General features: G+C 39.7%; 5 protein-coding genes and 1 pseudogene across 21 annotated transcripts in view; 5 read left to right on the top strand and 1 right to left on the bottom strand.

The window, feature by feature from the left end:
• LOC307044545 (solute carrier family 28 member 3-like) overlaps positions 1–547 on the top strand; it is a 4106-nt pseudogene extending 3559 nt beyond the window's left edge. The window contains exon 7 of the transcript in view: positions 518–547. The product of the transcript in view is annotated as a solute carrier family 28 member 3-like (transcript). The remainder of the gene's footprint in view (positions 1–517) is intronic.
• Positions 548–17084: 16537 nt separating this feature from the next.
• rmi1 (RMI1, RecQ mediated genome instability 1, homolog) lies at positions 17085–27607 on the bottom strand. 3 transcript variants are annotated; one of them, XM_079686416.1, is made up of 9 exons: positions 27135–27607; positions 25676–26049; positions 24919–25029; positions 23743–23892; positions 22617–22687; positions 22217–22340; positions 21702–21768; positions 19648–19837; positions 17085–19076 (listed from the first exon to the last, which is right to left on the bottom strand). In XM_079686416.1, the coding sequence occupies exons 2-9, from the start codon at positions 25835–25837 to the stop codon at positions 17900–17902; spliced, it is 2052 nt and encodes a 683-aa protein (XP_079542542.1). In that variant the 5' UTR covers positions 25838–26049; positions 27135–27607; the 3' UTR covers positions 17085–17899. The 3 variants fall into 3 exon arrangements, with proteins under 3 accessions (XP_079542542.1, XP_079542543.1, XP_079542541.1); XM_079686417.1 differs by having other exon boundaries at positions 27578–27597; XM_079686415.1 differs by lacking the exon at positions 27135–27607 and adding an exon at positions 26391–26522.
• hnrnpk (heterogeneous nuclear ribonucleoprotein K) lies at positions 26490–39467 on the top strand. Of its 6 annotated transcripts, none has more exons than XM_079686418.1 (17): positions 26559–26623; positions 27614–27690; positions 27826–27986; positions 28567–28664; positions 28893–28949; positions 29889–29932; positions 31346–31418; positions 31969–32082; positions 32365–32493; positions 32813–33147; positions 33688–33735; positions 35358–35397; positions 36173–36188; positions 36656–36688; positions 36843–36910; positions 37220–37389; positions 38618–39467. In XM_079686418.1, exons 3-17 carry the CDS (start codon positions 27929–27931, stop codon positions 38646–38648), a joined length of 1314 nt encoding a protein of 437 aa, XP_079542544.1. In that variant the 5' UTR covers positions 26559–26623; positions 27614–27690; positions 27826–27928; the 3' UTR covers positions 38649–39467. The 6 variants fall into 6 exon arrangements, with proteins under 6 accessions (XP_079542545.1, XP_079542544.1, XP_079542547.1 ...); XM_079686421.1 differs by having other exon boundaries at positions 31975–32082; XM_079686422.1 differs by lacking the exon at positions 38618–39467 and adding an exon at positions 38347–38602.
• A 131-nt stretch (positions 39468–39598) lies between these two features.
• On the top strand, positions 39599–51353 carry qng1 (Q-nucleotide N-glycosylase 1). 4 transcript variants are annotated; one of them, XM_079686426.1, is made up of 7 exons: positions 39599–39947; positions 45178–45379; positions 45960–46110; positions 47353–47465; positions 48960–49103; positions 50450–50645; positions 50752–51353. In XM_079686426.1, the coding sequence occupies exons 2-7, from the start codon at positions 45194–45196 to the stop codon at positions 50979–50981; spliced, it is 1020 nt and encodes a 339-aa protein (XP_079542552.1). In that variant the 5' UTR covers positions 39599–39947; positions 45178–45193; the 3' UTR covers positions 50982–51353. The 4 variants fall into 4 exon arrangements, with proteins under 4 accessions (XP_079542552.1, XP_079542550.1, XP_079542551.1 ...); XM_079686424.1 differs by lacking the exon at positions 39599–39947 and adding an exon at positions 43857–43992; XM_079686425.1 differs by lacking the exon at positions 39599–39947 and adding an exon at positions 43876–43992 and having other exon boundaries at positions 45181–45379.
• Positions 51354–52347: 994 nt separating this feature from the next.
• Positions 52348–63771, top strand: LOC307042728 (kinesin-like protein KIF27). 3 transcript variants are annotated; one of them, XR_013809223.1, is made up of 15 exons: positions 52348–52869; positions 53331–53531; positions 53769–54730; positions 55485–55628; positions 55728–55904; positions 56335–56534; positions 57332–57453; positions 57615–57752; positions 58553–58761; positions 59338–59388; positions 59597–59767; positions 59912–60103; positions 60521–60748; positions 61033–61163; positions 61332–61452. XR_013809223.1 is itself a non-coding variant. In XM_079686785.1 (15 exons), the coding sequence occupies exons 1-15, from the start codon at positions 52572–52574 to the stop codon at positions 62278–62280; spliced, it is 3900 nt and encodes a 1299-aa protein (XP_079542911.1). In that variant the 5' UTR covers positions 52351–52571; the 3' UTR covers positions 62281–63771. The 3 variants fall into 3 exon arrangements, 2 of the variants coding, with proteins under 2 accessions (XP_079542912.1, XP_079542911.1); XM_079686785.1 differs by lacking the exon at positions 61033–61163 and adding an exon at positions 61673–63771 and having other exon boundaries at positions 52351–52869; positions 61332–61530; XM_079686786.1 differs by having other exon boundaries at positions 61033–61410.
• Positions 63772–63930: 159 nt separating this feature from the next.
• The window catches only part of gkap1 (G kinase anchoring protein 1), a 6519-nt gene continuing 1014 nt past the window's right edge, over positions 63931–69435 (top strand). For 2 of the 4 annotated variants that reach the window (XM_079686790.1, XM_079686788.1), the window contains exons 1-11: positions 63931–64083; positions 64441–64691; positions 65276–65434; positions 66535–66612; positions 67681–67819; positions 67919–67947; positions 68152–68310; positions 68767–68853; positions 69018–69081; positions 69185–69255; positions 69335–69412. In XM_079686790.1, coding sequence (XP_079542916.1) covers positions 64455–64691; positions 65276–65434; positions 66535–66612; positions 67681–67819; positions 67919–67947; positions 68152–68310; positions 68767–68853; positions 69018–69081; positions 69185–69255; positions 69335–69412 — 1101 coding nt within the window. In that variant the 5' untranslated portion in view covers positions 63931–64083; positions 64441–64454. The remainder of the gene's footprint in view (positions 64084–64440; positions 64692–65275; positions 65435–66534; positions 66613–67680; positions 67820–67918; positions 67948–68151; positions 68311–68766; positions 68854–69017; positions 69082–69184; positions 69256–69334; positions 69413–69435) is intronic. The other 2 variants (XM_079686789.1, XM_079686791.1) reach the window with 2 other exon arrangements.

Below are 69435 nucleotides of genomic sequence, written 5' to 3' on the forward strand. Positions count from 1 at the left end.
TAGTTGGGCCTTGGGGTAGAAAAAACTGTATGGAACGGATAACTTTAATTATGGCCCTTCATACCCTTTCCCTCAAATTGACGATTGAGGAGGCATTTGATTATTATTGAAGATGTTAATTATAATTGATGAAACTCAGCATATTATTAAGGAGACATGTTTTCATTGTGATGGCACTCTTGAGATCTACTTCTCAAAGAAAATATATAAGTTTTTATGTGGTTGGTTTTCTGTCTTTTTCCATTAACTATAATATTTATATGAGGAATCAGTACTTGCAGTATAGCACTTTTTAGCTTCTCTAGATATATTTAATGTCTTAGTTGCTGACACTTGAGAAATTCATATAAATACTACAAATATCATTAAAACAAATGTATAACAGTTATTACAGACTAAGATACCATTTCATTGATACTACAGTGATACTGTAATATTAAGGCAACAAGTAAAAGCAGTGTAATGCTCAGCCACTGGATGTCACTGGTGTCTTCTTTTTCTGTTCATTGCATGTCAGATTCAACAGGCCGATTCCAAAGACCAGTGAGTCAGACTGGTTGGACGGGCAGATGCAGAGAAACTGGCTCATTATACTGAAATAATCTGTCCGGACCAGGAGGAGGGTATCCTGTGTGCACGAGCACGCTGTCTGCAAATGACAGTCTCTTCATTAATTCTAACAAAGGCTTAAGGTCAGATGGTTATCCTCTCTCTGGGCAGGAGGTGTGTTCCCATGTGCGAATTTCACACACCCACAGAGAGGGAAGATTAGCCATCAGAAGCTGACACACAGGACATTTTTAGGTTCTGTGTTACCATGTGTCACACATTGGAGAAAAAAAAATCATAGTGAGCTCCTTTTCATATTTATCAGCACAGTCAAGAAAAAATGTTGCCTTTAACCAGGAGCTGTTAGAGCAGGAAGAAAAAACAAACATCATGTTGTTGCTAAGGACTTAGTGTGTTTTTCTGTGTGGTAAAGCACTCAAATGTTTCTGGAAGATACAACTAATTACAGGACATTAAATGAAGGTTGCATCTTTTTATCACATATTTAGCCCATTCTTTATTCTTAATGAGCTTATTTTGCTGTTGGGACCTTATGAATTCTATATTTCTATCTTGCTTATCTATCTGGAACAAACTCCCAGAAACCTGCAGGTCCGCTGCAACTCTGATTACTTTTAAATCCAGACTAAAGACTTTTCTTATTGCCGCTGCTTTTAATTGAACTATTCACATCTTAAACTGCACTGTAACTTTTATCCATGTATTTTTTCTTTTAATGTTTCTTTTATTACCTTATCTTTTTAATGACTGATTTTAAATGCCATTTTCTTAATGCCTTTCATTTTTTTGCAAAGCACTTTGAATTGCCTTGTGTTGAAAGGTGCTATATAAATAAACTTGCCTTGCCTTGCCTTGCCTCATGAAGCTGGACTGTGTTGACTGTGAGTTAGAAATGTCATGATAAATTGAATAGCACTTTAGTTGTAATAAATGCAATGTGTTCCTGCAGATCTTAATTCTAAATCTATATAATGCTTCATTAATCCTTAATGAAACTTTTAACACAAATAGCCATGGAAATCCTGAAAAAGTATATACTGTATATCCCCCCAAAAATCCAAATTTAAGGCATGGAATGAGAAAGTTAAAAATATATATATATATATTAGCTGTATGAAAGAAAGAAAACGTAATCTTTAAATGATTTTGCTAAGCATTATATTAATTGATAGGGAACCTGCCCTTCTGTTCAAAATGTTGGAATTTCACCAGAATCAGCAATTATATTCTAATGGAAAATATACGGTATATTCTGACAAACATGTTTAAACACACAAAAGAAAATACAAATAAAATTCAAACTTATATTTAATTTTAGACAAATGTTGATTATTCTTAGGTCAATATATGGTTCAAGAGCTGTCATTCATAATGCCAGAAATCTAGGAATATTAATCTAAAAGTGTAAAACATAAAAAAGAGACTGGTGGAATTTCGGTTGATGTGCTGTGTAAAAATAACCATTTGTACACAACATTATTCGAATTCTTCGGTTTTATTGTTTGTCTTTTGCGTATTTTCTGTGACACTGGGATTTTGCAAATCTAATTAAAAAGAGTTATGTATTTTAAGATATGAAAGATGTGCCTTCAAGCATTGATAGTGTGCACACTAAATGTGAAATCAAACTTCCAAGTTTCTATTATATTTTTATGTTTTCTTTTATATGAGCCATGCACACAGAGGAGATTATGAAAGGAAAGAGCAAGATGGATAGATGGAGGGAGAGTAAGAAACAGCGAGATGCACTAAAAACTAGAAGAAAAAGGACTATTAGGAGACTGAGACTGCGGATATTGGATTGTCATGTAGCACCACTCCAACAGAAGGAGAGGGGGATGAAGAGGAGGAGAGAGGAACTGATGGAGATGAAGTTGTCATCCAGCAGCACTCCAAAGAGCACACAAAGGGAGAGAGGGGCAGGGGGGGGGACGCTGTGATGGAGGAAGCATATGGATGTGGAACGAGGAATGGTAGAAAAAAGGTTTATGAAGGATGAATAGACAGAGACGGTAAGAGCAAAAAAAACGAGAAAGAAGGAAACAGATATGAAGATACACCGACAGATAAATGGATAGATAATCAGTTTATTGACAATCTCATTAGATACACTAACATGTATGTGACTGTTGGACCTAATCAATGTTCTCCATGATATGATCTCTGCCTAACAAACTTTAATTGATGCTTTAATTGCTCGTTGACACATAATTACATGGACGTGTCTCTGTGCAGAGAGAGAAATTAAAGAGGAGAATCCCTGCAAATGTGTGCAGACGGATGGATGCTCCACTACATTAATTATGGTGAACAGTGGAAAGGCATGTTTCTCATCAGAACAATTCCCCACAAAATAAGTGATCATGTCAGTTGTATTTACATAATTTATACAGAAACATACACAGAGTTCACCTTCTTGCGTTTAAAATCAACAGAGAACATTAAAACCTTGTGTGTTCTTTTTTTTGTTTTATATTTTTATTTGGCTATAAATATGCATTTTAACTTTATATGGAAACTTTCCAACAACTACAAATGAAAATCATCAGTGTGGGGAAAACTCAGAAAGTGACCTTTTTTTTTCAAATGTCAGTGTCTTATACAGTATATGTGTTAAATTAACCGATAAAGAAAAAGTGTAAAATAAAACCACTAATCTGCCATGGAAATATGAAAAGACATACATATTTATTTGTGTTTTAAATGAGTAAACTGTCCTATGTTTTATCATACACTCTTTATGTACGGTTTACATACATACTGTACAAATACTCTATCAGTTTTTGATAGGCTGGATAAATTATTTTAACAACTATCACAATTAATATCCAGTGAAAAAATAAAGTACCACGTTAATGTTGAACCTTTAATTTGTGGGTTATAGGCAAGGTAGACAAATGAATTGAAATGATTATAATACACAGAAAAAACTGAAACGTTAACTGTAATTAAATGTATGAAGTCAACAAATATAACATAACTGTATTAGGTTAGTTGAAAGCAATAATATTAGGTTTAAATGTTAGGTTCAACATAATATTATTGCCTTCAAATAACCTAATAGATGAGAGTAACACATGCGTCACTTTCGGGCTAAAAGTACGGCTCTGCCCACTTTTGGGGGAAAACAAAGCTCTCATTTAAATGGCGGTCAATACAAATTCTGAAGTTTTTGCCAATCCGATCAAAAATGTAAGAAAACCGTGGATTTTTGGATCTTCAAAAAGCCTGATTACAATGGCCAGACAGGCAAGCAATTACATAAAATCATTGGAAATCGACGATCGGCCTCGATATATGGTTAAATATAGATGTAGGCGATCAATGTCCATAGATGAGAATAACATCTACGTCACTTTACGGCCTCGCCCACTTTTGGGGGAAACCAACGCTGTAATTTGAATGGCGATCAAGCCTGAAGCCACAGAGCTCTTCTTTTACTGTCCTTTTTTCTTAGAAGAAGTACAGAAACCCTGAACTCTGGATTTGTTTTAATGTTTGAGATGCAATAAACGACACAGCAGCTTTTTGGCACGATACAAATATTATTTTCCGCCTTGCTAATGAGAGTAACAGCCGGTAACAGCCGGCGAAAATTACAGCCTTGCCTACTGATTTTAATTTAACTATATATCGAGCCCGATTGTCGATTTAAAATAATTTCATGTAATTGTTTGCCTGACTGGCCATCGGAATCGGGCTCTTCGAAGATCCAAAAATCCACGGTTTTCAAAAATTTCTGATCGGATTGGCAAAAGATTCTGAATTTGTTGTCGTTTTCCCCCAAAAGTGAGCGGGGCCGTACTTTTCGCCCGGAAGTGACGTAGGAGTTACTCATTATAGAGTGGCGAAGTCACGCCCATCTACTTTCGGTCCATGGGACCTTATTTCGGAAAGATTATGTATTGAAGTCAATGGAGAGAGAAAACGTATCTGTCGATCCCGTTTGAATTGTGCCACGAATTACACATATGATGTTTGTCAATCTTAAAAAATAATTTCCATGTAAAAAAAGTCACAGTTTTTCGTAAAACAGTTGAAATATAAGACTATGAAATATAAGACTATGAAAAATACGCAACTAGAAAGACTACAAATCCCGGAGTCGCGTAAGTCATGTCATAACTGATGTCACAATTGTTTTCCTCCACCAAATAAGAGATAGCTAAGATAAGATAACTTTAACAAGATGCCTGTGTGCTTAGTACCAGGTTGTTATCATACCAGCAATGGATCTTGCTCGTTCTTTCGCTTCCCGTCTGATGAAAGGACCAGGAGTGGCTGGCTGGATCAAGTTAGCTACCTAGCTAGTAGCAAGCACGTTAGTTAGCATTACAGCCTTAGCCTTGTCATTTTTATTAGCCTTAACATGAAGTGACATTAAGTAACCCAAAATGTTAAACAGTAAGAGTAGTAGTCATATTTCGTGAACCCTTTGAAGAGTACTGTCACACTGACACCGGTGTGATCCTTCTATAATACACCATTTAAGCCCGGGGGAGAAATGCTAACGCTAACGTTACATTAGCATCGGCGATTTTTTGTACTTCATGCTATCTGCACAAATGGTTGACATTAAACATTAAAAATATCAGGCAGTTCAGAGAGAATCAAAGGAAGGCAGGCAGGCAGGCAGGCAGGCAGCTTTGCATGACATTGTTCTGGACGTGTTTCATTGTGGTGATAGTGAGGGTAGTCAATCCATTGTTTAGCAAGACAGTAGTGACGGCCATCTTGGTGACGTCTGTGTTGTTGTGCGAGAGCAGAGATGTAGTTCATTGAGCGTTTCACACCAAAAAATGTGTTAAATCACAGTTTTAAGACACTTTTTTTTTTTTTTAATGGCAAAACTATCTTTTAAATTGACAAACATCATATGTGTAATTCGTGGGACAATTCGAACGGGATCGAAAGATAATCTTTCTCTCTCCATTGACTTCAATACATATTTTTTCCGAAATCAGGTCCCATGGAGGACCACCGGAAGGGGAGGGACTTCGCCACTCTATACACTCAATTAAAGTCAACATTTCAGCTTTTCAGTGTAATTACTTGTTAAATCAGCAAATCCTTTGAGAGAAACCTTGAAATATCAAGGTTTTTTGTGTGAAACATTTATTAACTGTCTGTCAATCAACAAATGGATAAACTGTCTCTTTTGAGACATACAATACAATGTATCAAAGCATAATTTTTTTAAATATTGTTTAGTTAAAGTCTTACTTTGTTATGTAACAGTATTCAAAGCTGTTGCACAAATGTACTAAAGTCAAAAGTGTTATATTTCCCTCTAAATTCTGAAGAAGCTTGATAGGAATAAAGGGGTTATGGGCTGTAAGTAAAAGGAATGAAGGTAGTATGGGGATCAAAAATTCCATATCTCAAGTGGAGTGCTGAGCTGGACTATTTCCTTTCCACGACCATATACGTATGTATCCCCCCTACCATCACAACACTGATCTCATGTTTTGTGCAATCATTATTCATCTTTCTGCTGAATGCCTAGAAAGTGAATTAGACGTTAGTGTTCTGTGACCATTTCAAACAGATTGAGATATTGTGATAAAAAGCAGATAACCCAACATTATGTGGCCCCTTTAAACATCTGATGCTACATATTGTGTTTTGTTGGACAGCTCTTCTCGGAAACGTCTGCCAGGACTCTTGGACATCTTGTCGAGGCCGGGCATACGTGAAAATTGTGCCTCTTTAACCGTATGCATCAAGTTGCCTTCAGGAGTGTGGGACATTCAGTCAACAGTGAATTTTTTTCTGATAAATAATGCTACAACAACAACCATTTGTGGCAGGTTCTGAGAAAAGCTTCTGCCGAGCGAATGTTTTATGACGAAATGTGTGTTTAGCCACATGTGCCGTTCATCCCATGTGCTTTCCCCCCTGCTGGGACAGCTCAAACACACACATGCACACACAAGCTGCGCACAAAAACACGCTGAAGTGCATACGCTTGCTGACCAATGCACGCTTTTCCTCTGACAGACACACGCATACACACACACAGATAAATTCCCTTTTGGAGGCGAGGCGGGGGGTCTGGCTGGGACAGAGATGGACCCATGCTGTGATCAGAGCAGCAATGTGCGATTCACATTTCTCCTCCTCTCTCTCTTTCAATCTCTCGCTTCCTTTTCTCTCTTCTCATTGACCCCCAACTCCCTCTCCCTGCCCTGTTTACCCCCCAGTGCCTTTCAAAACCTGAGTGTTTCAAATGTATTCTGCACACAAACTCATCAGACTGTTCATGAACCTTAGAAATGAGTGATTGAGATCTGGTAATTTTAGCTATCTCTCCCTCTGGTTTAGAGGTGTTCCCTGTCTTTATCCACTCCCCTCCTTCCTTCTGTCGTTATTTCATGTACAGTAGCTAGCTGGTTACCAAACTCCTCATTACTCTAATTTAGAGAGCATGCCGCTCCCCTAATGGCCTTGGGGCACGAAGAATATCAAGTGCTGTTTAATTTTTAGATTCTATTCAGGCTTTACATTCGTGCCATCGCTCCACCGGCTCTTCTTTCCATCGTTCCATCCATTTGGATCCCATTTAGTGTCCCTCCACAAACAACTTCTAAAATATGGCTCCAGTCCAACCCTTTCTTTTTTTGAGTGGAGGAGGGGAAGGATGTGGTTTCTAAAAGCATATCAAAGCATCACATCTTATCCCCTATATTTCTGTTCCACGTATCCAACAAGTGTTTACATGTTTTACTGTTCATGCTCTCCTCAATGCGTTTTTATGTAACCATATCGTTTGCTGAATTAGACAAATCTCCATGGTTACCGGGGCAGTTGAGAGCAGGTGGAGAGCCCTTGAGGATGCATTAGGACCTTCTTGCGAAGAGGGGAAGCATCTTAGCTGTAAGCTAAACTGTGCATCAGGGCGGCCTCAAGGGCCAACGCAGGGTTCATTGTCTCCATCTGGAATCACTGTGCATCTTAATATGAGCTGCAATCAGGGCCATCTGAATGACCAGATAATGAATATGCATATAGAAATGTAAGTACTCGAAAAATACGGTTCAGCGAAATAGAAAATTAGTCCAATTTCTTGTTTTTTTTCTTGTTAAAAATAATACATGGATTAAAAGAAATGTATGAATAACTCCAAATGAACTATTGTATAAGTTATGAAAAAGTCACCAATAATTTACAGCTGAAAGATTAACAAATAAAAAAAGCACAATAATGATGGCCAAGAGTTCCTCCTGAACAAAAGGGGGAAAGTGTTGTTTCTCTATAGCAGTAAATGCTGTGTTAGAATAGTTTCTGTATTCCCTGCAGACGGTGGTCTCAACATGAAAATAGATGTTGGCTTGGTAATGTGCCTTTGTAAGAAATATGATTGATATCAAATAATAAGCCTTTTTTATTTAACAGAGAGGCTGTATGGCAACATACATTAAATGATAAATGTTAATGGGAAAAAAAAGAAATGTCCTTGATGTTGATGGTAACGCAAATTACAGTACGATGAGTGGGAGGTTGTGTGCAAAGAAAGTGAATACACATCATGTGTGTGTCTCCTCATGATGGGTGGTTTTACAACAATGTTGTGTAAATGAGAAGGAAATTATATTTTAGAGACTAAAATATATAATAATATAGGCCATATATAAGAAATATACATTAGTGAGGAAATTGACAATCCTTTTCATTTGTCTGAGGAAACTACACTGCACCTCACTGACGAGTTAGCAGCAGTGCTGGGACCTGCCGCAGTCTTAGTTATACAGGTCGGCACTGCTTTGGGATTTAAGGCTAATTGATATTTATTTGTTTTACTAATCGGTCACATTTTTTAACTAGCAGCTTTGTGCAACAGATACATTCAGACGTGCATCTGTAGTATTTTAGTCAAAGTCTATCTTTCTAACCACCCCTGTTATCGAATGATAGTTCATTTAAATACATCGAATGTCATTTCTTCCGTATATTAATTCTAATCCTGCTTCGGATTTTGCATCTTTAACCTCTGCCAAGCAACCATTTAATAATGAATCCATGAGGCCATCACTTGTATGCAGCAGCTCAAGTTGTGCAAGGACATAAATAAGAGAAAAGGGGGATGATGAGTATATTCGTGGTACAATTAATACCACTCCTCTATCTTTTTCCTCGCAACCCCCCACCTTCCACCTCTCTACCTCAGCCTCCTCTCAGCTTTGTCTGCACCCTCTCCCACCCTCTTTCCATGCTAGTTATTTAGCTTATAATTTCCTCCCTCCTGTTCCTCATTCTCCTCTTCACTCCTTTCCCCTCATCCACTGTGGTATTAAGACTCATTACATTGGACTTCAGAGTGAGAGGCTTCTCAGTTTTCTTCAGTAACGGATGATTGAATTGAGTATAAAGCAGAAGGTTTCAACACGAAGATGGGGAGGGTTAATTTTAAGAGGGCTGCAAGAAGATAAAGGGGGATGCAAATTAATATACAGTAAAGAGACCGCAAAGTAACATTTGTTTAAATGAGATGATCATATGATTGTAAACATAAGAGCCATCATCTACAGTTATGATGCATTACATTTCATATTTTGTCCAGGTTTGTTTAAACCTTGACAATCCTTTAAAAAATCTTAAGGATAAAATGAACTTGCATTCTCCTTGTTAGATGCTGATTTAAAAGAAATGAGAGCAGAATAATTATTATTACCAAACCACTCTTCCTAATGTTAAAATTGAATAATTCAGCCACTAGATACAATATTTAAATGTTCTAACCTTATGGGAAGCTCAATAAAAACACAATTAGGCAGCATTTGCGTCAATAGAAAACAAACATGGTTACAGGGGAAGACATTTGCAAGAGTGTGATAATGCATTCTAATGGGCGAGCAACAGCTGGACCATTTCTGATCGGGTCCAATAATAAGACTTGATCATGTCTCCGTAGAAACCCAAGACTAGTTTCTCATGTGTGTGAGTTTGAATAAATGAATTAGTCATTTTAAATGTTTGTATAATTTGTAAATCATTTTTCCTCCACGGCAAACATAACCCTGCTCTCAAGTGCTACATCTGATTTAGCTGCTTTTTGTGTGTGTGTGTGTGTGTGTGTGTGTGTGTGTGTGTGTGTGTGTGTGTGTGTGTGTGTGTGTGTGTGTGTGTGTGTGTGTGTGTGTGTGTGTGTGTGTGTGTGTGTGTGTGCAGTGCACGCAAGAGAGAGAGAGCGCATAACTACTTGCTGTAAATACACCTATGATCGACCTGTACCTCTTTTTTTAAGTTCTTTACCTGACAAGATAGCAGAAAAACAATCCTAACAGAAGTATAATTAGCACCCTACTTTTGAGCTGACGATATAAGATAGAGCTGGAGAGACCAAGCGGAAAATCACAAAGTATATTGTATTGCCACAGCAATAAGGCCCCTTTAACAACAAAGCCATGCACTAAGAGGAACTTTATTTTGTGAGTCATATTAAGAAGGACAATGTTGTAACTACAACATTTGAAGATAATATATTTTTTAGTATAGGTTCTGTACAATAAAACTATAGTTATTCCTTCTGTCAGCTTCAAGCAATCAAAGGCAAACATTCAAAATATGACAATTGCAAATTACATCCAATACTTTGCTTTTAATAAGAATTTGTCTCAGATGTTTCAGATTTTCTCTTGAAAAGACATCTCCTTGGACATTTCTGCTTATATTGGATAGTTACAGTGAAGAGCCATAGAGGAAACGAGGGGCAATACATGCAACAAAGGATGTCAAATAGAATCAAGCAGTTGTTATCCATAAAAACGTTGTGCTTTCAGCAGATGAATGTTAAAGCAGTGTTGTATTCTGCATAAAGATCATGCTGCACAGTGAATGTCAAAATAATAATACATGGAATATTTCTTATAGAACAGACAGAATTTTCTATTTATTTTATATCTGAGCCTAGCCTTATCAAATAATGTACCTTTCCACCATCTAAAGGAAATAAAAGTGCAACATGTGGTTGGTAACATGATAAGGAATTACCATGGATGTGTATATATATATATATATATATATATATATATATATATATATATATTTATTAGATTGTTTGATCCTAGCGTAACATAGTGCATATGAACCGTTTATACCCTATCAAGAGATACAAATCTGGTGACGTGAAGCAAGCATTTTTAAAACCAACAAAAAATACAGTTATACATAAAAGATCATGTATTAGTATCACAAAGAATATAATAATTGCTACAAAAATGTTTTATTGTCTGATGATTTTATTTCCAAAGTTTAATGTGGATGAAAAACAAAATACACACTATTATTATTCTTTCTGCCTCGGTTGTTGTAGAAAATGTACAGGACATTAGTTTTGTAGGGGGGGGGGGGGGGGGGGGGAGAAACCAGAATAGAGGGCTATTAAAGAAGAAGGGCAAGTGAGAGAAAGAGACACTGGAGGGTGAAGGAGAGAACAACAATAGCATAACATAGAGCAGAGAGGCATGGTGGGTTGAGTTTGCCTACAGCCTTCAGCAGCAAATCCTCCCTCTCAAGGCAACCTGAGGCTTTTTAATGCAAAAACACATTAACATTTGTTTTGTATGTGTGTGTGTCCATGCATAAAATGCAGTAAAACGCCCTCCAACACATGAACTAAAACATGACATTTGTTGTAGTTGTATGTCAGTTTAGAAGCTCTCCATTGATAGAAGTATTCTCTCTTTAACCTACGCCTACACGTAATCTCTTCTGCTGGATCTCATTTCCTCTCCGTTCCCTCTTGTCCCGATGGTTTCCCGATGGTGACCTTTTTTCTTATATCCTGCCTCATGAATTAGAGGCAATAGCTCACACATACATACAGGTGCGCATACTACATAAATCTAAATGTAAACTATATAAACGATGAACAAAAGATCAACTACAGTAGTCTCCTTTATGAACCAAACATTAAAAAGAGTTGATGACAGTGTTGACAGAGGCTGAACCGCTGACTGACACTTCTGAGTTCAAAGAGCAACGCTGACCTGAACAGTGCGTTTGATAGACCGGCTGTCATATGTTTGTATGTAGTTTTTTCCAGGCTGCGTATTCTTTTAATATTAACTAAGAGGACAGAACAAGGCTTCATGATGTTCAAGAGGTGTAAGGGCGCAGTGAAAGCACTCTACACAGCTTGTCAAATTACCTTCCTAATGGCCAGCTTGTCAGGCAGCCTCGTCTCTGTGGAGAAAGAAAGGACAAGTGGGGGGGGGCGCTCCATTATTTTCCTTGTCACAAAAACATTTCCCATTCTTCTCTTTATGTGGTTCCTTTGCTTTCTTTTCTTCTAAGTCCTGCTGCTCAAGTACATCCTGCACATATTCAAATGGTACTAATGCCTCGGAATATGAGAATAGGATGTGGAGGCCAGCTGTATTGTGGGCCTGTCAATCGTTTGTCTGCAATCTTTCAGAGTCGCCTCACCGGGCTGTGTATTTAATAGGCTTTAATTAAATCTAGTCAACCATAATTTACCTGAGTCATCGCAGTAGGTCAAAGACCTGATTAATTGTTTCGAAATCATTCAAGTCTTTTCATATTTTACCTTTTATACATTTTGTCAATCTGCTTTATTTCTTCTTCAAATGAAAGGATTATGCGTTCAACATTAGTTTGACTGTTAACAGAATGTATTGCCTTTGTGGTTTTTTTGTATGTTTTTGTAGAGTGATTGGAAACTGACCCATTGCATAGGCCCCGTGGACTTTCTCACCCATCAATTACATGAAAGTACATTAGGGAATGGTTCTGTTAAGGCAATACACTTCAGGCAAAAATAAATAGTTTGTCATGCCTTGGTCAATTTTAAGATTTTTTACAGTTCTTTTAGACTTGTGAAAAGAAAACTTTCAAATTGTAAGTTTTTATTTTGCTATGTCTATTTGTATCTGTAGAAAATGTCTAATACAAAATAATTGTCTGGTTTCCTTAAACATCCTAAACATATTTAGCCTATTCTCCTAAAGTGTGTAAACAATGTATGAATTGTACAATACATATCTTCAAAGGCCTTTTTTTCGCATACTCTCTCACGTGAAATCTTCAGGTCTAACACACACCAGGCTTTCCAGTTTCATCGCTTTCTAAATTTTCAAAGATTTTTTAAAGGAAGCTTTGTTCTCTTAACCCTCGACAATACCAAACACTATTGTCTCAAAGTAAGTAATCAACTTGAAAAGTTTCATGGTTATTGCTATTATCGTAAACCATTTACTCTCTCTACAGTGTAAACAATAGGAATGATTACATCAATCAAATCATTTAGGCACCTGATGATTGTTTAAGCCTGTGAGCAATTACCGACCTCCCCTTTAAATCTAAAGAGGCGATCCAGGAAAGCCATGTTTTGTTGTTTTTTAGCTGGAGGATTTTGGTACAGAGGTTCTTGAAACCCTTTCACATGTTAATGGAAAAGTTATTGATCCTACCCTTTGATGGCCATATTCAGGGAGAATTCAAAGATCAGAGATTACCGAGCTGGAATTGTGACCTCTACCTTGGCCGGAGAAGGTAATGGCACAACTATGCAAGTGTTAAAAAAAATACTTGACTTACACACAAAACAACTAGATATGTTGTTGTGTTGTGTATTAACATCATCAAAAATGCTTCCAACTATTTTAAAAACCAGAGAAATACATAATCGGTAATGGTGTGTTTCACTAGTTCTCCTGTAAAGCCCCGGACACACCAAGCCGATTTTGGCCGTCGATGGATGTCAGGCCGACGATGAGCGTCCTGTCGCCCTACTCAGATTGGTGTGTCCCGCACCGTTGTGTCTTTTCGGCCGTGCCGACGGCTGTCGGTCAAATAAATCACTCTGATTGGCTGTTCAGCGAGCGAATCAGTGCATGAGAAGCGAAACGGAAGTGAGGGATCCAAACAAACTATTAAGAAGGCAAATCTGAGATTTCATTTAACTCCAGCTCAACACAGGTTCGGGAAAGCCCCATGAGCTTCTCGCTGCAGAGTGAAAATGGAACGCACACACTTTTTGTTGTTTGTTTATATCACGCAGTCTATTCTTCTTCTCTCGGTTATCACTCAGTCTGTCTTCCGGTTGTTGCCTCTTTTGAATGACGAATACACACTACCGCCGCCTGCTGGTAAGGAGAGTTATTGCCACTCACGCATGCGCAGTTCGTACATGCAACTTGGCCGTCGGCTGAAGTCTTTGCGGTGTGTTCCAGTGCGAAACATGGCCAAGACGCAGGAGACGTGAGGCGACGTTCCGTCGGGACCATAGACTGTATGGTCGGGACGGGTTCTTTGGTGTTCTTTGGTGTCAGTTTGGTGTGTAAGGACCTTAAAGGCCATTTGGCATTTGTCATCTTCAGACTTCATTAAAGACCCGTAGGCCTACAGAGAGTTAAATGAGCTCCACCATTATCACCTCACCTGCAAAGTTAAAATGTTGCACATACACATTCATTCATAAATAATTTATAAATAATCATTTGTATATTATTCAGAAATGGGCTATTCTAGGCTTACTCTTGGTACTTTGATTTTAGGACATTTTAACACTCATGTACTCGTTTGGAAGAATCTCAAATGATTATTAAGTGATGGCTGAAGTTATTAGATTATATTAATAATAATGAATATATGTTGTCTTATTAGTAAATCTATAAGTAGAGATATTAAAGTTTTATTTTGGCTTTATTATAGAAAATGCATGACTGCAAAAACTTTTCTCAAATAAGATAAGAAGCCCCTGAAAACTAAATTAGCAGAAATGGGTCCTTTCTTCATTTATTTTCAAACCATCCCCTCCATCCGTCCAGATGAGCCAGAACGAAGTAGGAAGGTAGTGTTTCCCAAGTCCGAATTACTTATCATTTTATTTTCCTTTAATGATTCACATCCTCACACACACACACACACACACACACACACACACACACACACACACACACACACACACACACACACACACACACACACACACACACACACACACACACACACACACACACACACACACACACACACACACACACACACACACACACACACACACACACACACACACACACACACTTAAAGAGGTATGTTTTTGCCATGAAGAGAAACCATTTGCTCATTTTGATGGAGGCCTAAAAGAGAGGTTGAGTTGTCCAAGTGGATTTTTCATTACTAAATGTAATAGGGCAAAGAAAATGACATCTGCTGCATCAGGAGGGGTATTAGGATTGCTCATATACTTTTTTTCATTGATATTTGTAATGAACAAATAGGGACAGTGCAGCTGTATATGAGCATTATAGAAATTAGCACAGTGCTCTGTCTCCCGTGAGTCCCTCCTGACTCAGCCTCCTCCACTCGACTGTTATTACAATTTGGAAAGGTACTTCCAAACTCACAGGGAAAAAATAACATATTTTTTTCTCCTTGCTACCACTCCGGACTGAGACACAACAGAGAGGAAATAAAATCGCAAATGGAAAGCTATTAGTGTGGTCAAGCACTTTCTCATGCTGCTTCGGAAATATGTCATTTGTCATGTGCCGCTGCATTACCATCTTTTAAAAATTCAACCTTCAGTGCACATGTAATACATTTGGGAGGAAATGATGAAGGTCATAAGCTTCGTAAAATATCTCTGAGAAAATAATAGTTTGGACCGTGTCCTCGGTACTGTATTTGTTCCTTGCCCTCTTCCGTCTTGGTAATTTACTGGAAGTCCTGAAAGTCTTTATTCTCAATATATATGCAGTGGTGGAGGTACTTAGATCCTTCCATTCAGTAAATACAAAATGTTGTACTTTAAGAAAATCAACCTCCTGTAAAGCTATTTTTAAAAATCCTGACCACGTTGTATATTGTTAGACATGTTATTTGTATGGATAATTATCATAGATATAACCTTTAGAAGGTAAGCATTTTATTGGTAATAATGTTCAAGGTAGTGTTAATGCTAAATACGTTTTAACAAATATTTTAATAGCTTATATGGTTTAATGTAAAATCTGAATATGCAACTTAACAGTGCTCTCAGAGTTAAAATACTGTATATGTATAATTTTTTTTACGTTAGAGTAAAAAGAAGCAGTAACTGGAAATATTACGAAACTACTTGGACAGATGCAAATTATATCATCATGTTATATATAATCTTATCTGATACTCAATTGTTTATTAGTCCTATGAAATGATACAGCTGTTAAACTTTGACAAATCTCACCTGGGTGTTCTTGAGATGTTGAGTATTACATAATTTTTTTTTTTATGTGATGTCAATCTAATTTATATTCTTCATAAGCAAACTAAAAACAATATACTTTTTTTAAATCTACATTTAAATGTTTATGCTTTATTCAATTTACTTTTTATTTTTTATTCAAACCTTATTTTAGCTTTCTCTTGGCCAATAATAGATCAATAAACCATCATACTTAAAAGAGCTGTTTCTGACTTTAACAATAGCGATACTTTCGTATTATATTATTACTTTTATATGTCCAGCATGACTTCTATCATTCCCTGCGTAGTATTTTTGATTCTTCTCTCATTTCTTCTCTGGCTTACATTTTAACCAGACTACACATACATTGAACACGTTAAAAAGGGAACGCATAATTAGGAAATGTATTTTAGTCAAAGGTGTACACAGTTATGTATATATATTTACTAGTTGAAAGCATACAGTGAAATACTGAGGTTTGATCACTGAGACAACAACCCCCCTTCTTTCATTTAATCTACCACCCAATATTTATTCCTCGTGTAACCCTATGGGTTGCTTCTCCCCCTCCTTCATCATCACCCCCAGCCTCATTAGCACATAACAGGTTATCGACATGCATAGCAGGGTCTTCATTTAGACGCTCAGCCTGATTAGCCTTAATGAAGCTAGACCAGCTACCTGAATGGAAGTGCACACAGTGCCTTGAGACAATAACAAACACATATGAGCCCTCCTGCGCGCACGCACGCACGCACGCACGCACGCACACACACACACACACACACACACACACACACACACACACACACACACACACACACACACACACACACACACACACACACACACACACACACACACACACACACACACACACACACACACACACACACACACACACACACACACACACACACACACACACACACACACACACACACACACACACACACTCTCTGTGGTACCTTTATTAGCCTGTGTTTTCCTCATTTTCACACTGAGGAAATTAATGTGTGAGAGACACCTAATTATATTGTATGATGGCAGACAAGACACAAATGAATGAGGAGTACAAATTGTTGAGATGTTTCATCTTAAAGAGACATGTCTGACACCTCTAAAGAGCTGCAAGACCAGATAATACTGCTTTTAATTATGTATATGTGTGCTTAAATGTTGCACATCCCAATGGTACACTTAAGACTATTATAAATCAAATGAAACACTGCTACTCACCCAGTGATTAATTTTTCACGTTTTTCATCTTGAATATAATGCTCATTTGACAAGGAGAAATGAAAATATCAAATTACCAACAAGCTTTTCTTTCAAGCATGTTTTATTAGTCAGTGTAAAATAAAATTATAAAACCTTCAGAACAATTTATATCAATATACAGTTAAAACAGGCAGGATATCACATTTGTGCGATATATATACATAATGCTCTACAATAAACACATCATTGAAGCTCATGGTCTCTCCTTATTATCTCCCTTTCCTCTCTTTCTCCTCCGGTGGGCTTTATTGAAGACCCGTGCTGCCCTTGGATATTCAATCATTTTTCAGTCAGAAGTAATGAATGTACTGAATGGATGCAAAGGCTAGAAATTCATTACAGCAATCAGAACATGACTTATTTTCTCCCCCCGCTCCCTTCTCTCATCTCACTTGCTCCGCTCTCCTCCTCACATAGTTATAGTTTAAATACAATTAGGGAGTTTCAACTAATATGTTTACAACCGATCATTAACATTTAGTGTAGATATTATGTATCGGTTATCTTTGGGAGTGATGCCGTGCCAGATCTTTAAATAGATAAATGAAACCATCTACTGACAAATGACAGGATGTTACATTTACATATAGCAGATGGATGCATTGCAACACGATGGATGCATTGCAACACGCTGCTTGCTGATCGTCAGACATCCAGTTCACACATCCTGCTCTCCAAATCCGCAGCAGAAGGGCAGGTTGAATACCAATCCTAAAAAAAAACCCACCTTAGCTTCCTTACCTGAGGGAGAATTTTCAAGGCGATGCATATATTTGCAATTTTTCATCTTTGCTTAAGGGCAATAAACTTCTCCCCTGCCTGTAATTTTTTCATTATCGCCCCCACTTCCCCTCATGTCTATTTCCTCCCGTCCCTCACCCTCTGCTCCAGCTGATGGACCACCTTCTCGTTGACGGGGTCGGCCCTGGTCACGACAGCTTTTCCTCCGTCTGGCCCGAGCACGATGGTCATAACACTGCACATGTCCACCAGCTCCTCCTGACACCTCCTCATTCCGTGGTCCAGCTCCCCTCTCCGGGCTGGGTCACGCTTCAGAGCCCCCTTCTCCGCCACCGAGAAGCCCAGCAGGCCCGTCAAAACCTCGTTGGACAGCTCCACGTCCATGTACCCTGTTCCGTCGGATATTGTGGCACAGACGCGCCAAAAAGCGTTGGTGCTGCTCAGTTTTCCCAAGAGAGTCACAATGAAAGCCTTGACTCGGATCTCTGTGGGGGCATGTTGTGGTTTGGACATCATCTCTTCAAGAAGAGACAAATATGTAAAAGGTGGAGAGGTCAGCAAGAGAGCAGGAGCTGAGGAATTACTCTGAGGTTCTGTTCGAGCAGATAGTCTATCAATTACTGCAGTGGTTGAGCTGTTATTTTGCACTTGAGGTGTGTTATGTGAGCTCTCAAATGCAGACTCTTTTACACTTCTTGATGAAGCGCTGGTAATCCTACAGCTGGAGCCTGCAGTTTCTGTTTTGTTGGTAGAGCTCTCTTTTTGTTTGCTAGGTCCTTGATGGACAGGTAGCTGATTTAACCTCCCAGTATCTAACTCTGCAAGAAAGCAATCCATTTCTTCATCCATGAAATCACTTTCATTGTCAGCAACACAATCTGATTCGAAAGCTGCTGCTCTTTTAGCAAAGCCTTGATAGTCTTTTTTCTGTGTGTTGGACCTGGAGTTGTTTGATCCAATTTGTGAATCAGAGTCATTCAAAGTGTGCTGATCGTACGGAGCAGTTTGGGCGTTTGTTGCTCTGTTAGGATTTCCTGTTTGTATGTTGTTGTTGTTCTGTGGCGTGCTCCTGTGACTGATGGCAGACTGCGCAGTAATGTTTGTACTCTCTTGAAAAATCATATCGTCCAACTCATCCAGAGGAAGATCGTCAAAGTCTTCGTCGGGAAAGTCTTCATCTGGCATGTTGTGAGCTGGGATCTCTGGTTGATTTGAAAGGTCAAAGTCCTCGTGTTCGTTACCCTGGCGACGACCTTGGACTGAACCACCTCTGTTGCTCTGGTTCAAACCACTTCTGTAAAAGACCAGCCAAAAAATGTCAGACTGAGTTTGTGAAGCATTCCAAGGGTTTTTCACAATGTTGATGGGCCATTGAGGCAGAGGTCATAATAAATGATCATATACATAAAAACAAATATGGTCAGACTATTTTAAGAGGTAGGAGTCTTTTGGGAACAAATGGAATACTCTCATGCTCTAAAACAAGGGTACCAAGATCCTAGATCAGAAATCACTCTTAACTGTTGTGTTTTAGCTTTGATTACAGCTACTAAACTACAATAATTGGACAGCTCGTTTTTCATATTATTTTATAATTGTGGTGGAAATGACTGTCTTTCACTCAAATCAAAAGGATGACATTATATTTAAATGTATTGTAAATTATTTCTGTCTATGCAGAATGGATCGTCAAAGAAGGCTGAATCAACGTGTGAAATGCTTCCCAAAGTAGCTGTAGGATAAATGCAGATCTTCTTTTTTTTTAAGACAAACATTATGCTTAAATTCTAAATGTCAAAGTATATGAAAAACACAGAGGAGTTTCAGGCATAGAATGTCAAGATATTATATTGTTAACCTCCCACCTGGACGAGGCTGTCGAGGCGTGGCTCCTGACTGAGGAGCTCCTGGAGGACTGAGTGTAGGTCTCACTGAGCGTCCCGTAGCCACTGTCTCCAACAGGACCGCCCTGAGCCCTCCCCCCCTCCTCCTGGGCCTCCAGAGTGGCCAACAACTCTGCGTCATCGAAGTCCAGGTCCTCCACTTCCTGGTTACCTAAAGAGGAAACAAAAAGAGACAAAACATCATGATTAGGTTAAAGGTCCCATGTCATGGCCATTTCTACTGATCATAATTCCATTGTTGAGGTCTACTAGAATAGATTTATATTGTGCAATTTTCCAAACTCACATTGGTTTCTCATACAGCATCTCTGTATAATATGTGTATTCACTCTCTGTCCTAAACGGCTTGTCGGAACTCCTGCCCCCCCCCCTCCGTGTGAACCCAGTGGCCGTCTGCGAGACAGCGAGACACAGCCCGAACACACACACACCCGCAGCCTGGCTGGGAGTTTGTGTGTGTGTGCACTGCTCACACACCGACTCACAGCCTCGCCGCGTCCCACCTTCTCAGGGAGGAGAAATCGGCGGAGATGCAGCTGAGAAAAGATTGAGTGTATGTGTGAGGAATAGGGATGTCCCGATCACCTTTTTTTGCTCCCGATCCGATTCTGATCATTTGTTTTTGACAATCTGCCGATACCGATTTTTCCCGATCCGATCTTTATGCAATGCATTAAGAGAACAAAAAGGTAACAGATAACGGCTGGTCATCCAACGAGATGAATTCAGCTATCTTGGCTGTTATTTTTTGGGCCTTTTCACTGTTCTGGGGCAGTTTCTCTTTCCTTTTAAAAGTCTCTGAAAGTTTCGGTTGTTTCAGTGCCGTTACCTGAGTGGCTGCTGTGTACTCGTCGTGTTGTTGTTGGTGTTTGTTGCAGGTGGCGTATTAGATTGGTCGTGTTGAACGTAGCTCTGTTCTTTCCACCACGCGGAACCTCCGCCTTGCAAACATTGCATCTGGTTGTTACACTGCCTTCGCTTTCAATTTCATAATACTTCCAAACTCCTTACATTTTCTCTGTCCCGACTCTCGAGTCACCAGCTGAACGTAGCCTCTCGTTAGCTTACTGCTACCATTAGACACTCTGTTGCCAGATTCGAGAGAAATAAGCAACCAGGTCTATGAAAACAAGCCCAAAAGAAGCAACACATACATGATGTTGTGTAATTTTAAAACAAAACTAAGGCCTCTGGATGACTTTAAGACGTGAACATGGTCATTTTTGTTTTGTAACATTAAATAAAACAATACAAATATTTTATAAAACAATATATATATTCCCGATCCCCGATTTCTTTCTCCCGATTCTGATCTTTTGAAAATCATGTGATCGGCTCCGATCCCCGATCACGTGATCGGATTATCTCTAGTGAGGAACCAATGGGTCCATTTGGGTATGGGCACGTCACTGTACCCAGGAAGAAAACAATGGAAAAAGAGAAATCTCCAACGAGGCGTTCTGGGGCAGCATAGACAGGTATTTTCTGTGTTAGAGTTGTACTCGCTACAGGGTGTACTTTGAGGGTTTTGACTCTGCAGACCGTTTACATGCATAAAAACCTTCATAACACACAAGGGGACGGGTAATAACCGGAAAAGCATGACATGGGACCTTTAAAATACAGAATGGATATTTTGATGTGATAGCTTGCAGTGTTTGAAGCGGGTGGTCTTAACACAGTTATTGTATTGACAAGCGTGGATATTGGTCAGCACTTTAGGTATATCCAAACTAACCAAAAATCACAAAAAGAAATACAAACTCACCAATCTAGGCAGCAACTCGTATGTACTATGAGGTCAGAATGACTGTTTTTATCAATGGGGTCCAGTGGCTTTAAAGAGACCATAGCTAATCTACTTTAGGTAATGCACTGACTATAGAAAATTATCTTATACAACCTAACTTAAACAATCTAAATTATCCTAGGCTGAGAAACCAGACATCCATTACCATTCTTAAAAAAGTATTATATTATATACAATCTGAATTGTTCAAGTTAATTGAATATACCTTGTTGTGGTGCTGGCTCCTGCTGCTGCTCCTCAGGAACTCCCAGCGTCCGACACAGCACCTTGCCCTGTCGATAACAAAATATATATTATTAAATAATATACACTGCTGTACAAGAATTTCTGGGAATTTGACTTTAACTCTGCTTCAGTAGCTGTACAAAACAGGAACTTTGGACATAATCACTAAACAGGCGGTTAGGTCCAAATAGTCTCAAAGTAAGTAAAACAAATTAAGACGTGAACATTACATTAGATTAGATTACATTACATGTCACTTGTTAGACGCCTTTATCCAAAGCGACTTACATACATTCAGTACTGTGGACAATCCCCACAGGAGCAATTTGGGGTGAAGTGTCTTGCCCAGGGACACAACGAAATGCTGACTGCAGTGGGACTCGAACTTGCTATCATCTGATTCGAGGATCAGAGCACTAACCCACTGAGCCACACCCTCCCTGAAGCCATGAACTGGCTTATATCTGCTTTGACAGACTGACAGCAACAGTTTACCTGTGTATTCCTCTCCACCAGGTCCTCTACTTCCCCACCCAGGACCTTTATGTTGGACGGCCCCAACAGAAGCATCCCAAGTCTGCAAACCATCTTCCCCTGCAGCTGCAGCTTCACACCAGGTCTGAGGGTCAGAAGAAAAAGCAATCCGATATAAACTATTTTTTTTAAATATGTTACAAAAAGGTTTTAATAAACTAATTGTGTTTTCTTTTTTCCTTGAGAAACTGGCAGTGACGTAGCAGTGATTTTCGATTTCAGGAAATGAACATTTCAAATAACAACTAAATATGTAACAAAGGTTGTTCCGTTTCCTTTAGCTTCCATAGGTTTGAATACATTTATTGTTTTAAAAGAAGGACACCAGAATGCAGGTAAATTAGCTCGGATTGATTCTTACCTGAGAGCTGTGCTGAGTGCAGGGATGGACTGATACTCCATTGCCTCCAAGCTCTGCACTCCATCAGTCACCTGTACAATAGAGAAAGAGAATTTGAGCAGGAGCAACCGTACAGGGAAAGTATGACAGATTTACTCAAGAACTCAAGACATACTCAAGAACATATGACAAAAAGCATTTTACATGTGAAGGCAGTTACTGTAATACTGTACATGTAAATCACAATTACAGTAGGGTGTTTAGCTGCTAAACCGTCCAAAACTTTACTGCTGGTTCGAACCTAGACTGAGGGAATTTCTAAATAGAGGTTTTCCTTTATATTATAAATGCTGGTTGGCCTGAGCTTTCCAAAATTCAAAGCTGGTCAAAGCTTATCTGGACACATCTGCTTCATTACGCTTGCTTTTGACAGTGATTCTAGTGCATTTAAAATGCTATGGGTCTTTGCCCCCATGAGTCCTAGAATTGAGAGACTTTGGATATCGGAGAAAGAAAAAAGAAAAGAAGAAAGGCATTGCAACGTTTCTTAGCAACGCGAAGACTATTCTTGAGAAACCAAAGAGCAGTGACAAGTGTATTACTTAAGGTGAAAATTACAGTCCTTATATTCCAGCAATTTACTCTTTCATATTCTACCACTGATTGGACCTGTCCACTCTGATTCAGTTAGGAAGAGAAGCAGAAGTCCACATTATTCTGCCCGAACTAGCACTTAAAAGAAAAATCCTGGCTATAGAATATGGTTGGACAGTTGATTGAGCATAATTGCACACACTGGTAAATAGTGTTACTTTGTATTTGTTATACTTTAGTCCCAACCAGCTTAAGCACAATGGTAAAAAAAAAGGGCTGTACAATAGTTTTGCTTTCAGACTACAACATCTTCATCTTGAGATGCTAAAAAAAACATTGTTCAGCCCATTTTGCTTAAAAAATAAATACATGATCAAAATACTTGGCCATATATTCCCTGACCGACTAATCTGTGGAGCATCTCAATATCACATATTCTATTTATGACAGGTAATCCAACTGTTTGGGGGCATTCACTTACAAAGAAATACATTTCCAATTCAAAGGGAAAAATTTTTTTTAATAACTTCTTTATTTCAGACATGCCTCTGACCTGCAACAGTAGCATGCGTGTTGGCCTGGCTTCCCAGGGCCTCTGGGTGGCCTGTGTGACAGCAGACACGTCGTCGTTGGCAACATCTGAGCCCTTCCACTTCTGCAGCTGACCGTACGCAGGCTGACCGATGTCCAGTAATGAGTCAACCTAACACAGAGTGGTACCAATGGTAACATTAACCTTTCGCTGCATATACATTTCTTAAAAATATACTGAACTGCTTGACACATTCCCATAACAGTATAAATCATATACAGTACTGTTCTGGAGATTTTTTAATTGCTATTCTTCTTTGTGAGTGCTACATGTATCCTGTGGCTCCTCTAATTTTGTCTTGGGAACCAACTTACATGTAATTACTCAGACTCAGGGTTTCCACTTTTAATTTTCTATAGAAAGGAAAAGTGGAATCCTGTAGTGCTTTCTTATAATATCGACTGTACTCCAATCTTTTTTCCCCCTATAATTGCACAATAGCATTTTTCTTGCTGTGTGCTTTTGTCTTTTTGTTACTCAGTTCTATTGGATTTCGGGCAATATTAAATAATCACTTCATGATTATTTTGGCCAGAAGAATTCATCTTTACAATATGTTTGCTATATCAACAAAAAAATTGAAAAAGAAAATAGTAAAATAATTATTTCATTCAGTTAATATTTAATTTGGTTGATTGTGAGATTTGTCTATTATTTCGCAAAAGACTAACACTGAAAACAGGAGTGTAGAGAGAGTCTGTAACCACCACGACTGTACAAAAGATTACAAACAGAACATATTTCAAAAAGGACACTGGATATATATATATATACACTATATTATCATTTATGTGATTATTATGATATCAATATTACATTATTTTAAATATCACAGTTATTGTCAATACAAATAAATCTCAACAGCTATTGGCTTATAATCTAGATCACGATAAAGCAAAAGGGAAATATTAAGACTTATTTTATCATAAAGCAACACATTGCTTCAACCACCTTTTTTAAGATAAAAAGCAAAACCAACAGCAAACAAACTAAATAAGTGAATCATAACGTTTTGGCTCCATGAAACAAGTAGATGGAAACATTTCGGTAATTTTCTTTTCTCAGTGTGGACTTATATTTGTGCTGTGGCATGATATGAAATACGGAAAATTAAATATATGATCAACAAGTCCGTACCTGGACACAGAAGGTGCCGCTGAGTTCGGTCTTCTGGGCCTGGGAGAGACTCTCCGGGAGGACCGGGTGGCCCAGGTCCCTCAGGTCTGTCAGCAGCCACTGGTCCAGCGCCTAAGATTTCATATCATGTAGTGAGGAACGGGAGGGTTTAAATTGTGAGCAAATCTGTCATTCACAGCAAGTACATGTTCTACTCTTAAGACCTATTTTATAACAGTCTATATTATTTTTATTGTTTTGTATTACTTTTTAAAGCTTAGAGCATGATCTTCTTGCACTTTCGACCATCTGCTCTAAGGTTAAATCAGTATTTTTTGCCATTTCTGCAGGAAAAATTACTGAAACGATAAATAAAAAAATCTATAATAGTTGCAGACGTTTTTACTTCTGTCAAATAATTGCTAAATCTCCTGAAAACACTGACTGAATACAGCAGAAATATCAGCTGCCATTAGACACTACACCAAAACAAGTTACGTTGACTGGGAAGGGGTTATAGCTTATCAACCAGGAGTCAGTGCATGAGAAAGACCAGGAGGAGATTCATCATGACCAAATGCCAGAGACCATATCCCACCCCACTTCATTTACAAGCACCTGTTATTATGTGATCCTGTCAAGTCCCATACTTGAATGGCGTCTTCAGAACTGTAATGTGATGTAATGTAACTGAACTATCTCAATATCAACAGAGCAGACTGTGGACTCATTATTTTGCATTCAGCTGCACATTAACACATCGAGACATCCTGCATACCTGCTGATTGATTTGCTGCTGTGACAGACGACCTGCTCCTCCAGCCTCCTCCTGCAGCCACTCCACGCAGGCCTCCAGCCAGGCAAAGGGCACCTGAACGTGCCAGGAGGAGCGCAGCCAGGCTTGGGTAGAATGTACCACTGCCTGGACCTCAGGGGCCATCTTCTTTACTTTTGTGTGTATATGACAAGACCAATTTGAGATAATTTCCTCTCTGTTGCTTCTAATTATATAAAGACAGTTACGTTATTTCTATTCAATTGCATTTATCAGTAATGATTCTCCCACAGAGCACACGTTATCAATAACCCATGTTTCAATAAGCAAGTAATGGTTCAAATATCATATATTGTAATTAATGTCACGTCCAGGTACTGTGAAGGGGGAGAACAAAATATAGAGTGAGAATTAGGGATAGCATGCAACAGAATAATAAGAAATACAACAACATAATACCAAATAAGATAATGTTAAAGTAATAGTTGTAGACGTTGCATGAGACATGGATGTAGCATCTTCCACGAAGTGTTGTGGAAAGCTGCCAAGGCGCCAAAGTTGACTATTTATTTACTAGTGTTTGCGCACATTAGCTTTGTGCCCATACAACATGACCATAGAAGCTCAGATATTAAACAGTAGTTGATTACAAATAACATGTGTTCCTCTAAAATTACTTAGACATAACCTAAAAGTATCATTGTTGATCAGATCATACCTTATAAATAGGAGTTACTTGAGCAACCAGACTGAAATTCACGGATGTAACAGCACACGGAAATACGGCTTGGAAACGCCTCTTATCTTTTGACCGACGTTTATTCTAGCCAATTGTGACTCTCGGCTGCTTGAGTGGCGTTTTTCTCCGCCAATCGGCACATTTTACCAAAAAACCTGTAGATCCAGGTTCGGTAGAGAAGGAAAGGGGACGACTGAGGTGTTGCTCTGCAGGTTTGTGTTTTGACGATGTTTTCATTTGTCTGAGCCCAATGTTGTTGAAGTGCACAGGAACTATATAAAGAAACACACATTTAGTGGTGTCTTTGGTCCTTGTTTTGTGTCTGATGCAACGCTGCCTACTTAGCTGGCCCGGCTAATGTTAGCTCCCGTTGTGCACAACCGAAATGATGGCAACATGGCGAAATGAGCTAGCAGCTAGCTTGAGTGGGCACGGGCTGGTCTTTGTATTAATCAAGTTCTCATTTTTTAGTGACTAAACCTCGATAGATAAGAGATATAAACGACACTATGCAATTTAAGTATATAGTTACGAGTCTTGAATAAGTGAACGTTTGACATTTAGGGGAATTGCTCGATGAAATCAACACGACGAAGCGCGTAGCTAAAATAGCTAGCAACGACAGGATTTAGCCAACGGTCGAAAGGTTAGCTTCAGATGAGCTAAGGTAACGTTAGCTCACTTTCAGTTTTTTAAATCATCAAAAGTAGTACAGTTATTTACCTAAGGTCCGGTCCCAGTTTCTAACTGTCACGTTGCATTGATGGCTACTGATGATTCGCCCACCATGTTATTTCCCGATACAAATGCAGTTATATACATAGTGAGGTTATTTGGATATCTAAGATTTGTACTATTCTCTCATCACTGGCTGATCAACTCGTCTCTTGACTGTAGCACGCGTAGCAGACACCATTAACTCGAAAACAATGCGCAATATTAGTTTCTCTGCACCCAAATACTATGAATATCACGACGCGATACTGTTATAATAATAATAATAATAATAATAATAAGTGTGTCACTTCAATTAATAATAGTCCTACACGATTGCTTTGTTAGTCAAACATCAATCCAAGTGATTCAAACATAGGGAAGATTTAATGCATATATGATTATAATTGTTCCGTTGCAGACATTACTTTCAATAAGCCTTTTCATATTACATGTAGTATTTCAACTAGCCTCTCCCTCTCCGACAGGTCGCAGCAGCTGTTTGGTCCTTGCTTATTTAGTTCCGCCTTTCAACACGCCCGCCTTGTCCCTGTAATAAATATCGGTGAGTTGCGAGTTTTATGCCAGTTTTTCTCCCTCGTTTTCCTCGCTAACTTATCTCGAGTTCTCGAATAACCGGATCTCCTGCACATAGCCAGAATTGTCTTAATTATGTTCTTCCCTTTCACAATGCTTACAGACTACCACAGCCTACTGGGGCCAGTTTTCTGCTTCTCTCTCCCTGCTGCTGCCTGTTCTCCGGACAGAGGTGCCCACGCCATCTCCTTTGCTGTCAGAAGACCATGGAGACAGAAATTGAACAGCAAGAGGATTCTTCATTCGGCAACACTGAGACCAACGGTATAACACTTTACATATTTACTCTGTTACTAATGTTTTTTGAGAGGTTTTACAAATGTATCTACTTCTGAAATGTCAGTTAACCATGTAATGAAATTATATGAATGACAGTGTCCTAGCAGCTGATTACTTACAACTCAGTTTTAATATTGCAAGTTATGTATGATTTTAAATGTTTCACTCTAGGCTTATATTTAATTATCTGTGTGAAAACAACTTCATGTGTTTTCTTTTTTTTTTTTAAACGTTGTCTTTCGATTTTCCAGACCAAGTCTTAAGATTTTGTGGCCTTTTTGATTATTTGTGTGTGTGTGTGTGTGTGTGTGTGTGTGTGTGTGTGTGTGTGTGTGTGTGTGTGTGTGTGTGTGTGTGTGTGTGTGTGTGTGTGTGTGTGTGTGTGTGTGTGTGTGTGTGTGTGTGTGTGTGTGTGTGTGTGTGTGTGTGTGTGTGTGTGTGTGTGTGTGTGTGTGTGTGTGTGTGTGTGTGTGTGTGTGTGTGTGTGTGTGTGTGTGTGTGTGTGTGTGTGTGTGTGTGTGTGTGTGTGTGTGTCTCTCTCTATCTCCCCATCTCCCTATGCCAGGTAAGCGCCCTGCTGAGGATGCAGAGGATCAGAAATCATTCAAGCGCTCCAGGAACTCTGACGAGATGGTAGAGCTTCGCATCCTCCTGCAGAGCAAAGTAAATTAACTCTCCTTTGATTTAACATGTTTGAGGTCCCTTTCTATGTTGCGCCAATCTAAAAAGACTGCCGATTTCTTATACTCCATTTTGTATTATTTTCTTTTTGTTTCCCGGTACACATCTTTGCCCTTTTGAATAATTTATTTCAACTGGCTTTACTATAGTTTATATTGTTTTCTTTCATATTATGTCTCCAGTTTTTGTAAGTATTCTTTGTGATTTCAGAATGCAGGAGCTGTAATTGGGAAGGGTGGCAAAAACATCAAAGCCCTTCGTACAGACGTGAGTATATTTTATGCATTTCATACACCTTGAACATTATTTAGAATATTCATTTTCTTTGCTTTTTTTTTCTCTTCAATGTTGTTCAGCCTTCTAAAACATTGTTTTAATTCAAACCACTTACCCTTGATAGCTGTTTACAATCTAGTTTTGTTTTTTGCAATATTTTATTCTGTGTTAACAAAGGGTGTGGTTGGCTGGTGCCTCTGTTAAGATTAGTCCTCAGCTCATGAAGAATTCTGACAACCTTTTGGGGTTGTTTTTATCTTTTTATTCCCATATGATCCTCGTGATTACCTCAGCTAAACTGGCCCTTGGCACCAAAGTCATGTCCGTTTGTTTCTCCATATGATCATTAATTCTAACAATGCTGTTGTAGCAACAATGATGCTCTTGTTAATTTAAATGTATTAGCACAGTGCGGTGTTCATGATGTCACCAACAGCTCCAGCTAATACCTTTTTAAGAAGTGTTAAGGCAAACTGATCAATTCTTAATTCATTGAAATGTCATTGCCTCTTTTTCTAGCCCTCCACAATTTGTTCTACCCCTCTCTCTCACTATCTCTGGTCTATTCCCCAACATTGAACTTATCATGTTCTTAATATGCCATTACCCATTTTCCAATGTCACCTTTTCTCCTTTTCTCTCTTTGACAAACCAATCTCTGAGAGAATCAAATAAAAGTCACATTTGAACAGTGTAGAGCCTGTATATTAAAAATGTATTCCTCTTCCCTCTTCCCTCTCCCTTGTTTATTATGTTGACTTTTGCCCACTTCCTCCTCTGTTGCCCATGTTCTGGATGGCCCCTCCTGCGCCCGCCCACCTGACACCCTGGTTGGCCCTGTCCATAATCGTGCCCTGTCCCTAAATGGGCGCCTTACTTGATTGACATCTGTGCTCGAATGGCCCTGGCCCCTGCCCATTCCACGCCCAGTACAATGCCAGTGTGTCAGTCCCAGACAGCAGTGGGCCTGAGCGGTATGTCCCTAAGCTCCTCCCTCTCACTGCCTGACTACAGGTCAAACAAACAACAAGAGATGAATTATAAATAGTCATCCTGCCTCTGTCAAATCACTGTATTTTAATCTACCTGTTCTTTTAAGTATTTTAGCCTAAGTCAAAATGCCTTAATGCGTTCATGTCCAAATCTGCCTGTAAAAGCCATGTCAACATCCTTTTTGAATGTCATTTTTAAAATCACGTCTCAACATTGAAACTTAGGCTGGTGTTGTCGGGGTTTTTCCACAATCTGCCACTGTCTTTTTAAATCTTTGCCTTAATCTGTGCAATATGTCTGTTTTGTTTTTTTCTGTTTAAATTTTCATTGATGATTATCTATCCTACCTTTCGCGTTTTCACCTCCTTCCCCCCTCAGAATGGATATACTGGTGTTCTTGTTTTTTAGTTGTTAGTTTTACCTGCTTCTCGCACCATCCCATTCTTTCCTTGAGATGCCCTCATACTGATAGACTCACGTTGTCCATCCATTCTAAAACGCATCAAACAAGCTAGGATTCATGTTGTGTGTGTCTTTCCTTTCTTCTGCTTCATCTGAACGTTGTTATTGACTGCTGGAGCTATTGAACATCAGATAATCCCCCCGTCCCACTCATCCCTGCATTCTTGGTGTTATGTTTATCGCTTCTCCCATCCCCATAAAAAAAAAAAAAACCTCAGTGGTGGCAGACTTCATTTTCCATGGTATAATCTGCTGTGTTACTCTCACTAAGCTGTCTAGCATTCTACTTCCATGTGCAAACTGCACTTAAGTTCTCCTTGATTAGTAAATTCATTGTTTATTTTATTATGTCACTAGGTGGGTGCAGACAACACAATTCTAATTAATATTTGCTGGCCAAATGTAAGAGTCCACCTTGATAAAAGTGATAGACAGGGTTCTTTTGGTCCCTGTCGTCACAATCTCTCCAAGTTGTGTTTGGCACCTTATTGTAGGTTTTTCTAGTCAAACTATTTGTGGTGTGCATCCACCAAACTGTGCTTTAGGACTTTAGAGTTCTTTCTAGCACCTTTGGTGCTTTTTCCTGCCAGATCCCCCTCAGACTTCCCCCTCCCACGTCTTGGTCACCAAATGCAGTCACTTTTCTTTGGGTCCCTTTTTATTTAGCCTTTTTTCTTCCTTTCTCTGGACAAACATTATTTTGGATACAAGCTTTAATTCAGCTACAGTGACCTTGAAAAGTTTAGAATACACTGGATCTCAACAGTTCATTTAGCGGTGTTAGTCTCAGTAATGAGTTGGTTAAATGGGGTGTCATTAATTATTATTGCAAAAAAGGGTTGACACGAATTCTCTAATCTGAAATGTTGTTCCCTCCCCCCCGGGATGTCTTGCTGGCACCCCCAATCCCGTCCTTTCTGTGAATTCTGAAGCATCCTGAGCATCAGTGCCGACATCGATACAGTTGGAGAAATCCTGCTTAAGATTATCCCTACGCTGGAAGAGGTGAGGACTGGTTGAACTTGTTTTCTCTCTGCTCGTGTCCTATTCAACCTAATAAAACTTTTTATTTGGAAGTGAAAACAAATTTGGATATTTACAATGATCAGAAAGGTATGCCTTTTAAATGTGCTTTGTGTTACAGAGATGCTTTTCTAGTTCAAAAGTAATAGTTTTTTTACATTTGACTGTAGCAGTTTTGTCATTTGGACATTTTTAACCTCTATTTTCACGTGCAGATAAGTGGTTTAGTTGGGATGGACTGCGCTAATTTAAATGCTGGCAATAACACTGTTGCCATGTGCTGTATATGCAATTATTGTTGGAGAGAAGAAAAAATACATGAAGGCTTAAAATGAATCTTTTTTTTTTTAAACAATTCCAAGATTTTCTTTCACCAGGGTTTTTTCTCACATTATATAAAGAATGGTAATACCTTCTTATTTTAATCTTCTATAAATTACCTTGCCATTATATGCCTCCTTTTTATAACTAAGGAACTTTGAGTATGTGATTAATTGTACCCAACAATTAACATGCTAAACGTTCTGCTCAGTACCAGCAGTACAATGGGATGGATTTCGACTGCGAGCTACGCCTGTTGATCCACCAGAGCCTGGCTGGCTCCATCATCGGAGTGAAGGGAGCCAAGATCAAGGAGCTCAGAGAGGTATGTTGATAAAAAGGAGCAATGTTTCACAAATAAATAAATTGCAAAGCCCATTACAGGCTAAAATGTGTGGGTTATGTACAGCATTATTGATGCCAGTTTTTCAATTGTATCAAGAAAATAATGAATAGATTTTTATAGAATGGATTTTTTCTTCTCTTAATCGTTTATTACTTTACATATTTGAATGATGTTAAAATAACCATAAAATAAAGCCGTATAGTGTTGAGGCTTTCTCTTTTTCTGTGACCCCAATGTGTGGCTGTATCTGTGCCTCTGCAGAACACAAAGACCAGCATCAAGCTGTTTCAGGAGTGTTGTCCTCAGTCGACAGACCGGGTGGTGCTGGTCGGCGGTAAAACAGAGAGAGTGGTGGAGTGTATCAAGACCATGCTGGAGCTCATTGCTGAGGTATGTATCTTTTAACGTGGCAGAGACCTTTTTGTGATTTGTATGCATTGAAGAATTGCGACATATTGAATCATTCTTTGTGGTTGGATAAGTAAAATGTAGCCTAGTGTTGGACCCTTGAATTTATAAGCAAACCGTTAATCAACATGTCATGCTCGACTGATACATTTGTAATTAATATTTTAGTTGCAGAGGCAACAGAACATTCAATTTAATTGTAGTTTCTGGTTAGGAATAATAGTATAGGCGTTAAGAGATGCTTCTCATCACACCGTTATTATTGTAAATTCCAACTAGTGGATCTCCCTTTGTCCTTTAGGCTCCCATAAAGGGCCGTGCACAGCCCTACGACCCCAACTTCTACGACGAAACATATGAATATGGCGGTTTCACCGTGGTGTTTGAAGAGAGGGGCGGCGGTCGTAGGCTCATGGGGGGGTTCCCCATGCGGGGGGGCAGATCCAGCGGTGGAGACCGTGGATTTGACCGAATGCCCTCTAGCAGAGGTGGACGTGGACCCATGCCTCCCGCCCGCCGAGAATACGAGGAGATGAGCCCTCGCCGAGGACCACCACCACCCCCCCACCCCAGTAGGGTTGGCAGGGGAAGTGGCCGTGGACGCAACATGCCCATGGGACACCCACACAGAGGAGGGTAAGACATCAGAAGTCTTTTGCTGCTCTCTGTTGTTTTCCTACTTCGCTTTGTCTTTGATCTATGCACCAACAGTCCGCCCAAAGCGATTCCACTTAATCAAATGAGTTTGTCAAACTTAAAGATAAATCTCTCATTACACATGGTCATATTTTATGTCAGATAATAATAGATATACAATCTTGTACAACCGGTTTTTTTTACTAAACACTTAAGTTCCAAGTAACTGCATGATCCCCTCATCAGTTTAAAGTTGATAGTCCTTTGATGTTTAAAATAATCCGTTCTTCTTATAGAGAGCTTGGTGCCTCCTGCATCTGAATATAAAAGCTAAATCCTTCTTCAGGTTCTTATTTTTCATTCAGGGGCACTGTCCACAGCTTCTAATTCAGAGGATAAACTGATTCCAGTATTCTGCATGTTATCAAGAGTCAAACTACCCCTCTAGAAACATTTGTATCATGGTTATCATTCCATTAATTGTATGTGCTCATCACTGTGTGTCTGGGTGTGTTTTTCCCATCTCCATCTTGTCCACAGAGAAGAACGTTACTATGACTCGTACCGTGGCTCTGATGAAAGGTCAAAGTAAGTCTCTGTCCACAAACCTTCGCTTCAACCTCCTTATTTATCTGAAAAGGGATACTTTGACATTTCGATAATCTGTCATTTGTTTGTTGCAAAATAGCGGTAGGTCCTCTGTAATGGTCATTTACTGAAGCAAATATTTCTCATAAATTGCTGTTGCTTCCTATAGAGTAGTATTTCATCCTTTTGTCTTGTGAGCAAAGAGTAATTTACTAACGCTAACATGGGTACAGCATTTTTCCATTCACAAATACCTTACAATAATGATTACAATTCAAGTTGTAAGTGTTGAGGTATTCCTACATGACCCATATGTTTTCTTCCTTTTTACTTTATTGTTGCATTTTGTTGAATATGCCTGGTTATCCCCTTCCTATCATAGCTCATGAGGAAATAACACTCTGTTTAATCCTGCCTGTCATCACTTACTCTCGGTACTAATTATGGCCCTACAAACATCTATGGTTCTCCTGTCTGTTTGCCTGTAGTGTTTTAGCCTGCATCAGACCCATACCCTGATCCCCATCCACCTGTTCACTCCACCTTTTTCAGAGTGCTTTGCAGGCAACTGCAGTGATGTTATATGACCTCCTCTTTTCTGTGTTAATAACTCATCCACTCGGCTATCCCTTCCCAGTTTTTCCCAGGTTGAGAAAAAGTACTTGTGGTGGTGTGTGAAGGTCATATGCTAATGTGAAGCTGACATATAGATGTGAAGCAAGAGTCCCCTGCAAAAAGGCATGCTTTCACAATGAAACTTAATTATAGAGAAGTCATTTTCTACATGTACAATGGGAAGCTCTCAAATCCCCGAAACAAGAATAATACCATCCTTACCTGACCTTGGTTTAATGTCTACTATCCACATTGAGAGGAATAGGATAACATTGATATAAAACAAAAAAAGACTGTTCATGCTTGTAAGACACTAGATTATAATGGGTTTATTTCCGTCATGTATTTTGAGTCATCATAGCTAAGTACACCAATGTGTAATAAAAAAATTGGTTGGGCTGAAACCAAATCAGCAGAAAACACTATTCCTCCTATTTTATTTTAACATTTACCAAGCGACGTTATGTTTCACATAGTAGTGACTCATTTATCTGACACTCGGCAACGCCTAATTCGGTGCGAACGCAGCCAAATACTGTTAAGAAAAAGCATCACGCAACATGAAGTTATGTTGAGCCCATAGTTAGACATGAAAGTAACATCCACGCATGTACCTTCTTAGCTACAGCAAGACTACAAAATAAATCCGAACACATTTCCTCAGCTAATTCCCTAATTTGAGCTCCGCAATAGTGGGGAAAAAGCAGCAGTCCTTGGCTGTCATCATCATCACCACCACCACCTGTCACTTCTCTCACCATAACACTGTCAGAGCTGTTCCTGTTACTGTGTGGGAAGATTGCTGAGAGGAAATGTGTTTACACTGTAATCTTGCTCAGCGTGTGTGTGCAGTTTGACCTAGACCAGACATTTCCTTTGGAAGGTTGTCAAGCTTTTTTTATAATCATTTTTCTGTTTCTTTCCAACCAACCCCCCCCCATCTCTCTCTGTCTTTCTCTGTCTCTCTACCCCCACTCCCTCTCTATATGACACTCTTTCATCAACAGTGACAGAAGAGGCAGACCGGATCGCTACAGTGATAACATGGTTAGTGACCCTTTGCTAAATGCATGCAGCTCTGGTTCTAGCATCTCATTTAGGCGCCAGCGTCCTCAAGCTTGGACACTGGTTGTTCCTACAACCAGACAATATGCTGTGATTGTCCTTTGTGTTGTAATCATAATAGTGGTTTATTGACAATACACCCATAGCTATTCCCTATATGCAAGAGCACACACTCAATCTGACCCCGGCCATTTATGCAAGCTAGTTTTTGCAGTTGGTGTTCAACATCCCACCAAATGACCATAATCACTACAGCCGGAGACACCCTGTAAAAAATCAGCCATAATTGCCCTCTTACTGTGTACTTTTCACGGCCAGCCTGTTTTTCCTGCAAAGAGAGGGAGGATGTTGGGGGTGGGGGTGGCCATGGTTGGTTGCTAGGCAATAATAACGCTTTGTTGACAGACTGGAAGGTCTCTCTCCCGCTCTCTCTCTTTCTGCCTCTGAGAGCTGGCAGGATACTGCCTGCCGTTGCTCGGCAACAGCTTTTTGAATTGCCTGTTGCCTTGGTGACAGCAGCAGCTGAATAGCAGGTGAAACTGGGGGCTGATGGAGAGACTGGGAGGGAGGGAAGGAGGAGGAGGAGGAGTTATGGATAAAAACTGGGTGGCTTTTAGTTGAGTCTACTCCATGGACGAGGATGCTGCATCATCCACATTTGTGCTTACAATCCTCCATTCATCTGGGATCTGTAAAAAGGTGAAAGAGTTGACTATACCGAATGTAACATGTTCGTGTTTGCTTTTGTTTTTCACAGAGTGGAGGAGGATATGGTGAGTACTAAGCCTCGTGTTTATTCTGTCGTTATATCAATGTGGGTTCAAGGTTTTTAATGCATCTTAGTATGCTGCAAATTATTTTATTTTCAATTTGTATTTTAGTGTCTATTTTGTCTGAATGTTGTTTTCATAGAGAAAATAACAAAAGCCTTACAGTGACCACATAGCTAGAAGGACATTGCAGCTCACACTAGGTCATCATGGCTATCGGACTGTAAAAATATTGGTATTTTCATTTTAACTTCAGTTAAATGACATTTGACCTAAAGTATTGCTGTTTACATTGCATGCCAGAGCTAATTATTTACCAGTTTTCTTGAAAGATCTTTGAAAATGTATTGTGAGCAACATCTTACTATTGAAATGGGTTATTTGTTTGCACATTTCCCAGAAAGAAGAAAAACGTAATGTCTTAATGTTTATACTGAGTTAATGTTCTTAATGCTTTATCTTCTGCTCAGACAACAGTTCATCATGGGATAGCTACCAGTCAGGTGAGTCTTTCCTATCAATCGCTGAGCCATGTGTGATAATGCTGGCAGCCGAGCATTGATTTTTAGTGCACTTTTTACTTTCCCTCTGTTTCTACACCCCTCTTTTTCCTGTGTGTGTGCTTTGGTCCTCACCCCTCCTCCCTCTTGCCATCAGGTGGACGTGGCTCCTATAATGAAATGGGTGGCCCCGTCATTACCACACAAGTGACGATCCCAAAAGATGTGAGTAAATAAACGCATCAAATTGGCACACTGAGTAAAAACCCTACACTGTCACATGTGATCATGTTATGTGTGTTCTCTCATTATCCTCATATCATTTACGTGTAGTCATTTATTTCATAGCCAATTATTTGTGCATCACATGGCCCCATTAGTCCTGTTATCTGCCTCATATTTACTAATCCTTCAGTGTAATTAACAAAAATAATTTGAGATGTTTTATTATTCATTGTTTCACATTTACACGGTAGAACCACATATGATTTCCCAGTGCCTCACACACTCTTTTCTCCCCCCCCGCCCCAACAGCTGGCTGGCTCTATCATTGGTAAGGGAGGCCAGCGGATCAAACAGATCCGCCATGAGTCAGGAGCCTCCATCAAGATCGATGAGCCTCTGGAAGGCTCTGAGGACAGAATAATCACCATTACTGGCACCCAGGATCAGATCCAGAACGCTCAGTACCTTCTTCAGAACAGGCAAGTTCTGACACAGTCGTATGGATTACATTGACATCCGTCTTATTAGAGGTAGAAATTCCTGATTAGCACCCCAGTCTTAGTTCAACAAGTGCAATCCTTTCAAAACCTCTAACATTGTCCTGTGGGGTCTAAATCAGTCCTGAGCTCACATCTGTTGGGTTGCATCCTAAGAAGTTCGGGGATACAACCCATCTTAGGAGGTGCAGCCTTCCTCTTTCTGCTGAAATTAATTATTGATATGTTAAGGATGATTTCTCTCTTTACCCTCTCAACTTCTTTAAAAATAACAATCTATAAAAAATATATTTGTGATTAATATTGAGAATGCATAAATGTTTTTTTTCAAAAATTGCATTGCAATACTAGTTAACTCACATTTCGTTGGGTTATGCATTTATGTTGCCTGCTGTCTCTTCTCCACTAACCCCCTTCCTTTCTTTCCCATGCAACCTGCAACTAGTTCAAACCTGCCTCTTGCATGAAATGGCTGTGAATGAGTTGGCAAACTCAATTGTACATATTTCATTTATTTTTTAAAAAGGGTAAATGTGATGGACATGTTTCTGTTGCATTTGTCCATTTGAATTGAATGGATACGATAAAAAATAAACAACAGTATGTTTGTTTGCCATCAAAGCCGTTTCAATGTGAAGCAGGGAGTGGATTGATTCTTCCCCTGGCTGCTGCTGTGTGGAAGACTAGTGATTTTGTTGTTTTTAGTTAGATCAACCAACAACAAATCACAGTCTGCCAAATAGCACGGGCTCCTCCTCTTCTGTCTCCCTTGGCAACCAGTAGGCACGTATAATACACACCACTTCCTTGTTGATGCTATCCAAGCTTAGCCCGAATGCTAATACAGCTGTAGACCTGCCGCCGCTTTCTCATGAGTAGTGTAGTGTTGCCATGGTAACTAACCCTGCCTCCCTCTTCCTTCCTCCCCTCCCTCTTCAGTGTGCTGCTTGGACACAAGGACTAACCACACCCCTCTTTTTCCTCCTCCTCTTTCTCGCTCACCGTCAGCCACGTATTTCACATCTCCCCGCCCGTCTTCCTCCCTGCCTGTCTTTCTCACCTGCAGTCTGTCTCCCCCCTGCTCCGCCTCCCCATCCGTTTCCTCCCGAGACTTCATCCTATATAGCTATATATTTACACTGTCATCAACCTGTGAATTGCAATTTACTTCTTGTGTATTTTATTTATTTTTCCACTCTTTTTATTTCAGTGTGAAGCAGTACTCTGGTCATTTGCTGTAGACCCAGGAGACTCAGATTGAAGCAGACTCAGATTGCCCCCTCCCCCCCCCCCTCAACCTTTCTGCCCCTGTCCAACCCCTTCAGACTATTATTCTGGATTGTGGGTGTCTTTTTTGAATTTTATTTTTATATTTTTTAATGAAATAAATGTCCAACATTCCTGTGCATAAAAGAAAATGTAGATGTTCTGCATTTTAATAGTATAGTCCATTAGTTTAACAGATACAGTTTGATTTTTTTTTCTAACACACATCTATCAAAAATATTCTTCAGTCTCCTGACAGACAAAAAATGAACATAACTTTTTATTTGTGGATGTTTTTGATCTCTCTGACATGTATATGTATGTTTGTGTCTCTGGTATAAATCTGTTCTGTGTGTGTGCACGCATGCTTGCGTGTGTGGATTGGGTGTGCTTTCTCCTGTCTATATCAGTCCCTTCACACACAGTTGTATCACATTACTACTCTGTGAAACCTGCAGAATGTAAGATCCTGTTTTTTCCCAAACTGAACCATTTGTTCTGTTTTTTAGAGATGTGACTCTTGTCACAAGACACAGGACAGTCTTGACTAATTTGTAAGAAAATAAATGGTAGTTGTGTGATGAAACAAATCGGAATAATTGGACTAGCTCCTCAAAAAGGAAACTTGTAGCTAGAATTTGTTTTGCATTTTATTAAAGAATTGACAAATGATATAGAACGTATCTATTTTGTCCCTGCATTTTCCTGTGCTCTACGCTTGTTTGCTGTCCATGCTCTAGACTTCACATTGTTCAATTGTAAAATGAATAAAGAAGGTGCCACTTTTTACTCAATCAATTTGCATTTTTAATGAGCTTTCTTATTAATCTTGTTTGTGCAAAATCATTCCAGCTGTATCCGTTTTCTGTGCACATATGGCTTAAAGCTAAAAACGTACGTGGTTGTTGTTATAGGCGAGAGTCCATCTGCCGTTGCATTTGTTTTTTTACTTAAAACTACGACTATCAATAATTTTTATTATCTGTTTATCTCTATAAAAATGTTTTGGACAAAGTGATTTACAAAAAACATGTCTGCAAAAAGGTCAAGGTGCCTTCTGTAAAATGCTTTGTCCAAAACTAACATAGGCCTACTGTATAAGAAAAACCAGCGGCAACACTTAACATTACATTAGCTGGAATCTGCAAATGTTTGACAAATCTACATACACATGTATTTCATTTATTCTATAATCCGTTATAAAAAAATGGTCACCGATCTTTTTCTCAGTCGACCAATCCAGTGCAACATCTTGAAAACCTGACAACCACGTGGTAGGTGGCATCAAACAATGTTAAATTGGTTGTTACTCGATTGATAGCATCGCCAAAAGTTTACCATTCGCGGCGTTAACCGACCTAGAACATTTATAATATCGTATTTGTACTGGTTCCGCCCCATTGGACCTTATTTCTTCGGAAAAATTATGTAATGAAGTCAATGGGGAGAGAGATTATTTTTCGATCTCGTTGCCACGAATTACACAGGCTATGATGTTTGTCAATCAAAAAAGTCACAGTTTGTCGTAAAACTGTTGAAATATAAGACTATGAAAAATACGCAACGAGAAAGACTACAAATCCCAGTCGCGTAAGTGATGTCATTGTTTTCCTCCACTAAATATAAGAGATTGATAAAATAACTTTAACAAGATGCCTGTTTGCTTTGTGCCAGGTTGTAATCATACCAGCAATGGATCTTGCTCGTTCTTTCGCTTCCTGTCTGATGAAAGGTCCAGGAGTGAAAGGGTCAAGTTAGCTACCTAGCTAGTAGCAAGCACGTTAGTTAGCATTACAGGCTTAGCCTTGTAATTTATATTAGCCTTAACATGAAGTAACATTAAGTAAGCCAAAATGTTAAACCGTAAGAGTAGTAGTCCTATTTCGTGAACCCTTTGAAGAGTAGGCCTACTGTCACACCGTTGTGATCATTCTATAATACACCGTTTAAGCCCGAATGCCCCCTGTGGAGAAATGCTAATGCTACATTAGCATCGGCGATCTTTTCTACCTGATGTGCTATCTGCACAAATAGTTAACATTGAACAGGGCCGGCCCTAGACTTTTGGGGGCCCTAAGAGAGCTTTGGCTTGGGGCCCCCCTCGCTCTAGCGCGTTCTCACTACACACAACACGGAATCAACTTTTGTCTTATGATGTTAGTATAAGCACACATATTGTATAAATAAGCATGTAGACGCCGTGGTCCTAACCTCCTCTAGGGGGGTCCGGGGGCATGCTCCCCCGGGAAGATTTTTTTTTAAATATTGAAGTTAAAAGCATCAATCTGGTGCACTTTGAGAGCAAAATTAAGAGATCTATAAATACATCTCTCAACCCCCATATGAAACAGAACTGCAAACAGATTTTTCTTTATGGATATTTTACAAATCACTCTCCTTTTAAACTGTATTCTTGTTTTGTCATATAGTATTTCATAACTGATTTTCATTTATTCTCTCTGGATGTCCATCTCATAATGTTCACATAGAAACTAGCTGTCAATAGGAATATCCTTCAGAAGAATTATAATTTCATGCAAAAATCTGTCACAAAAAGAGGTTGCACATTTAAATTCAGTTGTTATGGCAACGTCAGTGGCCAAACAGCCACATTTACTGCTACAAATACGTTCAAACATGCTGTCGACACGTAAAGCAGTTGCACTTTCAGCTGACTTTTCTCAGAAATACTGTCACATAACATCCACATATTTCAGTGCTAGGTTGATGCTTAGCTAAGCTAACTATGAAACACTTTAACTGACAGGACTCAGGATCAACTGTGTACTGTAAGTTAGCTTCTAGCTTCATGTCGACCAGTAAGTCAACATTTTTCTTTGAAATCACCAGGTTACGCTAAAAAACATAACATTTAGATTGTATGACAAAGTGTTTATTTAATATATCTGGCTAGCTATAGCTACTTGCTAACAGTTTAGCTTACCCCCGTGATTCAAAGTAACGTCAACGTAGCTGTAATTCATGCTTTGCTTACATGTTCGCATAACTTGGAAGCTTACTGACATTTACATACCTTGTTCACCTGGTTCAAGTGGTGGCTCTGTGGTTGTTGTGTGAGCCACCACTTGAGAATTGTCGATTTTTTAAGAACAAATGTTCTTATGTCCATCTTCAAAAACTGAGTCCGACTGACAGTTTATTTTAAACATTTTCACTGCTCACAAGCTAGGTACCTGTCAGCCGATAAGACAGATGTTTATTTCCATTCAACTCTCTGGTTGGTCTGGGGCCTTGCCTCTGTTGCATTCACTGAACACGGGAAATTACATTGCTGCCGTCCTCTCATGATGAGGTTCAGGTAAAGCATGGTTAATGTATTATATGATTGACTCAATAATATAATACATGACTTTGAGTAGGCAATCTAGGTATATTAACAAAATTCATTTCAATTTTTTTGTTATTTTTGTTCTTTTTTTTTTCAGGATTTTTATGAGAGAAAATATATTTCTCTGTGCTCAAACATGTTCAAGTGCGCGCTCAATCGCATTTTCTATGCTCAACATGTTTCATTGCGTGCTCAGGATAGAGGCACAAATATAACGCCATACTCCTCGAGTCCTCCGCTCGCATCTCCTGTGGGCGGGACTAAGTCACGAGGATAGGAGTCGAGGAGGGGAAATTAGGGAATTGAGAAGCCTTTATGGAGTTTTACAGAGAACAGACAATATGGCGCACCGAGTACAGGTAATTAACGTCTTGTGGTTTTAGATATAATTACATACTGTTTAGGTTCTCGGTTGTTTGTCGATTTGGCTGTTTAGCTAATTTGTATTTTAAATATTCAATTTAAAGGAATGGAATACATAAATAATATATATATATATATGTGTATGCTAACTGAGCGAGCAGTTAACAGCGGTGCTAGTGACTTCTCCGATCAGCCCACATCGTCCGAACGGCCCACTCCGGTATCCGGCCCATCGAGATCCGTCCCGAACTTCCAGATGGCCAGTCCGCCACTGCTATCCCGTCGGGGGTCGCCAGTCTCTGGCACTGTTAGTTTGGCGGTCACGGGCTGAAAAGTCTCATCATACTTAATCCTAGACAGTAGCGCATGGTATTGTACGACTTTTTAATTTTTGAATGTTGATATGTATTCGCTCAGCCTACTGTGCCTTTCACGCAGACAATAAAAGTAAATTTTGATATGACAAATAGGTTTATGTTTCAATTTTATTTGCATTAAAAACGTGTTTTTAAACCCTTCTGTTCAAAGTTGATATTTTGTTTCTTTAAAGATAAAATCTTTAAAACGTGCTGTTTTCCATTTTTAAAGTTTGATGGAAGAAATTAAAATATAGGTCACTGACGTTGAGCTTTAGGCCTGCAATGCATTAAAAATATTTTTTTAGTTGTTTCAGTTTTGAAGAGTGAATATGGATGTTAAATTCACAAATTAGTATGTATAATCTTAAACAAAAACAGGATCTTGAGCCATGATGCCTGTTTTTAAAGTACAGAAACATTCAGAATGCATGAAGATTCCTTCAAAGGTTTTGTAATATACCCCTATACTCTTAATTTATAAAGTAATAATAATAAATGTGAATTATTGAGCTCATTAGTGGCCTGACTGGCCCACCTAATTTGGTCTAAAAAAAAGTCAATGATGATCATTGTGAAGGGGTGTCCAGCCCATATCAACAACGCTAATGTGAGATTCAGACATTAGTTTTAAAAATCATGTTTTCATGTTATAGTAGGCCTACCTTAGAACCTGTTTGAAACCTTAATGACCCCATGATGTGATTATGTATATCTTAAAACCTTTGACAACTATATTTAGATTATTGTATATTTAGATACATAAATATCTACATTTGTGTATAAATACATGTGTAGCAGTTAGACAAACATAATTAATAGATGATCTCATTATTACCTATTTTATATGTAGGCCTACTAAAAAATGTAAATAAAGTTTACTAAGCCCCCTTTTTGTTTTAATTTATTAAATAGACAACATGATTTGTGCTTAAAGCAATACTGTTGTGTCTCAAACGGATAGACTAGGTTTTTAATTAATTTGCCTAATTGTTGCTTAAAATGCTACAATAACATTTGCAATTCGTTTTTAATCTGCCATGTACGGTATCAAATGTCTCTCAGCCACCGTCGTGTCAGGTGGGCGTGTCGTCTAGGGGGCGTGTCGGGTCCAGCTGTTGGCCGTCTATGATTGGTTTACCAGTCTGTGATGAAGTCATAACGGAAGCTCTGATTGGTTAAGAGCTTCAAACACGGTAGTGGAAACTCGACACAACAAGGGATTGCAGTATACTTTCACTGCATTCATCGGTAAGTTAAGTTAAAACATGTCATGAATGATGAATCACATTAATTGTCGTCTTGGTCGAAAAAACAATCCACGGAGTGAAATCTTCGTAGTGTCTGTGGTCGTGGTGACAACTTTACTGTCAGTTACTCCCTATGCACTTTGGTCGTTCAGTTATCTCATTAACCACGTCAAGAGTTTTTACATGAAGAAACATCACACAATTTGGTCATTTGAGTTATGAGAGTGTAATGTGACTCACAACTGAAAGAGCAGTGAACATGGATTTTACTCAGGAGGCCACTGTTATATCAGTCTGAAAGGGAAAACATTAACACAGCAGCCATTGGACATTGGAAAAGAACAATTCAGCTTTTAAAGGTTGAGAGAGTGAAGGATGTAATTTTTTGTTGTTGTTTGTTTTTTTATTTTGTTAATGGGGTTGGTCCTGTGTGCTGGGCTTTTATGTTTTGTGCGCTCTGCTTAGTTCAACAGTGCCTACATGAGAATAAAGTCCCCAAAAAAAACATGTAAAGGGAGATTAAAAAACAGCACTGACTCTATTAAAAAAGAACTGCTCTTGTTTTGTCCCATCTCCAAAAACAGAGAAAGGAATTAAATCTCAAAATGTATAAGGTTGATTGATTAAAAGATTAATCGACTGGTTGTTGCATATTCAATCTTGTATTTCACACTGAATTATTGAATAAAGTTGGGAGATTATTTTGAAAATGGCACTTCCCCAGGGATGTAGGATATTGGTGCTTCCGTATGAAAAGGGCACTGGCTTTCAGATCTCCCCCTGCACCCACCCATGCAAGCTCTTAGAAGTTCCTACTGAAGTCTGTAATGTGTTTGCTAGAAAAGTGCACGAAGAATTCTAATCAAACCGGTGTTTTATCTGTCAAAAAATATCATTATTTTATATTCTTCTCCTCTCATTTATGGAAGATCTGGGGAATGTGTTTACATTTACGTGTGTGTGTGTGTGTGTGTGTGTGTGTGTGTGTGTGTGTGTGTGTGTGTGTGTGTGTGTGTGTGTGTGTGTGTGTGTGTGTGTGTGTGTGTGTGTGTGTGTGTGTGTGTGTGTGTGTGTGTGTGTGTGTGTGTGTGTGTGTGTGTGTGTGTGTGTGTGTGTGTGTGTGTGTGTGTGTGTGTGTGTGTGTGTGTGTGTGTGTGTGTGTGTGTGTGTGTGTGTTTACACACAGTAGTATAGTTTCTGTCATGGAGCCCCCTCTGTTTCCCCGTGAATCTGGACAGTTCATAGCAGAGCGGAGTCGGGATGTGTTCGTGGAGGAGGAAGGAGTGCAGAAGGTGGCCGAGATGCTCTTCAACCTGCGCCACACTGACAATCTGACTGCCAGTGGCTGGAAGAAGGCCAATCCATTGGCTCCAGTACCCACCTCTGACCAGGGGAGTCTCAATAGCCAGGCCCCCAGATAATAGATTATTAGTTGACATTAGAATTAATCACATGGTACCTTAAAACATTTTGATTGGTGGGAATAGTATTACTGCATTGGTAAAGTGACAGGTGGTACGGGTTTTATTATGCTTATAATAATACTTAAGTAACATTTATTATAGTACTTATACTTGTAAAGGAGTATTTTAAGGATACATCTACTTTCATCTAAGTAAAGGATCGGGTCCTCCACCACTGCATGAATTTCACTTCAGTTACACTATTCCTATTCACGAACAAATTGAGATGGGGATTCAGCAATCTGAAGCCAGAATTCTATTTATCCTAATTTAATAATGACTGACCATTCATGAATAAGAGGCCGTTATGAAAATCATCTGTGTCTACACACGTACATCCCATGATGGAAAAGTCTATCCTTACAAAATGAAGGCTTTCAAAGCATAGCAATATTTGAAAAGACATTTGTTTTCATTTATGTATTGCTTTTTTGTACAGTGACTGCCTGCTTGCTTGGCCTTTAGCTTTTGCCAGCTCTTTTGATATATTGTGTTTTTAACATTGCAGGCCTTGAACTGGGTGTTTGTGATAGACACCATGAACTTCTCCTTTTGGCCCGAGGAACAAACTCAACAATGTGAGGTAACCTATAAAGGGACCACGTACACGGGCTACATGACCCTTTGTGCTGCCATCGCCAGGGCTATGGAGGAAGGTGAATTTTTTTTTTGGTTGAATGAAAGTTATAACAGCATTTTAATTATGTTTAAAATAACACGTATTGTCCTCCTTTCTCAAAGTGCAAAGTTGAAGCGATTCATCATTAAGTAGCTGTTACTATAGTGGGCAACATTTGTGTAGGATTCATTGAATCAGCACGAAAAAAAACTCACTATACTTCAAACAGCACTCTAGGTGATAGAAATGTCAGGAAGAGGAGGTGAGGCCCTTCTCTAACAATCTTACGTGACATCTTTGATATTTTATTTTTTTGTTTGCAGCTTCACCTATCAAAAGAAATATATATTGAAGCCCTTTTTTATATCTTTTTTTCGGTGTGCTTTTGTTGTTCACTGCTATTACCAATTATTGTATATGTGCCCTTTACTTTAACTAGGGCTGCTGGGAAATTGCTTGTAGCTCTGCCTGTGCATCAATCATAATTAGCGTGAATGACTCCGGATATGAATCAATTATGTCTCATATGGAATAGTGCTCTCAATGTGTGGTCGCTGTGGCCCTTATAATTCCAAGAGATTCTCTCAGAAAAGCTCAGGTAGCTTTGTAAAGTGTGAATCTCAGCAGGAGACAGCATGAGTTCAGAACTAATTATGTCTTTTGAGGGTCTTGTGAGAATTGGATGCTGTGGAGCTATATTGCTGTCATTATAGGACAAAATATCTTCATAACTTAGTAGCTAAAGTGTCTTCTTTCACAAGTAGTCCATCTAATTGCTCCTCCACTCCAAAGTCAATGATGGAAAGAAACTAATTAAATTGACTCAAGCACAGATTTGAGATACTTATTTGTAATTAATTTGTACTTTACTTTAGTTTTGCCATTTTTCTTTTTAACAGTATCATTTCTACTCCTCTCCATTTTTCTGACAGCTTTATTTGCTAAACACTTTGCTGATACAAAATGTGCTGTATCTCATATGCTTTTCAGATAGGATGCGGTACTATAACTTACTCAGCATATAAAGCATCTGAAATTGGTTCTACTGACAAACTATAACATTGAAATGATCTTATATGTATTTGTTAATGATTTAAAACGGAATATCAGAGAATATGATTATGAAATAACCAGGAAAAGTGCCATTCTGCGTAATGAATACTGTACTTTAATTTTGCTGATATTCCTTCGGGACATTTATTTATTCAGGATGTTTACTTGAAAGGGAGTATTTTTGCTCGATGATAGTTCTAATCCTTTTCTCCACCCCTGTCCACAGGTATACCCATCACTGATCCAAAGTACTTTTCCCAGATGAGTATGGAGGAGTTGGGACAGGTCCTTCGATCAGACAATGAAACACCCATGCCCATGCTTCAGGAACGCCACCAGGTTCTTGCCTTATCATACTTGTCCAATATCAAGGTTACTATGATGTAACAATCATACAAAAAATCTTTAAACTGCTTCAATCATTTAACTTTGATCCAAGGATTTGAGCCTTGTGTTGTTACTTAAATGTAATACTTAACAAAAACACAATATTTGACTTGTGTGAAAGCCTTCTTAGCACTTATGTAACACAAAACAAAGGCTGTGCTTTTCAATCAAAGACAAGAAGATATGTTGAGAAAAAACACAATGCATTATCTCAACCCTCTAGTCCAGTGGTTCCCAACCTGGGAGGCGTGCCACCCTTGGGGGGGCGCAAAAGATCGCAGGGGGTGCGCCAGGCCTCAGATAATTTAGGCCAAATATCATATTTACACTTTTTTTTTTTTTACATATAATTGTAACGCAATACATGATTGTTGCTAAAAGCCTGGTCTCTACATTACAATAAAATATAAAAAATAATTGATTAATTAATTTAAATAAAAATTCAAGTTAGTAGCTATTATAGGCATAAAAAGACAGACATGTATAATTCTTTCTTTAATAGAAATGTTTCTTCTGCCCATTAAGTGTCCAAACCATGGCTTGTCTGGATAAGCGCATTTTTTTTTTAAATATCGTTGTCCATGCCGGTTTTAGTTGGATTATTTGTCACAGTTGCTCCGATGAGATCGGTCTCCTCCATTTTGTAGATTATTTACGACTTTTTAATCCACATAAACACATCGGCAAAATCCGGCTTACTTTGAGCATGTGTTTTAAACAGTTGAATCCCTTTGTGAATTGTTTCCACTTGCGCCGTCCTTTAATTTCTTCATACAGCGGGAATCCAAATGAATTAATCCGGAGTCCAATAACCATCAAAGTCACTCCAATAGTGCTCTTTAATTACGCTTTCATCCTCCTTTAACAAAATACTTCACATTCATCCAGTTTGTGACAGTAGTTGTAGCATTTTTTAGGCTTTTAAACTTTAATTACCACTGTTGCGTCCCTCCCCCCCCTCTTGTGTGTGTGTGGGGGGGGGGGAAGAGTAACTTCCAACAGGAGTCATTTGGGGGGGCTCTTGGGAAAAAAGGTTGGGAACCCCTGCTCTAGTCAATTAACTCTGATCAAAGAAGGTTCACTGAATTCAAACCAGTGTATTATTATATATACAGATTCCCTGTAAGATCATATCATGTCTGTGTGATTTAGTTTTTCTTCGAGTTTGTAGTTGCGTGGTCATATTTATTTAAGTAAAAATAATACATGAAACTCCAACCTTACATATCATATTCCCTGACAGATTGGATGTTATACTTTAAAGCCTGTCTGCCCTTTTTCTCTGTATAAACTAAGATGATTTGAAAGCTTATACAGTTAATATGGATATCGGGGTTACATTATTAGCTGAAATGTATTCAAATAGAAATGAAAAGCATGCAGCTCTCAACCTCCCACTTATCGTAATAGTTCAATTTATACATGAATTTGAATCTGACTAACAAGGTGCTGACTGAAGGCGGCCGCGTGCTGCTGGAACACGGCGGAAGCTTCCGGAGTTTTATCAGCCGAGCCGGGAACGACGCCCGGAAGATGGTGGAACTCCTCGTGGAGAAGATCCATTCCTACAGGGACGAAGCTACTTTTGAGGTTAGAGTTAGAGGGCTTTCACAGCCAACATTTAGCAATATTTCAGGTTTGGAAATCTGTGGATAAAAGTTTATGTTTGCCAGGCACATCTTTCCTAAAACAATCTTTGATATTGTATACAACTACTTAGAAGTAGTTAAGAGACATGACAAATCATCAGCTACATCTCAGGTGTCATAATCAATTTGAGTCATTAAATCAGTGGTTCTCAAAGTGGTGGTTGTGTGTGTGTGTGTGTGTGGTTGTGTGTGTGTGTGTGTGTGTGTGTGTGTGTGTGTGTGTGTGTGTGTGTGTGTGTGTGTGTGTGTGTGTGTGTGTGTGTGTGTGTGTGTGTGTGTGTGTGTGTGTGTGTGTGTGTGTGTGTGTGTGTGTGTGTGTGTGTGTGTGTGTGTGTGTGTGTGTGTGTGTGTGTGTGTGTGTGTGTGTGTGTGTGTGTGTGTGTGTGTGTGTGTGTTGTAGTGACCGATACATTAATGGGAAACCCTAAATGTTAGAGCATCCTCTATGAAACGTCAAGCTACCCCACAGCACCCCCAAAATACATCTCTGGCGCCGCCACTGAGCCTGACTATTTGTGTTGGGGGGGCCCGACTTTTTTTTTTTTCTCTAAAGGGGGGGCCTGACAGAAAAAGTTTGAGAACCACTGCATTAAATCATAATCTCTTGTTGAATAGATGTCCATTTACAAACATACAATGTGTTATCTTTGACAACTGAGGTGTTTAATTGTGTCAATGCTATGGCATGCATTACGTTATCGTTATAATTTATTGTATGTAGAATTATTTTAATTTACATCTGTGTAAACCCTTTGAATAAATAGCCTTTTAAAAATACACAATGTATAAAACATCTTGATAGCATATATAAATTGTATGTGATCTGAGATAAATGTATACATTTGGATAACTTAAGATAATTTGTGAGGTGAGAGTTCCACCTTCTGGCCAAAGACAGTGTGGCAATAATAAAGGACCACATTTTCTGTCATCTATTTCCTACACATACAAACATTAAATACAATCAAATTAAATAAATATAAAGTGTGTTTATAAGTGAGGTAGAAACCTGTAATGGCTTATACAAAGAAACACTCATAAGACTTGCAAATGCATAATAGTGATAAACACTGTCACATAAGAGTAGAAGTATAGTTTAAACAAACAGATGTAATTGCTGAATGATTCTTTTTTTCCAAATGTAATGTTTTTAACACCAGGGCATTTTAATTTCTCTTTTTGTACACAGACGCAAATTATACTCCATGTATTGTTGCGATGATATTGTCTTTGCATAAGAACATTTTAAATACACATAGTCGAAAGCTTTAGAATTGTTTGTTTCAGGGGAAGAGAATCTCTTTGTACAAGCGAGCCCAGATCCTGGTGGCAGATTTCTGGGGCGTCATGGAGGCCAGAGGAGAGGGGGACATCATCAACATGGACTGGCTCACCATGTTTGCAGACTACAGGGTCCCTCAGGCTCTCGTCTTCCTTGGAGCACTACGATACACTGACACACTGATGCAGGCGCTGAACAAGGGTGAGACAGGAGTGCATGTGTTTCTCTGTCCATAAATAAATGAATCATTTAGGATTAGTCAAGTATTATATCTCTGTGTTATGTGTTTGTCTCCCATTTCCCTCAGGAGAGCTGCTGAGTTCAGGGGACAGAAGAGAGGTTGAAATCCGAGGTTGTTCAATTTGGTCTGTGGAGCTGATCAAAGAGCGTCTGTGTAAGCTGGTGAAGGAGAGAGACGGACAGACCTGCAACGTAAACTCGGCAGTCATCGACTTTTACCTGTGGCCTTATGCCAAGAAGCACCACAAAGAGATGGCTCACATTCCCATACACCACACACGCTGTATTTACTACTGACGAGCTGGTTGGCAGCATTACATACAGAAGGCTGCACTCTGTGTGCAGCCTTGGCATCGTTACCTTTCCCTGGGAGAAAGCCAATCCTGTCTCCGTGCCAGATATATGTACAAATCGGCTTCTCTCCAGCTGTAATGGAAACAGGTGTCGAGCTTTAATGTAGCTCATTGGTATGTGTGGGTAGTGGCACTGTTGTCCATTCACAGTCAATTATTTTTTTTTTACTGTTGTTGATGTCTGACAAACTGCTCGGTTATTACAGTAAGTGATAATATACTGTATGTGAACATACAATTATGGACACATTGTCCAATCTACAGCAGCTTGGATTTTTTACACTGGGAAAACATTGAAAATAAAACGTTTTAATTAGATTGTGTTTGTCACTTCACTGCAACAACAAAAATGGCCAACGGTACATACACAGTAGGCCTACCTCAATTTTCAATCACATATGTAGCCAACTTATATATATTCTCATATTCTACCTATGACCAACATCTTTTTTAGATTATTAATAGTTTAATGGCTCATTAGTTTTGTCAATACTATTAACATGTCTTTAATTAATTTTATCATACCTCTTTTTTATACAATCTATATCAGTGATTCTCAAATGGGGGTACACGGACCCCTAGGGGTACTGCAGGGGGTACGTAAGGTAAAAATAAATAAAAAGGTTAATTAAAAAAATACCATGCATGATTACAAAAATAATCTTAGTACAATAAGTTAAATAGAAAACACAATTTTATATAAAATATTCCTAGAACCACTAAAGGGGTCCTCATATAAACATGTTACATTTGTGTATTGTATTTATAGTTTTTAATAATTCATTTTCATTTTGTTCATTGGTTTGTTAAACATATCAATTCAATTGAAAAACTCCTTGGAACAATATTTTGTTTCATGCATAAAGATAAAAATATCCTTAGTTTGTTGTAATTTATGCATTAAGGAGTTAATAAATCAAACACTGATGGAACATCACTATATTGTAATTATTTATATAGCTTTTTCTGTCAAAAATGTCCGGGGTCGGTCAGGGGGTACTTGGCTGAGAAAATGTTTCAAAGGGGGTACATTACTGAAAAAAGTTTGAGAAGTACTGATCTATATTATAGAATATAACATATATTGCACTGATCAAGTCAATTCACTGTAAAAATAATAAATAATGAAACGTTCTAATTCTTTTTTTATTGCACAGTCGAAAGGTAAATGTCATATTCAAGAGAATAAAGAACCAAAGTAAATTATAGCAAAAAAAATACATGCCAATACATGTCGTTTGTGGCGCTGTTGCCTTCACGTATCCCTCGGTCCTCCTCAATGCAGGCTCTTGAACGCCTCTCCTGCTCTCCTCGACTGCTGCTGCACCGCGGCGGCGGTTTCCCGGGCAACCAAAGAGCGACAACAAACGGTAGATGTCACAAAGTTAACAACAAGCCAGGCGAGGACGAGGACTTTCTGCTAAAATGTAGACCATTTACTATACTCGATTTCGTATCCAATATGAGCTCAAGAAGAAGAACAACTTTCAGCAGAACTCATTATCGGTAATCATTGTGAGTCAACTTTAGCGGGATGAACGAGGTGTGTGTCCGGGTGGCGCTCCGGGTCCGGCCCCTGCTCCCAAGAGAAGTCCTCCACCACCACCAGGTGTGTGTGCGGGTGGTGCCGGACTCCGCTCAGGTGATGCTTGGCTCGGACAGACTCTTCTCCTTCGACTACGCGTTTGGACCCACAGCCGGCCAGGACGAGGTGCACGAGTCCTGCGTCCAGCCGCTGATGGAGTCCCTGCTGGACGGATACAACGCCACCGTGTTCTGCTACGGTCAAACCGGCTCAGGGAAGACGTACACAATAGGAGGGGGAAAACTGAGTAAGTTGGGCAGGTGGTAGATGTAGTCCCCAAAGTTAGGTTAAAACAGATCCAGACCAGAGGATGGTTTAGCAGAACAGATATGCTGATTATTTTAGACAATAACGGATGTGAGCAGCAGTGAGCAGCATTTTTTTTTTTATCTTTAAACTTAGAAAAACCATTGTTTTTGAGTTCTGGAGTTTGTTCATTGTGAGGATAAATTGAGAATGTCAGGACTGTATGTTCAAGTTGGGCTTTGAAGTCTTTGAACATGTCACTCAATCATTTCAGTCAGTTGAGTTTTAGAGAATGATTTTGTTTGCAGACCAAGACTTCAGATCTTGTGGTAAAGGAATTAAAGACATCTCAAGACCAAAGCAAGATTACCTGGCCCCTAATTTACTGCCCAAAAAGGTCTTTACTTATGTGTCTCTGGTCTTCTTAACTATTTATTTATTTTCTTATAAAACCTCTCTCAGGTGAAGAGGGAGGAATTATTGACCGTGTGGCCCAGGATGTGTTCTTGTTGCTGGAGGAGAAGAGGAAGAACAGTGATGGTGGGGAAGCCAAAGTGGGGGTGTCATACATGGAGCTGTACAAGGAAGAACTACGAGACCTGCTGGAGCTGCACACCATCCACAAAGAACTTCATATCAGAGAGGATGAGAGAGGAAACACAGGTAAATAAAAAGTATTTTTTGACAGCCAAGAAAATGTGCCAAAAATGTATATATTTTTAAATCTCACATTGAGTATTTCCAAAATAAAAACATGAAACCTGTACTTTCAGGCATCACATGCCAAGTTTGCTATTGGTTTGGACTTCAGTCATTCAGTTTGTAGGATTACTGCCAACTGGGGAAAGTCATATTTCAGCTGAGTGTTTCTTTAACAAATGCCCTTGTTTGTGTCTCCAGTGGTGGTGGGAGCCAAAGAGATAGTGGTCACCTCAGCAGAGGAGCTCCTAAGTGTTATAGAGACGGGCAATGCCCTGCGCCACACAGGCACCACAGGAATGAACGAGCACTCCAGCCGCTCCCACACCATCCTCACCCTCCAGCTCATCCATTGTTGCCACAGCAACAACTCCTCCTTAAAGTCTGTCCGCTCCTCCAAACTCTGTCTGGTTGACCTAGCGGGCTCAGAGCGTGCTGGAAAAACTGGAAACACCGGGACACGACTCAAAGAGAGTGTTCATATCAACACAGGCCTGCTCGCCCTCGGCAACGTCATCCGCGCCCTCTCGGACCCTGGGAGAAATCGCAGTGTCCACATACCATACCGTGACGCCAAGATCACACGCCTCCTCCGGGACTCGTTGGGAGGCACCGCCCATACGCTGGTGGTGGCGTGTGTGAGCCCCTCTCACCACAGTGTAGCCGAGACCCTGAGTGTCCTGCAGTTTGCATCCAAGGCTCGTCACATTCGTAATCGTCCCGGAACCAATCAAACAGAGGTTAAATCAGGAACTACCCCATGGGACCCAGGTGAGGCTCGGCTGGGCGAGCTGGAGTATGAAGTTCAAACACTGAGAGAGCTACTGAAAGAGAAGGAGAGGGAGATGGAGAGGACATCTGGGAAAACTGGAGAGGGGGACAGCTTCAATCAGATGAACATACCTGATCCAGATAGCAACGGGAACCAAGAGGAAACACCACAGTACCGCCTTCTGGCTCAGGAAGCTGCTGCCTTGTTGGCAGATATCTCTGGCCCCACCCCTAGTCATTCTTTTACACAGCGGCTGCAGGATTGGCAGAAGAGACTGACAGCTGTCAATCACTCACATCAAGCTGAGGAGAAGGACATGCCAGAGGGGAATGGATTTCAACACCACAATGTCACCATACTAAAGCTCAGAGAAGAACTCCAAAAATACAAGGTAATTTTATCAAAGACAAGGAATGAGAAATACAACTTTGCACACATTGAGGCAAAAACTGTGCAATGTTACGTGTTAACACTCAGAATACATTTTTTTGTTTTCATGCATAGGAATGTTTCAATCTACAAAGTCTTCCTCAGGCTACCTGCAATCTATCAGGCTGTCTTTACCGCTTCAGGAAGATCTCATAGTTGTAAATGTTGCCATGCGACAAATAGAAAAATATATTATTTATTCAAAGCCAACAAGTGGAACATTTTAACTTTAGATTGTCATTTAAGAAATGGAAAATTACATTGATTTAATGCACTTGGAGAGCACAGAGGTGACCAATATATACGTTTAATAATAAATGTATCTTTCCCTTGTTTTGGGCCAAAAGGTTTTCATTTGTTAAGCCCACGGTTCCTCCTTCAAAAAATGTCATGTTAATCTGGCCAGTAGTTTTTACTGTAACCCTGCTGACAAACAAATGAAACCAAAAAAACATGACCTCCATGGCACAGAAAGTTTGAGTTAGCTGTGAAAATAAACGCTTAAGGAGACAGGTAGTGTAAGATATAATGCTCCAGGAACAATTTACAGATGGAAGCAGAGAGAGCAGAATAAGCAGGGTGGGAGGTGTCTGATATGATGCTTTGTGTGTGGCAAAAGCTCTGAGGCAAAGATTGCTTGCTTGCTGCTGGTGTTTCTTAACTTGAAAAGTCGAAGTATAGAGTGAGCAGAGACAAATTCTCTCTCTGTCTCTCAGGAGTCTCTCACCTTAGAGGAACAGCTATTGGAGCAGAAAGATGCAGAACTAAGACAGGTCCAAAAAGAAGTACATAAGCTTCTTCAAGAAAGAAAAACCCACCTTCAGGCCCTAGAGGAAGAAAAGGAACGCACACGAATACAGGTGAGGAGAGTGTGGCTCCTTTATACGGGACAAAAAGACGCCGACACCCTTAGCATTGTATATTACCTGCAAATTAAACGTATGTGTTAATGTTTTCAGACTGAACAACTGGTAGACCAGCAGATCACCATCAGTCGTCTTCGCAGTGACCTTGTGACCTTTAGGGGTGCAGCCTCCGAGGGAACTCTTGAAACAGGGGCTTCTGGGAACTCAGACAAGAGACCCCACAGTGTCCCTCTGATCAGACAAAGCTATAGACACGGACCTCCCAGGAGGGTATGAAGCAGCATGTTTTCTTCTGTATGTGTGGACTTCTGTGTCATACTTGTTGACCTTTAATGGCTGTACATTAGGGCTGCACGATATATCGTGTCGTGACGATAATCGCAATATGCGCATGCGCGATATTCACATCGCGTGGACGTGCGATTTAAATAAAAAAAGGACTACATATTAAGTAGGAAAATTATCTCAAACACGTCATGTTACAATTATTTTTGCTGCTTGCTACAAAAGGAAAACTTGCGCGGCTCTCATGTCAGGGCAAGCATATACATTGAGTACAACGGTCTTTTCTTCAATTCCTGTATGTTTTCATATCGCAATATATATCGCAGGGGGGGGGGGGAAATCGCAATGTCAGTTTTTTCCAATATCGTGCAGCCCTACTGTACATATATCTGTGCAAATGCTTGTTGGGTTTTAGATTCAATCCAGTCCCCCGGCATATTCTCTGGAGAGGGTGATGGCAGCCTTTAAGATGCGCAGTCATCTCCTGCTGGCTGAGATCGAGGAGAAGGATGAAGTATACTGTCCATTCATGAAACAACAGGCAGAGAGCAGAGACAGCGATCCAGAGATGGAGGACGAGGAGGAAGATGTCTCTGTGGGCAGAGTGGGATTCAGGTGAGAGCCTGTATAATACTAGCCTTCTGTTTCTTTCTTTGTCATGCCTCAAGTGATTCACTTCAACACATACCATTACAGCCAATAGATAACATGAATTGCTTTGTAGAGCAGTGACCTCCGTAAGAGAGGCATGGTAGAGGGCTTTCTTTTGTGACACACTACACTTTTGGTGTTGAGGATGACTGCAATGTGTGCTGTCAGTCAGCAGCCTGTTCATATAAGGTCAACAAAGCACTTGTCATGTTGTTAGTTGGAGCACATGAGTCTCTCACAAATCACACAAATCCTGCATGTTTTCATTTTCAATTCCATACTTTTACATGATTTGATTGTGCTAATTTTCAAATAATAAGTGAGATTCCAGCCTCTGACTTTAGTTCTGAATTGAAGAACAATATATTACACATAGTATATACAATGTAGTTAAATCATTTACATGTGTTTAGCCAGCACCAAGCTTTTGTGCCACATGTCACTTGGTCACCCCTGCTGACAGCTTCCCAATTGATGCAATGTACTATTGGGCATAAAGGAGATGTGAAATCTCTGGGGGTGCATGATCGCGGGGAGCGCACTGCTTTTAAAAAGGATGAAAGGTGACATGTTTGGCCATTAATGATCCCAGGCGTTCAGCTAAATTGTTTATGTATAACAGTTGTTCTCCTCTTATACAAGCCACAGAAATACAAACAATTATTGACTTAAATGTCACACATGCTCTCATTCAGAAAATGAGCTTTCTTTTGAAGTGAGTTAATCTAAAATGATCTGCCTAATAAAAGACGTTTCTCCAGGCGTTCTTTAAACAGAACATGGACCAACCGGCAGATGAAATCCGCAGTGAAAGAGAAAAACTCAGATCCAGACCAAACATCAAACGGAAATCCATCAGTGCAGCAGCCTCAGCGAACCACAGGTAAAATGAACGTGTACTTTATATATGTTTTTGAAGTATTACGTTTTCATGTCCTTTGTACTGATAGGGGCATGCTTCCCTCCAATCCTTCATGTGACATTCCAAAAAGTATTTAAGAGGTTGTTTCCTCTTCATATAGTTATTTGTTATTGTTTTATCAGGAACCAAGGAAGAGCACACCACTGAAAGCCATATGAAGAAGGGAAGACTAAGAGCCAGCGTGACTCAGAGGAGGATCCATGATCTGTCTGTCAACATGCGTATGAAAGAGGAGCTCCTCAAAGAGCTTCACAAAACTGGTGTGTTTATAAATATACATTATAACACGGTGGTGACACTAATTGTCAACAACGGTAGCAAAGAGAAATTGTATGAAATGAATTGGCAAAACAAACAGATGACCAGAAGAATGCTCAGCTGCTGGGCCAAATCTGAAAAGAAAATGGGATTTCTAAAATACGCCTGACACCAAAATAGTAGTTTCGATCAATTTAAAACAGGAGTTTTAAAATTACAAAAACGTTTAGGAATGTGAAGGAACAAAATACAGGTTTGATGTTCAGATAAAAATACTGTTCTTTTTAGTATTTGCAGCCTTATTCTTATTGACCTTGCATTAACTGGGATTTCTTACTTAAAGGTGGGGTAGGTCATTTTGGAGAAATCTGCTCGAGTGCGCTAGAATTTGAAAATGCAAAACCGGAAAAGATCTGCCACTTCCTTACAGAGCCCCTCCTCCAACACACACAAACGTGCACATGACCAATGAGGGCACGAGATAAGTTTGTGCCCAGATGGAAGGCTGACAGGCAGGTAGGCCATCCAGTTACTTTAGCCGGGCCGGCTGAAATGATTGGTCGTGCTTTTTACAGCGCCGCGGCTTCCACAGATGATATTTATATATGTATTTATTGTCAAAGCATTTCATATATTCATTGCTATCAGGATGTTAAGAGCATTCCATGGAATATAACAAAAAGTGTTTCTGAAATAAATGACATACCCCACCTTTAAGTTCCAGGTAACAAAACAACATAACAGTTTCAAAACCTTTGACAATGTGTTGGTAATTATAACCATCTCTGAATGTGTTTGTCAGACATGGAGACCCAGTTAGTGGGCGGACATGGCGGGCACAGTGGTGATGGAAGAGACGCCGGCGTGTTGATGAGACTCTCCCTGCAGAGCCAGAGGGTCCGAGCAGAGGTCTACCGCAGCCTGCAGCACATGAGAGTGCAGAGAGAGCAGCTTCAGAGCAGCCTTAGGCCGCAGAGAGAGGCCGACACCAAGGAACCGGAGGGAAAGGAGGTTCGTTTTACAGATTCTATAACAGTAACATCAAACACCTTGCGAGGAGAGTGCAATAGGAAAAGAGATGAACATATTAGACTACACTTCAGTGTTGTGTAAACAATTGTCTATAAATGGGTTAACACAGCAAGATAGTTTGAATTATATTCTAACCGCTCTGATATCTGTCAGCCAGTTAAGCTAGTAAGCTCTTAGGCGAAGCAATAGTATTGACATTGTTAAAAAATAACTTTTGTTGATGGCTCTAGGTGCTGCTTTACTCAGTAAACTGTTAAGACTCCTCTTTCAGTTTACATTGATGTTTAGCTTTTGATTTACCAGGGTATACACACACTTACACACAACACACACATCTCAGTTGAGTTAGTTGAGTGTCATTGGGAGTGCAAAAAGGTGACAGCTAACACTATAATAATAATAATAATAATAATAATAATAATAATAATACATTTGATTTACGTATATAGCACTTTTCAAGACACATAAAGACGCTTTACAAAAGTCACATTTAACAATCATTGACGAGACCTTTGGGAAAAACTTGATTTATTTTTGTGTTTTCTTTTCTGTTAGGAGCAGAGGGCAGGAGATATGACTGTAATCAAAAGCAATCACCAGGAAGAGGTAAAGGAAAACATAGAAACAGTATACATTCTTAAAAAGTTTGTTTTGGTTTTCTCCATAAAAAATTTGAGTTTAAACAGAATGTCTTTCAAATACAATCTTTCTTGTTTTCTATTTCCCACTCTTTGTCATTGTTGTTGCCTTCCTCTCAATGTGTATATCATCTCCTCTATCCCTTTTCCCCTAATCTCTCCTCACCCCTCTGTAGCTGCTTGACAGTGGTTGGCTAGAGGAGGAGGAGGAGCGTGTGCTTCATAAGAGAGCGGAGCTGCAGGAGCTGGAGGAGGAGCTGAGGAGGAGAGAGGAGGTGCTTCTACGCAGAGAGGCCTGTCTGCAACAGAAAAACAAACTAGAGATCAAGAGGCTGCGCTCCAGTCAGGTGAGCTTGCATAGGCGTTTGGTACCGCTGTGTGATTTCTGATTTATTATGATTTAACCGTCTATGGCTGATGCACTTATGGATTTGGGCAACATGTGTTATGGAAGCCCAGCCCTGGAAGTTTATATATCAATGACTCAGCAGGCTCTGAGTCAGAACCTGCTGAGTGTGTCGGTGAGGTTGGAGTCTCTGGAGGAGCAGCTGGGGAGCAGCAGCAGTGTGAGGCAGACTGGAGGAGTCACCATGGAGGAGCTGAAGAGAGAGAGGGACACACTCAAAAAGAGGAGAGACGCTCTGGACCGCGAGCTGAAGGACAACAGAGTGCTCACTGTGGAGGTCAGGAAACAGTAACATTGTATTTCTGTGTACTGTACGTATCAGGGTTATTAGTGTAAACTAAACCTGGTTACAAATGTATTCTTACTAAAGTGATCGTAGTATTTTAGAATAAAACAACATGGCCAGTGTTTAAATAGTGTAGTAAATGAATTGCCATTCAACCAGGCTATTCAGCTCTGTTATAAAATATATTAACTAGTGTTGCGATACAGTTTTCTTCAGAATGTGGTAGTGAAAGAGGACTCAAGTTTATTCAAAATTCATTTTTGTCCACAAACTGAATCTTAATTAAACAAAACAAAAGTATTAACTTGGTATATATAACACGGGACATTATTTCTGGAAGCATTTTATTTTCATTATTGTGCAACTTTTATATTGTGTGCACTGTGATTTGTGTTTGTCTCCATGTAGGAGGAGCATTCCCTGCTTCAGCTGGAGGAAGCGATTGAAGCTCTGGATGCAGCTCTAGAGTTTAAAAACCACTCCATCCAGGACCAACAGAAGAAGTTGCTGATTAAAGACTCTTCTTCAAATCAGCCTCACAGCCCTGACCCCGCCCAACTCTGTGATGTCATCAGGAAGCTGAAGGACCTCTCACCACCCGAGGCCTCGGAGCTGCTCATCAGATATTTCAACAAGGTGAAATTAAATATATGCACATCCATTATGGAAACTACGATGGTCTCTATTCCAGCTTCTTTACAAGTGAAAGTTCTCTATTTGTCTTAACTTGGTCTTCCTTTCCTTATGTATTGTTTAATATTTATAAGCACATTCCAATGTTGGTTTCCTTTAAGCTTGTTTATTCATTTGGAAAAAATGGATTCTGCCATGGTCAATGGAAACTGACTCCATCTCTTTCTGTTTTATGTTTCTGCTTCTTTCTTCCTCTGCTATTTACCTTTGCTTGCTTTTCTCTCCAGTTTACACGTTTTTGTAGGTCAAAAACTGAGCCCAACAATTCCTATAACGGTAGTTAAATTATAAATGGAATCCCCTCCTCCATCTTTGCAGCTACATCTTAATACAACTTGATATAACTTCTCTCCAGGAGGTTTGTTTGCACCATAACAAACCGCTTCCTAACTGTTTTTCTGTCCTCACAGTTAACCCTAACCCTCTTCAGGTGTGAGAGTAAACAAAGGTACAGCCATTGTCCCTGTAATTATATGTAAAAACATCTACTTTTCTGGTTCCCTCTCGCCTTTATAAACTTCCCCAGGTTGTTTGTCTTCGTGAGGCGGAGGGCCATTTGCGTTTGCAGTGTGAAGAGCTGGAGCTTCATGCCAGAGAGCGAGAGGTGGTGCTGAGGGAGATGGAGGTCGCCACGCAGCGTGTAGCCCTGGATTCAGACCGCAGGCTCACCCAGCAGCACCAAGACCACCAGAGCAACATCCAGCTACTGCTGCAGAAACTCAGAGGTGAGGAAATTAGATCACCAAGACCATACCGTTTGAATGTGAAACTATTCTGGTCTTCTCTTTATTATTAGCACTGAAATTGATTGATCCTTGCTATTTCATTAACTTTTGTGTCCCTATATTCTTGTGTGTGTATGTTTAGAGGGTGGTTCAGGAGAGGCACAGCAAGCTTTGGAAGAAAGACTGCAGCATCTAGAGAAAGAGCTGTTTTTCTACAAAAGCTCCAGCAGGCAGCTTAAAAAGAAACTCAAAGATCTTGTCAGTGATGCCCTACACCCTGTCGATCAGCATTCACACACACAGGAGAACAGACACAAACACAATGTGAAGCTACATGCGAGTGCAAACAAACCCCAGACGCACACTGAAGAGTCACAGACAAGAACACATATTGCAACAACATACACAAAGATACAGGCTGAGCAAACAGACAAAAAGGCTCACATCGCTTCTCAAATGAGGAGACATGCAGATCAAACCCCCAGCAACTCCTCATCTTCTGACCTCCAAGCACGCAAAACAACAAAAATGTCTGATTACAACCATACTCACACACAGGGGGGGAGTGACAGGGGGGAGAGTTCTCAGATGACACCTGTCCGTGTGTGTCGCAGAGAGCTGAGACAGATCTCTCCAGCTGATCTGCAGGTCTGTAGTTCCGCCACAAGGAGGCGACAGTCTGCTGTGGAAACCAGCACAGAATCAATGCTAGAGGACTCCATAGAAGTGCCCAGAAACACAGACAGATGATTTATCACGGTACAGACGAGTCAATCTAGAGCAGTGTGTACATCTGATACCAGTTGGGTGCTATTGAAACTAAGAAAATTCATCCCCTCATCTTGAGTATCTTGTGGAAATGTTCATGCATTGTTCTTTTGTATAAAGACTAATTGTAGGTCTTTGTTGGGCTTCGGATCAGTAATAGCACCCTTTAAATTACTTTATACAACCAGGATACTGGTGTATATGCAATGCATATCCATGGTCACATTTTACTCAATATGAAAAGCATGTGGGTAAAGTTGAACAAGTTTTATTATTAGCTTTTTTTCATAAACACAACCATAATGTTGTATATCACAAAATAGTGAAACCACAGAAAATCAGATCTGCAGAGTTTGTGACCAAAGGAAAAGAAAGCGACTGAAATGTGGTTAATATTCAAATGTTTTCCGTTTTAACCAGTTCAGTCTCTCCTCGTAGCACTGTCCTCCTTTTTTATTGGTCCTCTCTGGTGGTCACATATTTACCAGATCCTGACTCTGCTGAATGATTTTGCCTTTCAACAAAAGAAGACCAGTGTTGTCATGACAACAGAGTGACCCTGATGCATGCATAGAAAGACCTTTCCAATAACTTGGCTGTGATTTTTTACTTGGAGATAGAGTGAAAGTTTTTCATTTGGCAATTACAGATTCTTGTCTTAGCTCATGCCACACCCAAATACAACACTGCAGATTCAATACAGATTTGTTTTTTAATCTTATGTACATTGTGTAAGAATGGAATATTTAATGCAAAAAATAGCACTTTTCTGATTAGTTAAAATATTTCAGCAACTACAATCCACTAAAACAATTATCCTCTTTTTACAAATACCATTAATTTAAAGGATTTAAAGTGTTTATTAACCTGTAGTTCATCGTAATCAAATTGTGCCTTGTGAAGAGAATTGCTTTGTCTTTCCCCTTATTTTAAGCACTGTTCAGCACTTAAAATGACCATAAGTTGTGTTTTTCTGAATTACAAAAGTAATATAAGGCTTTGTAGTTTTATTTATGCAATTTTAAATACAAATGTTGAATGTCTATGTGCTATATGTTCTTTTAGTAGCATTATATGTTGAGTGCTGTGTAAATTATTTTGTATATGAATGGCTCATTACAGTGAAATGTATTAAACTTTTTGATATGCATATCTTACTGTCTTGCCTTTAATGTAAGGGCTCATTCAATCTTATCCTCAACCCTTACCCCTATAAATCCTATTAGTGGGTTGTGTTGATCACTTTAATGTTGTATAAATTGAGCTAAATAAATAAATTAAAATTCTTAATATACTGCTGAGTAATTTAACCTATAATAATATAAGAACATCTATAAGGTAAGAATTAATTCTGAAACCATATTTGACAAATAAATGTAATGGTGCAGCACTACAATCTTGCATACAATGGACATACAAAAAGGGTATGTAAATGTAAAAGGATGTAAATGGAAGCATGTCAAAGGGTAGTCAATGGGAATCTGTCAGAAAATGTTCTGCATATACTGTCGAATATACACATTAATGGAACCGGTCTGATATGCATTAAACCTCAGCAACAGCTTTCCTTTGTATTAATGGCACTTTAAAGCGAAAGGGCGAGCTACAATCGTTGTTATCCTTTTTGACCCCACAGGGCTGCTGTAGTCAGGCAGTCGCTTGTAGCAAACCACAGTAACAGATAGCCCCTTCACGAACAGGTGAAAGTAGTCTTTAGCAACTTTTACTTGACCTTACTATCTCTTCAAAACGATTCACAGCGTGTATTAAAAACAAAGGACCAACGTAAGTTCATTAATGTGTTTTTGACTGTCATGCGTCGCTACTTTTGCACTTGTTTAGAAGCTAACGAACCCGGCTAAGCGGTGTGCTATCAGCTAGGTTAACTTGCTGCTATGTAATGCTAGCAGCTACATTGCTACATACGATGCAGCTCATATCAGATGTAAATCATCATCACGACCTCCTGGTATGATTAAACTCACTAATTGTAAAATGTGTGGATTCCAATAAATGATTAGGAAGATATTGTATTGTATCTATTTGAAAATATGCTGCAACTAGAAGCTAGGTTCTTGTTTTATGACTGAATTCAAGTTGTTCTAACTGTATTGTTCGTCGTCTCCTTTTTTCGTCGGTTAGTTTAGTTTTACGACATGGCAATGATCACCGTCCCCACCACCGCCTCCCGGTTCGCCCTGCTCCAGATAGACTCGGATTCGGACTCCGACGCCTCCGACGGGGGGAAGACCACCAACAAATCCGGACGGGACTCCTCCGGAAAGCCCCGACAAGGAAAGGCTGGAGCCGGGGGGAAAGGGGCTCAGTGCAACGACAAGAAGAAAGACAAGAAAAAGAAGAAGAAGGAACAGCAGCAGTCTGAGGCAAATGAGGTGAGTGAGGGCAGCATCACATTCCCCTCCTTATCAGGACTTTGTGACAGACATAACTCGAGTGTGTTCCGCCTTTGTTTCACTTCAGCTGAATTGAAACTGTTGAGAGAGGTGCAGGTTACATCCGACAACAGACCATGTTGTCTCTGTTTTGTTTTCAGTAGTTTAAAGCAAGTTTTGACATTGATTTAATGTAAGTGTTTAACCAGCATGCTATTACTTGATAAGACACATAACCAAGCCTTTAACAACATAGCTGAAGTAACACCTGATATTCCATAATATTGTATCATTGATAATAAAAAGAGAAACTAAATCAACTCGAGGTTCAAGTGTACAGTTAGCCTGATGGACAGAGATGTCTGAATGGATCTTGGTTGATGATCAGACCAACCATCAATCTTTATTGTTTAGTGTTATTACTTTTAAGTAGGACTATTGATATCCAAAAGGGATCTTACCTCCCCTGCACCATTTTTTGTGTGCAAATAAATAAAAACAATAGAGCAAGGCAATATTAGTATCGATGGTGGACATAAGAAGAGTCACTGTTTGAATTCATCTCATATCTCCTTTTCTATCAGCTACGTAATCTGGCCTTCAAGAAGCTTCCTCAGAAGTCTTCTGCCCCTCCTCCCTCGATGACTCTGTCAGGAATAGCCGGTGAGCTCCTCAGTCCTGCATCAGGGGACAAAGTGGCCCCTCCAGAGGGGTGGCAGCAGTGGAAGCAGAAGGATGAACAGGTAAACAAGCACAACCACAATAAATATGTAATCTGTAATATCCAAAATAAAGTTTTCTCAACAATTTACACGTGCTTCACTAAGACCCCGTTTACACGAGGACGATACGGGTTGTATCCGCATAGTTTCTCTTGCGTATAGCCCTTTCGTCTACACGAGGCCGTAACAAAACGATGGAAACGGACCCCGCAAATGATAACGGGTCCCAAGGTGGATAGATCTGCAAACGGAACGCTCTGGGGGGGCAAACGGCTCCGTCTGTACGCCTCTATATGATCATTTTCTGATAACGATGAAATAGCCCCACGTCTCCCTCTCCTGCTCAGAGATCAGCTGCTGGGCTGTCAGAAGAGGGGGAGGAAAAGAGAGGCTCCGTTTATTATTCTTATATTATTATATAGAGTCGTTATCAATTTGTTTTAAAGCTCAATAAATAACAAAGAAGACCTTTGACCGGCACTTTTCTAATTTTGTCCGGAAGATTTCAACTTTAGCGGAAAAAAGTGTTAACTGAAACTCTGCCGCACGGTCCCCTCGTCCCTTGGAAGAGGCGGAGAGGTGGGTGTTTTTCATCTGCTGGTGGACTACTGGAGAGATTTACAGCGGAGCACACGCCGTCCACCGCGGAGAATAAACAGAAGGGCAACCATGCTCCGGGGTCTTCTTCGCTGCTTTTGGTGTATTTTGTGGCGGCAGCAGCGCCAATTATAGGCCCGGCATATACTACAGCGTTTCCAGCGGTCTTGTGTGAACGGACACGTTAATTGAGCCGAATGCGTGTGAACAGAATACTTTTTTGAAAGCGCATACGGTGCGTAAACGCAAACGTTCCCGTGTAAATGGGGTCTAAGCCACTTAACTTCCAACAGTATAGAGTTGTTTTTTATCGCTGTGTGCAATAATATGAGCTTGAAGCCGACCGCATTAATTATTTCCTTGCCCTCTTTCTGAAAACTTGTTGTGGGAAGTTATGGCTGCATTAGAAAAGAGCACAAGCATGACGTTTTGAAAATGTTATTTTCCTGGTATAACTGCATTTTAAACTGTTCATGTCAGACCTTACACCTTAAATGTCTCGTATTTTTCTTCTTCCGCTGTAGATAACCAGTGAGCTCTATGAGGCTGACTTGGAAAAAGCCTTGATTCTAAGCAAACTGGACTTCGAACAACAAAAACCGGTACATTTTCCACACACTAATGGCGCTTTTCCACTGCAGGACCTAGCACGGCTTAGTACGGTATGGTTAGGCCTTGGTAGGCCAGGCTCACTTTATGCTGCGTTCCCATTACAGTTTACCAACTGGGGTAGTAACTATAGTAACGCAGTGTAGGCGGGGCGATTGGCTGTTCGGCGGGCGGAGCGTGGCGTCATCTCTAATGCGAACCACAAAACCAAAACATTAGCTGTTAGCACTCAGAGCTCACAGCTGCTCATATCTGTTCAGAAACTAGACAAAAGTTAAACAAGTACAAACCACAGACTGTCTGTCATGGCGAATACAGTCGCTGGTTTATTTATGTCTGTAGGCCGTTTCTGTGAGTGTGGACGGAGCATATGCAACGTTAGCTTAGCCTGATCGATCCGATCTCCATTCAGAAAACACGCATTTTAAAAGGTTTTTCGCCTGCCGTCTTGTCTGCAGACCGGTACCGGTATGTTGTTACTTTGGCATCATTTTGAAACGTGTATTACAATTAAATCAAAGTACAATATGTTCATTTGGTTGTAGTTGTAGCCCCCTTGCCAGCGATTCTCTCTGACCATTCAGCAGTCGAGAGTGTTTACGTCACTAGTTTAGCATATTCAGCCCAGTTGTTGGCCCGGTAAGAACCTCGACTTTGGAGGGCCAGAAAAAAGGTGAAAAGGTAGCCCTGAGCCGGAACTACCCCTAGTGGAAAAGCAAAAAAAAGCGGGCCTGGTTTAAACCGTGCTACGTGCTACAGTGGAAAAGCGCCATTATATATATTTTTCAAAAGGTACAGTGAGCGGACTGTTGTCAAACATAACTGCTGATTTGTATTCTTGACTTACTTTTAATAAATAACAAAAACCAGTTATTTATAATTGTTTACATATTCCTAAAATCCAGTGTGCTGGAGTATGTCACTCTCCATTTCATATAGCATGAAACAGGTTGAATTCAGCTTTATTTCAAAGTCATGTTAAAGGTAGATTGTTTTGAATAGTTACCAGAGGTTAAGAGCCTTAGTTCTAAGTTAAAGTTGAATGATCTGTTTTCACACAGAGCAACAACACAAACGCATCCTCGCCAAAGGCACGAGTAGGTAAAGATGGCGGAGGGAAGAAGGACAAAAAGAAGAATCAGCAGGCAAAAGACAAAAAGACGGTTTCACTGCAGGACTTCCAGGCTGACGGCAGTGCAGGTGAGAGAAAGAGATGAATCCGTTTCAATAGTCTTTAAACTGTGATCGTGTGTAGCTCCCGTTTTAATATTAATGTTAATGACCTTTGCCTCTTTGCAGAACATTTGAATAAGAAGCAGGAGAAAGAGGTGAGTTCCTGAGCATCTTTTCCCTTTCATAGCCCACATTTGAAATGTTTGCGTATGTTTAATTGGCAGAATGTATTGTATATAAATGTATAATCAATATTTAAGTAACCAGTAAATAATATGCACAGGGTTTTATTTGGGGTAGAATATCAAACATGATGTATATCACATGCCTTTGGAAACTCAAACCTTGCTCCCTTTCAGGATGCCAGTGTGGCTCACGTAGTGTTAGGGAACGGGCAGGAGGAGCGCTTCTTCAACAAGGTGGAGGACGACGTCACTCGAATTGTCCAACAGGAGAAGCGACGCGAGCTGTTCACCAGCCAGGGACAAGAAGTCATCACCTCCACAGATCATGAACCAGTGAGTAGACAGGCAGAAACTCATAACTATAGGCTCAGCATTTTGTTTATATTCTGCCTCAGGTATCTCCAGCACATGAACATTTGTGGCACCTAAAGTTGTATCTCATTTGTATTTGCATGTATCTCCTATATCTGGCCAGAAAGACAATAGATCAGGAATATAAGATGGGTTTAACATTCAAATGTGACTTTTATTTTCACCTCTGAGTTGCTGGGGGTTTTCTTTGTGTAATATCCTGGGCTGATTTTAACGACACTTTCACCATGTGTCTGACGCCCCTGTTCTGATCCGTAGTCCTGTATCTAGTAAGCAGGAAACTTTCTAAGAAAATGCAGTGACTTCTTTTGGGACTAGATTTAGTTAAAGATGAATTTGATTAGTGTGCTGTGACTTCTTCTTAGACCTTTTTAGAAATGTGTCCTCCTGACTTGCTCTCTTCTACCTGTCTGTAAGGATCCCCGAGCAGAACAGCTGAAGTACGATCTGGAGAAGAAAGACGAGGAAATCGAGAAGCTAAAGAAGAACATTACACAGTGGGAGGTCAGTCCGTTTCATAGTTCCAAAAGAAGTTATGCCATTATTTTGTCATTTAACATTGATCTATCTATCTATCTATCTATCTATCTATCTATCTATCTCGCAATGATGATTAACTTTAGATTCTTTTCAAACTTGTATTCTCAACTTGCTTCTCAACTCTACAGGGGAAATATAAAGAGGTGAAAGCAAGAAATTCCCAGCTGCTTAAAATGCTCCAACAGGGAGAAAGTAAGTTGAACCAAAATGACGCCCAATATCCTTCTTTGCTTTTCCTTCCTTACAAAGATTCAAAAACATCGTTCTAATGTTTTCCGATTTCTCTCTCCTTCAGTGAAAGATAAAGCAGAACTCCTTCTACAGGTAGAAGAGCTACTACACATAAAAGAAGAACTGTCATCACAGGTAGGTTACGGTCATATAACGATTATGAGACAAGAACACAGATTTATGTGCATTTGAATGATACATGTTTTCTATTTAGGTATCATCACTACACGCTGCCCTTGAACAAGAAAGGTCTAAAGTCAAAGGTCTGCAGTCAGATCAACCAAAACATCAGGTAAGAGTTTAAATAATCACTCT

This window comes from Notothenia rossii (assembly GCF_949606895.1).
Source record: "Notothenia rossii genome assembly, chromosome: 6".
Taxonomy (NCBI): Eukaryota; Metazoa; Chordata; class Actinopteri; order Perciformes; family Nototheniidae; genus Notothenia; species Notothenia rossii.

What these genes read in the sequence shown, in the direction of transcription:
- rmi1 (XM_079686416.1), bottom strand. Translation starts at nt 25,837, where the DNA reads ATGGCCCCTGAGGTCCAGGCAGTGGTACATTCTACCCAAGCCTGGCTG. An exon ending in AGCAGCAAATCAATCAGCAG is followed by an intron (nt 25,030 to 25,675) that starts GTATGCAGGATG and finishes ATGAAATCTTAG; the next exon opens with GCGCTGGACCAGTGGCTGCT. An exon ending in GCGGCACCTTCTGTGTCCAG is followed by an intron (nt 23,893 to 24,918) that starts GTACGGACTTGT and finishes ACTCTGTGTTAG; the next exon opens with GTTGACTCATTACTGGACAT.
- LOC307042728 (XM_079686785.1), top strand. Translation starts at nt 52,572, where the DNA reads ATGAACGAGGTGTGTGTCCGGGTGGCGCTCCGGGTCCGGCCCCTGCTC. An exon ending in GGATGAGAGAGGAAACACAG is followed by an intron (nt 53,532 to 53,768) that starts GTAAATAAAAAG and finishes TTGTGTCTCCAG; the next exon opens with TGGTGGTGGGAGCCAAAGAG. An exon ending in GTGGGCAGAGTGGGATTCAG is followed by an intron (nt 56,535 to 57,331) that starts GTGAGAGCCTGT and finishes ACGTTTCTCCAG; the next exon opens with GCGTTCTTTAAACAGAACAT.
- qng1 (XM_079686426.1), top strand. Translation starts at nt 45,194, where the DNA reads ATGGAGCCCCCTCTGTTTCCCCGTGAATCTGGACAGTTCATAGCAGAG. An exon ending in CTCCAGTACCCACCTCTGAC is followed by an intron (nt 45,380 to 45,959) that starts CAGGGGAGTCTC and finishes TTTTTAACATTG; the next exon opens with CAGGCCTTGAACTGGGTGTT. An exon ending in GATGCAGGCGCTGAACAAGG is followed by an intron (nt 50,646 to 50,751) that starts GTGAGACAGGAG and finishes CATTTCCCTCAG; the next exon opens with GAGAGCTGCTGAGTTCAGGG.
- hnrnpk (XM_079686419.1), top strand. Translation starts at nt 27,929, where the DNA reads ATGGAGACAGAAATTGAACAGCAAGAGGATTCTTCATTCGGCAACACT. An exon ending in TTATCCCTACGCTGGAAGAG is followed by an intron (nt 31,419 to 31,968) that starts GTGAGGACTGGT and finishes CGTTCTGCTCAG; the next exon opens with TACCAGCAGTACAATGGGAT. An exon ending in GGCTCTGATGAAAGGTCAAA is followed by an intron (nt 33,736 to 35,357) that starts GTAAGTCTCTGT and finishes TTTCATCAACAG; the next exon opens with TGACAGAAGAGGCAGACCGG.